The sequence below is a fragment of the Papaver somniferum genome, chromosome 4 (assembly GCF_003573695.1).
Source record: "Papaver somniferum cultivar HN1 chromosome 4, ASM357369v1, whole genome shotgun sequence".
Lineage (NCBI taxonomy): Eukaryota > Viridiplantae > Streptophyta > Magnoliopsida > Ranunculales > Papaveraceae > Papaver > Papaver somniferum.
The window spans coordinates 56,079,850-56,151,938 of NC_039361.1; the positions used below are offsets into that span (position 1 = coordinate 56,079,850).

Genomic DNA, 72,089 nt, shown 5'->3' on the forward strand with positions numbered 1-72,089 from the left:
TCCAACAACAACTAGCCTTGAAATTATTAGGAAGTTCAATTTGATGTTGTTACATGTAATGTTTTATTCTTGTCATTGGAATCCTTTCTTCTAGTTTTGTCATCTTCCTTAAGATTAGGCTGTTAGGTGATGTATATATTCCCCTTGGATAATGTGACTCTTAACACTTTCATGTTCACTAATGAATTGTTTGGAGTCTAACGAGAAGTTGTTACTCTAACGAGAAGTTGTTTGGAGATTAACGGAAAAATGAATTGTCAATTTGTCATGTTAAACTGTGCCAGGTCCTGTATTACGATCTTTAGTGGTGAATGTGTAACCAGATGGTCATTGTACTTACCAATTGTTGTTCACAGTCCTAATATCATCACTGATAATTTCGATTGATTCTCCAGCATTTGTCTATCTAGTGTTTAAGCGGGTTTAAACCCATACCCGCCCAACCCGTAGCGGGCGGGTATTAAAACCCACCCGCTATTTATAGATGCGGGATTGGTTATAAAAATAAAAATCCGCAATTTGTGAATGCGAGAGTGGTTTTAGCTAATACCCATCCATGTACAGCCCTATTAAGAATGCTACTTCTTATCTTAATACAGTAAATGGATATCTAGATTAACAGATTAACTGGTCTACTAGTACAATTCTAAATGATCGTCATGTATTAACGAGCAATTTTTGTTTTAAAGTTGAATACATAATACATTAGTAGAGATTTATGTTATAAACCGCATAAGGCTGAATGTAAGTGGTATCGGGAACTGACCAATCTCACCTCCGAGACCAAATCTTGTAATCCTGCACTTAAATAAAGATATCCTCTCGGAGTGATCATTTAACAGTAAATAGATAGAGCGATGGACGGGAACCTAATCACCTTTCCGGCAACAGTAAATAGATACCAACATGTTTGGTTGTCGCATCCCCATCGCAGCTTAACTTACCAAAAAACCCCTCTAAAGAAATCGGTCAATCCCTGTTTAGACATTGGAGACCGATCTAGCCACTTAAATCTATCCACGTGTCACTTCCCCTTGGAGAATCCAAAGCTTAATAATCACCCCCTTCTTATAAAATTCACTCCACTCTCCACTCTTTCTCCTTGTCCACCACCACCGCCACCTCTCTCTCTCCCTCTCCGATATTACTAAAATGGCGCCAAAATTTCCTGTTCTTCTTCCTTGCTCCTCTTCTTCTATACTGAAATTCTTTCTGATTCTGTATTTCACATTACATTGTCCATCATATGCCACTGGCCACAATTACGGTGATGCTCTTCGTAAAAGCCTGCTTTTCTTCGAAGGTCAAAGATCAGGAAAACTTCCACCAGATCAACGTCTCAAATGGCGTCGTGATTCTGCACTCAAAGATGGTTCTGCAGCCGGAGTAAGATAATTGTCATTAATTTCCCTACTCCTTCCTCCGTTATACATATTCATTAGCTAATTCCGGCCGGTGTTTGTTTGAATTTTGCAGTTAGACTTAACGGGAGGTTATTATGATGCTGGAGATAACATAAAATTTGGTTTCCCAATGGCTTTTACAACGACATTACTCTCATGGGGTGTTATTGACTTTGGTAAAAACATGGGACCAGAGTTAAAACATGCTGTTAAAGCCGTTAGGTGGGCAACGGATTACTTATTAAAAGTAACTTCTGTCAAAGGAACTGTTTATGTTCAAGTAGGTGATGCTTTATCTGATCATAACTGTTGGGAAAGACCAGAAGATATGGATACATCAAGAGCCATTTATAAAATTGATACGTCCCATCCTGGTTCTGATGTTGCTGGTGAAACTGCCGCTGCTTTAGCTGCTGCTTCCATCGTTTTCCGCAAACGTGATCCTAATTATTCACGTATATTGCTTGATCGTGCTGTATCAGTAAGTCCTCATAATAAACACTGAACCATTTTAATTTCTTCCAAATATCTTGCAAGTAATTAATTAGCTTGTGTATAGGTATTCAAGTTTGCTGACAAACACCGGGGTGCGTATAGTAACAGTTTGAGGTCTGCAGTTTGTCCATTTTACTGTGACGTGAATGGATATCAGGTTAGTTTTTCTAGAGTCGTCTCTGATTTATGTAGTTTTCGACATTTGGTTGGTAAGTAATAAAATATGTGATAAATTTGGTGGTGGTGGTGGTACATGAACAGGATGAGTTGCTTTGGGGTGCGGCATGGTTGCGTAAAGCATCGAGGAGGCGCGAATACAGAGAGTATATAGTGAGGAACGAGGAAGTTTTAGGTGCTGGAGATAGTATTAATGAATTCGGTTGGGATAACAAGCATGCCGGAATTAACGTCCTCATTTCCAAGGTACATATATAAATATATTTCGCATAAACATTAGATATCCAGCTTATCCTTTCAGACCGACTCTTCTGAACTTTTGCTATCAGCAAGCCTATATAACGAAAGCATATCATGTGCATGTTCTTCTAACAATTTTTGCGTTCCGTCAACAAACAAACGTACCGGATAAAACTTTTGTTTCTACATAACTGAAATACTATGAATGGTCTTTATTATTGGCTCTGTACGTATGGAATATACGAGAGACGAGAGAATTACAGGACCAATAGCTAGATTTTTTGGTTGTTTTCTTTGTCTTTATTGCTGGTTGCATATTTTTATGACCGTTATATCACTAATGTACATAGTACATATTTTTTGCAAAAGACAATAATACCCTGCTAACGTTCCAATTACATTTTCACGGGGCGTCAGATTCTAACACAAAATCACCACATATTGCTGCCCATGATGTGAAAAGAGAAGTGGCTCAATTCTTCTTCCCTTGACTTTTCGAGGCCTCGCTTTTTCTTTATATGGGTCCCATCGATCTGTTTGGAATGCTAAATCAGTCCACGTGGGTATCGCCAGAGCAGTGAGAAAGAGTTTGACAGCTCCCCATCTTTGAGGCCATTATCTCTTTCTTTTGATCAGGAAAAAAGGCATGGTTAGTCACATGGTTGACAACGTGGCTTATTCTGATCGAAATTTATCCAGTAAGAAACTTACAAATCAGTCACGTATGAACTCATTTCCGTAGTCAGCTAAGCATGTGATCATCACCTTTTCTGTTAAAGTGCATCCGTACGTACATATAGATTCTATAGTCCGTGCTCGTAAAGCTGTAGAGAGGTGGTAGATCACGTTACCGATTTCTAGTATCTAATTCTCTTTTGAGTATTTAATTCATCTCAAATATGACAAAAATTCTCCGATCATGATTAATATTAATTACAAATTACTTGTCTCGATTAGCTAATGTATTGATTAGTCACACATCCTTAACTCATGTCGGGCTTAGCGACTTCCATAGCTTGCTGCATGATGCATCATGATGAGACTAGTCAGAATTGGTTGTCGCGAAATTTTCATCAATTCTGACTCGTGATTACATTTGTTTGTGTTGGTTGCAGGAAGTGTTGATGGGGAAAGCAGATTACTTCAAATCTTTTCAACAAAATGCTGATAATTTTATATGTTCATTAATGCCGGGAATATCTAATCCTAATGTTCAATATTCCCCGGGTATATTTTTCAACTTTTTGCTCTTCATTTTGTAGAGTATCTAAAAAAAATGGCTGTCATATGTAAAGTCATATCTTATTATTAACTTTCCCACCGTTTGTGTGAGATCACTGTCACCTAAACTTTATCTTTATGATTTTCCTTTTATACGTTTGGAATGTGTAGGTGGATTAATATTCAAAGCTGGAGCGAGTAACATGCAACATGTAACGTCCTTGTCATTCTTACTTCTAGCCTACTCTAATTATCTTAGCCATTCCAATAAGATCATTCATTGCGGTCAGCAATCAGCTTCTGCTTCTACTCTCAGGCACTTGGCTAAACGTCAGGTATGCTGCAAGCTGCTTCTACTCTCACACACTTATTTATTACAGTACTCTGTCAATACTCCTGCACATGGATTTATTAACCATTTGGAGTTGGCATGGTTTTTGTTAACAGGTGGATTACATTCTAGGTGATAATCCATTGAGGATGTCATATATGGTGGGATATGGTTCGAAATTCCCGTTACGTATTCATCATCGAGGAAGTTCACTTCCATCTGTAAAGGCACACCCATCTCATATTGGATGCAAGGATGGATCACGTTACTTCAACAGTCCAAATCCTAATCCTAATTTGTTAGTTGGAGCTGTTGTTGGGGGGCCAAACAGTTCAGATGCTTTCCCAGATTCAAGGCCATTTTTCCAGGAATCCGAGCCTACAACTTACATAAATGCACCGTTGGTTGGCTTACTTGCATACTTTTGGGCTCATCCCAACTTATAAATCAATACGGAGTATATAGTAAAAAGTTTGTACCAAGTGTTATTTTGAGTGGTGCGCAATAAGCACCACCAAGCGAATCATTGTAGTAAGAATCTACCGGTTTTAATATTTAATGAGAAAATGGAAAATGTAGTTAAGAGTACTAGTGTGGTTTTGTTTACGGATAAGCTATGCGCCACTTGATTCCAGGTATGCAATACCGTAAAAATCTAGTTTTAGCTAGATTTTACCATTGATTCCTACAAAAATAACAAAAGCGTTTGTAATGTTTGAAACTTGGAAAATGAGAAGAACTCTATTATTGTGGCCGCAGGGGAGAGAGGTTTTGGGGGCTTAAAATGATAGTTGAAACCAAACCATAGATAGGGGACCTCATCCATATGAAAAGTCCAATTTACCCTATGCATAAATAAATCAAAATCACACTATTCATTAAGCTAAATTAATTATCTTCTGCTTCTCTTCTCATTCATCAAATGTAATGAAAATGATGATCATAAAAATAAAACTAAAACTATTATCTTCTCATTCTTCTTGTTTACAAAACATGATGAAGATGATGATCATGATATCACCATGATGATGATGATCACAAAACTATTATCTTTTCCTTATTTTCTTCTCATTCATAAATCACGACGAAGATGATGATCATAATTTCATCATGATGAAAATGATGATCCTAAAAACAAAAAATAAAGGAAACCCATTATTTATTTTTGCTTGTGAATGACTAAGAAATCTAATTCGATTAAATTAGGGGTAAAAAAAATTTAGTTTCTGTAGTTGTTTACAACGGGGAGTTCTTATTTTCCCAACCGTAAATCTCATATTACGGGTAGAAAATATAATTTCTAGCCGTCGAATAGGTATACAGTTGGGAAGATTATATTTCCCAGTAGTAATTAGTTGTTCACGGTTAGGATTTCCTAGGCGTCGTAAGTAATTCTGATAATCACAGAAAAAAACAACAGAGGTATGCTTTCGACTAGGTTTTTCCAGCCGTTGTAGCACAATCGTCCGGGTTTTCCAGCCGAAATTATCTATTACGGCTAGGAAAAACTAGTTGTAACTTGCTCTGATAATAAGAAAAAAATCACATGCTGAGCACGGCCAGATATTCCAAGCCGTAACATGAGTTTCGGCTAGGAAAAATGCTAAGAAAACCTAGCCGTAATTTGAACCTAGCCATAATACAGACACATGTGATCCTGGAAGAGCTTATGGCTATAAGTTCTTTATATCCCGGCCGTAAACTTTTGTTACGGTTTGGAATCCTTCTATTCCTAACCGTAAACACTATTCACGGTTAGGTCGAGTATTATATCCCAGCCGTAATTGTTGAAAAACCCAAATTTTGATCTTGATTTCGGAGGATTTGAATCAACAAAATTGAGATTGGGAGAGGTATACAAGGATTTTCTGACTATTTTCATGATGTTTTTCATCAGTTCCTTCCAAAGTTTTTAAAAAAATAGTACTTCAAAATCATCCAACTCCTTCTACTAAATCAAAAGAAGAAATATTTTGATTTAAAAAGAAATTAGTCAGATGATTAGTTTAGTTAATCATTCACTAATTATGATTAGTTTAGTTAATCATGAATAACTAATTAAATCGATGGCAAATTAGGTATCATATAAAATAGGATGATAAGGGATCATAAGGATTACTATTTCATGACCCCATACAACCCCCAAACTCCCACCTTTTTAAAGCCCCAATAATAGAGTTCAATGGGAAGGCTACATAACCACTTGGTTGTTATTATTTCTGGAAACTTTTGGATTTGGTCCTGTTTTAGATGGTCCTTTGTCAGTTTGATCCACTAATAGAAGCGAAAGTTTAGTTTGGTCCTTATTAATTAAAAGACTGAAATAATCATTTTCGTCTGATCTTCCCTAAATATATGACGCTTATTTATTTTCTTCTCAAAATATTTTTCTAATCTATTTTCTCTCCGATTAATTTCAATTTCTTTCTTTCCCAAAAATCCATCTTTATATTACTTATGGACAATCCAGTAACATCTCCATTGCAGAAGGAATAAAAAAGTAAATAAAAATAATTGATCTCGTAACAAATTTTCACCATCTAAATTGTTCTATCATATGTGTGTTAATTGATTCATTATGATAGTTTATAATGTTAGTTTATTTTTGTAATGGATTCGTAAATGATAGTTTGTAATGGTTTTGCATTTGAAGAATTAACTAGTTATGATAGTTGAATATACCAATTTATTTGTAGAATAAACTTGTAAATGGTAGTTCATAATAGTAGTTCATTTTGTAGACGGTAATTCATTAAGTAGAATGACCTTATGTGATCGAATGAACTTATATAGCAGTTCAATTTGCAGAATGAACTCGTGGGTGGTAGTTCATTTGTAGAATGAATTCATATGGCAGTTCATTTTGTAGAGTGAACTCGTAATGATAGTTCATTCTATGTAGAACGAATTGTATTGGTGGCTCATTCTAGCAATTCGTTTGTAGGATGAACTTGTAATGATAGTTCATTCTAGCAATTCATTTTGTAAAATGAATCCTATAATTAATGGTAGTTCACTTTGTAGTTGATTTTTAGCTAAACAATACTACAAAAATTAAAAAGTTCCAAAATATAGTAACAATTGTAATCGTTGGAAAAATCTCATCTAAAGGAATACATAAAATTTGTTAAATTTCGATTTATAATTTAAGAGATTTATAATTTATAATTTTTTTCTAATTTAAAAAAAGGGTATTCTTGACAAGATTTAAAAGATGAAGACGTCATTCTCGCGTGATATGACCAAATAATAATTTTTGGACCCAACTGAAAGAATCTTTTTAAAAAAAACCTAGAACACTTGGACCAGGTCAACATGACCAAACTAACATATAATTTCACGTAGTATCATTCGTAATACTCACCTGGAGAGGATAGTAACCTAATTTGGAAAAATCTATTAAGTCTGCTTCATTCAAAGTCTTATATGGGATTAAGAAGCGTCTAGAAGTACCGTTGGTGAGAAACTAAAATCGTATTGTTATTTTAGTTTTCGATTATTGGTTTGACTAACGGTAGTTGAACCTTGATTGCACCTAGTTTGTTTATTCCGTGATCTTTCTCTTCTGATATGAGGTCACTTGAACTAGATCAAGGATCGACAAAATTCAGATTTTTTTTTAGATCTGAAGATAGACTTGTGATCATCCATTTTTAGCAGACTCTATTCCATGTGTGATCGATCACAATGGAATCAAGTTATTTGTGCAAGTACATTGAAAACTGAAGATTTGAAGACAAGAAGATTTTTTATGGGCATTCTGATATTTGCGATTATATTTCATGCATAATTGATTGACTGGGATCTGATAAGTTGGCCTATCTTTGATAGACTTTGATAACTTGTTGTGTAGATCAGCAATCTATCATTTAGTGGTTTTCTTCAGGATCTGAATCTGATAGGTTGTAAACTAAGATTTAATTATCTTGATACAAAAGAGTTTAAGCTTTTAAACAGAATAGCCTTTGTATAACTCAACAAACGTCTCTGATTAAGTTCTTAATATTGATAGAGCGGTTACCGAATAAATATTAGTCCTTTACTGTTTCGGGATACTATCCAAAGGAGTTGATCGCTAGAAATCTTTACAGCGGCTGAAGGAACTTAAGATAGTGGACTATATCTTAGGATTCATGTACTTCGACCATATTGGTAGTAGGCATAGGGATACTGAAGGAACTAGGTAACTTGGAGTTGGTTACTTAGTTTGTAATGTACGGATTGTATAACAACTTAATTCTGAGAGTATTCAAAACTGGACTAGCTAGGTCCCAGGGTTTTTCTGCATTCACGGTTTCCTCGTTAACAAAATCTTGTGTCGTGTTATTTACTTTACTTCCGCATTATTTAGCTCGTCTTTATAATTAAAGTAAATACACTTGTATGTTAATTAAAACTTGGTTTGATCCCATAATTGGTTCGATCCGAACTTATACTATATACCAGGTAAACTTCTTGCGGTTGTTATCTTCTTGGCAGTCTTTGTCTATAGTAGATCCCGCAAGATGTGTCTTATATAAGTTGATATCAAAAATATTTTTGTGTACTTGGTACCCTCGTCAATTCAATTGGTATTAGAGCAGGCAAACACGAAAAAATCTAACAATTTGTGTTTGGTGCGATCAAACCTATAAGACGATGAATCAAAATAACGGTAAATGAAGACCTAAAGAGTCAGTTAATATATCATAAGTGTTAGAGCACTGCACGGTCGAACTCGCAAACGTTGCTATCTCAAGCTTGTTTGTCAAGTTTAGGTGATCAAAACTATAAGTCTTGATTTTTAGCCTACTTATAACTATGTCTCGGATTAGGATAGAATGTGTAGTTGAGCTTTAGACTTCACGGTGTTCATCGATTGAAGACGAAGATCTACTGAGGAGAGATTGGAGGAACTTCATCAACAAAAGGTATGTGGATACTAAAACTTATCTATCACTCAGAAGTCTATTCTATTTTATCTCCTATTGAGACTAAGTCGTATAGCTATATAGACTTTTACCTTATACAAATTTGATATTTCGAGCTGAGTTTAACTCACTTATATCTTTCTCGAAATATGTGTTGGAAGCTTTTTGCATTAGCTGCGTTCATCATTATTCCTGACGAGTTTAGTTGGAAACAATTTATTTGTTGGAAACTAAATAATAAGTCAAAAGATGATCATGTGAAAATTGCCTTGAAACTTCTTACATGATTTGTGTGAGACAATCATTTGATGTCAACTCGGAATGTTTTATATTGATCATTCGATCACTTGAAAATTACATATAAGCTAATAGTTTGTGTGAGACAGTTATTATCGTCTTCTAAGGATTTTTCAATGATTGATATGTGAGTTTGGAACAATTAACCATTGTCTGGATATAACATAGTATGCATACCAATATGAAAACTGTTGTGGTATGATTCGGGTACGAAAACTAAGTTTGTATACAGGTATGCAAACGGTTTTAATTGTGAAAGTCCGGGAACCAAGTTTGCATACTAGTATGCGAACAGTTCTACCTGAGTTAGGTCCGAAACAACAATATGCATACCGGTTTACGGACTGTCGGACAAGACCAAGTCTGGAACTTAAGTTTGCATACCCGTTTGCAAACTGAGTTGGTTAAAGTTCTAAACTCAGTTAAGTATGATTCCATAATCATGAACAAATACATTTATAAATTAAGGAATGCAATCTTTGCAAACCGTGGCTTAATGTTCATGAATTGATTCTGAAATAAGTACCTTGTACAATCATGAATCAAATCCGATTTTGTTTCAGTTGTGTCTTGTATACTTCTATGAGAATAAACAATTGAAAAACTCCATGAGTAACACAATTAGATTCATTTGATTATCATTTGATCTAGAAGTGTTAGATGAATGTGGTTAATACTAAAGTGTTCATATGGATAACTTCGGTTAACTATTATTGAGCCAACTCAATATACACATTTAGGAAAGGTTACCCATATCTAAATGAAGGTATTTTTCATTTGTGTGTAACAAGCTAAGACCATCTAACAGTGGAGAGATATTGCTTTGGTTTTAAGCAAACTTATCTTGAATCTTACATCAGGATTTCATATAACGGTGAATATTGATTGCTTTGTTTATAAGATGTCAAACCCTAATTTGAAGACTATATAAGGGAGAACTCTAGCAACTGGAAAACCTAATCGCCACACCTCCTGTGTGATACTAGTTGCGTACTAGAGTCGATTCTCCTTTAACCTAGGTTTTTCCTAAAACCATTATAGGTTAACGACTTAAAGACCTCATTGGGATTCTGAAGCCAGACCCAACTATTTTCTCTGTAGTTGCGTGTTCTGATCTTACTTGTCCTATCGTATTAAGTACTATCTTCTCTAAGATTGGCTCGAGAATTATCTCCTATAGGTAAGATATAAAAATTAATCACAAAACTCTTTATCTCATTCTTTGTGATTCCACAATATCTTTTTCGGCTACCATATAGTTAATTTATTCTGAGGTGATTGATATTTCTAGGTTGTTCTTTGGGAATATAAGACCGAATTATCAATTGGTTCCTGTTCACCTTGATTTATCAAAATATGGAACAAAAACTTCGTATGTATTTCTGTGGGAGACAGATTTATCTATCAAAATAGACTTTTATGTGGGAAACAGATTTGTTTATAAAATTTTCGACTTTGGGTCGTAGCAACTCTTAGTTGTGGGTGAGATCAGCTAAGGGAATCAAGTGCATAGAGTCCTGTTGGGATTCAGAGGCGTAAGGAACGCGGTTGTACCTTAATCGGTGTATGACTTGGTTAGAGATCAACTACATTTCGGTCCGAAGTTAACTTGTAGTAGGCTAGTGCCTGTAGCGGCTTAATACAGTGTGGTGTTTAAATCTGGACTAGGTCCCGGGGTTTTTCTGCATTTGCGGTTTCCTCGCTAACAAAACTTATGGTGTCTGTGTTATTTTTTTTCCACATTATATTTGTTTATATAATTGAAATATCATAGGTTGTGCATAGTTCAATCAATTGGTAAATCCAACATTTGGTTGTTGGTGGAAATTGATTGACACTTGAATATTGGTCTTTGGTACCATTCAAGTTATTTCTCATATCAATGAGGCTCACAAATCTCTATTTATTCGATTGCAGATTGTATTGAGATATAACTCTCAGATATATTTTCTTGATTGAGTCTGACTGTCTAGTTGATTTTCTTGAAATTATATTGGAGTTAGTCCATACAGATTGTCGAACGAAAAATTGAGTATGGTTGTTAGACCCCCGCCTTTTCAATTGGTATCAGAGCAGACAAAAACGTTTAAGACCTCATAAATCGATGTTTGTAGAAATCTGACTCTATGGACAGAGGTGTTATCCCAAACAACGCATCACCGGTTCAGAAACGTTCTGACTTGGTTCAAAGCTTTGGTTCTCCTGAGAAATCTCTCACGTCTTCTCCATTGTCTGAAACTGTGTATAACAGGGAAATACGCCTAGATGAGAAGTTGGATGATCTTTCAGATGAAAGTGATTCATATGATGGACAAGATGTTGATGAGGAAGTCTCGCAAGGCATCAAGCTTTTTGACCATCTCATAAAAAAAAAGTCAACATCTCTTGACTAAGTTTATGATTCCTCTCTGTCTAGAAAACAAGAAAATGAGTAAACTCTTTAAGGGTTACGATTATGGGTATAATCTCTTACAATTTATTCTCAAATATCGTGAAGAAGATGTGCGTTTAAAGAATTCTGAATGTGAAAATCTTCGTCGAAATCTCTTTGCATTGAAAGAAAAACTTGCTAAATTTGAAGCAAGATGTAGCTCTCAACAAAGTTGTTTTAATGACAGAGAAAACATTTTTATCTCACGAGAAAAAGAATTGGAGGCTGACCTATCTTCTGCTCAGAACAAGATAAATATACTGGAAGAAAACTTGAAAAAGTTTAACTTAGTTCAACAAAATTATCCACTATGTTGGGAGCTTGTAAGAAACATCGTGATACACGAGGTTTGGGCTATGAAGGAATAGACGCTTCAAGTAGTAGCAAGATTGATTTTGTTTGTACTAATAGCAATTTCCAGCAGAAAAATTTCACTAACGGCAAAATTGAAAAATTACCTTCAGTGGCAGAAGTTTCAAAGAACAAGGGTTATCAACCTCATGTTCATATGAGAACGGTTAATAACATTCTCTTCAGATGTTATTATTGCGTAAACAAGGGTCATCTTGAGAGGATATGTCGTTTTAGTTTGCGGAATGAAAAACTTCATAACTTTCTTATTTAGATGTCTAAGGAAGTAATCAAACTTGTTTCTCATATTACTGGTCTTAAATGTGCAACCCTCAGACAAAGAAAGTGTTGTGATGAGCCAATTCTTGTATGTAAAGATAACATAAAGCCTTTTTACAATTGTAAAAAGAATAATGTTATAAGGATGAATGACTGCTTTGTTGGTCCAATGAGTAAGAAAAATTCGTTAAACTTTTCTTCTGAGGCTCAAGCAAGTTTTGGATCAAAAGCGTCAACCGTTCCTGAATATATTATATCAATATCGTGTTTCGGAAATCAAGACCAGTATAAATAGACTCAAGCGTAGCATTAAGAAGGCAAGGAAGGCAACAACTTCAGGTATCTCTTGTCCTCCTTTTTATTGATTCTCTTGAGACTAACTCCATTGACTTCTATGATGTTGTTCAAGGAAAAAAAGTTGAGAATGTCAATACCCTTGATGAGCAATTTGCTCATCGAATTACAACTTGACTGCTTACAATTGTGCGTCTTCTTTGAGACCTTGTGAGGATGCACATGATACTCAATAAGATATCTTCTTCTTGACAAAGTGGTTTATGTTGTATTTTGTTTATATAAAATAATGATCATCTTACTGTTGAGCCTTGCTCTGGTTAATTTTGACACTTGTAATATAAATGATCGTGGACTCTTGAGATAATACTCTTTGTTATTTGCTTTGACAAAACTTCTTTTTTGTTCTTCCTTTAAGACAATTGACTTTTTGTTTATCAACAAATGACTTCTGCGCTAAAATTCTTTAGGCTAAGTTACTCTGTCGTAAGTTTAGAACTTTTTTTTGATCTTTTTTCAAAACGTGCTTCTAAAATAAACTCCATCGGTTCCATGGTTCTGAATTTTGGTTCATAACCACGAACATCCGTCCACCTACTTCATGACCAAACGTACGGTTCCAATATTGGCAAGTTTGGAAAGATAAACATGTGATTATACGGTTTCTATATGAAAACACACACACACACACATATATATATATATCAAGAATTCTTTTTCTTCTGATATACGCTCATTCCGTAACCTCAAGATTTCTCTTGTGATATCATGGAGTGCACAATGGATGGATGGAAAAAGGAGACAAAATTGAAGATGGCAAAGTTATTGAGTTTCATGAGAACCCTCTATTCATAACCTGCTATCATGCAATTTATCATGAAAACGATCTTCTAGTTCAGATGTCATCTCAATTGGTTGGAAATCTTCTTCGTGGTTTTGGGGTTGTACGTGACCAACTTGAAATTGCAACAGAGAAACTTTAGTTTCTGAAGACTGAACTGAAGAAAGCAACTGATGAACTTATTTATGTTCGATCTCTGTTTGCTGATTATGTCTAAGTCTTTCCGTCTTGTTTCTAGAATTTTATTATGTCTAGGAAACTTCTTATGAGATTTTATTCTTGTGTTTTAAGAAGGATAACTAGGGTTAGGAATAGCAGATATTGTGATTGCACATAGCTCTTGCCAAGAATGTTCATCTTGCAATGTTTTAGATTTATTAATTTAAATTTTAAGTTATTTGAAAGATGATTTTGCAGTATTAATCTTTATGGTTTTATATATTGCAAAAATATTATGGAATATGTGTGTTTATGTCCGTGAACTCTGATTATTTCGTATGTCAAAAGTTAAGTCTATTATGTCTTTATGAAAATATTGATAAAAGATAGAATTAACTTTTGAATATTCCGCAGTATTGATCTTTCCCTATTCCACTTCTACGTGAAAGTAATGTATGGCTCCGTAAGTTTTTTTATGTTAAGCGTTTCCGATTAAATTAATCATTAAGATTCTCTTGTGGTTAATTTATTCGAGTTTTTTGGATACAAATTCATGTTTCGTGTGGTTTGTTAATAGGGTTATTTGGTACTTGATACTTACATTTTGTCCAACTTTAGGCTTTGATATAACTTTTGTCCAAGTTAGGGTTTGGTACTTGGAATTGACGTTGACCCGCGTTGACTTAGTTAAGTCTTAATTTCTGTTTAATAATTATAAAAAAACAAAAAATAAAATCTGAATTAAACGAGTTTATTATTTTTCCCCTCATTATACAAATATTTACATAATAACCTAAAACTATCTTTCCACACTCACTATCATCTGTCGCCCCACCAAAACTCTTTTCCACAGTTTTTTCTTAATCTAACAATCAGCTGTAAGAAGATCTCCGATCCAGTTTCACCAAGTATACACACAACCCAATCTCCAAATCTATCATAACAGTACTTTCACCATAAATTATAATTCTCATTCATCAAACCCTTAAGCAGTTGTTGTTTGTCTCCAAGTTCAAACAAAGATTCCATAGTGGTGGTGTTTTTCTTTACATTCTTCTGGCTCCGTAGAAGGTGGTGGTGCTGATGACGAACAAGCAGTGGTAGACGGAGGAGTACTGGTACATATTTTTAGGTTAGAGTTACTGACCGTATCAATTTGATTCCACACTAACCAAAATCATTAATTGACACTAGGTTTTCCAATTTCTAATTAAAAGAAAGAACTTTACAGTAATAGTGAATTCATACTAATCATCATGTCTTACATTTTTATTAGATCTAAGCATATTTGGATTTTACAGAGAATTGAGAATTGGATCTAGATTTTACCTTTTAATGGGAGATTGAGACAATTGGATTTCATATAAAAAATTATGTTTCTGCTCCACTTCGGTCGCATAAAAATGGACAAATTTTACTTCCCCTTGTGGACTGAGAAGTAAATTTGGGGGTCATTATTTAAGGATGATTTTTCACCTTGGACGTATATCAATGGGAAACCCAATTATCAAATGCAGTAGCAGTAGTCGCGGAGGAGGAAGAAGAATGAGTGGAAAATTAGGGCAAGTAATCCATCAAATCTGTATCGTAGACTTATTCGTTTTGTGAGAGTCGTTGGATCCTAGGCCCATGTCAAGAGTATATTTGTAAACTCATATATATAATTTTACAAAATTGATTAATGTCTGGTCAAAGACTGTCAACGTTAACGTTAATTTCAAGTACCAAATCCTAACTTGGACAAAAGTTAGACCAAATATTAATATTGGACAAAATGTAAGTATCAAACACCAAATAACCCTTGTTAATATCCAAAAAATCCTTCTTTTCTTGTAAAAGTAAGGTTGTTGTTGTTGTTCTTTCGGAAATGACATTTTATGGGGTAGAGTTCTTAATTGAACTTGTGCTTAATTACCAAATCTTTGTGGGGAGTGCCGCTGTGGAATATTGTAGGAGTTATCTTGTACATCTTTATTAACTCTTTGATGAATATAATAAGTTTCGACTATATGAAATCATCGAAACCAAGTTGATTCTATTTTAGTCACGAATAATCTCTTTGAGAAATTCATTATGATCCCGCTTGTTTTCGTACCTCTGCCAATTTATATTGACAAAAAGGGGGAGAATTATTTTATAGTGCACACTACATACATATGGTTTACGGATCATTATGTAAGGAGGAGTGATTTTTATTGTGAGATGAAGTATTGACTAAGGGGGAGTGACACAAATCACCGTAGTATTATCGTCAAAGTTGTGATACAATTGAACTTTGATGTTGAGTAACAATACTATGACACTGTATAACAATAATTGAGAACATCGGTTTTCTTATTGTTATGGCTACGGATCTTCAACATCAATGATGCTGAGTTGAACACGTTCAGAATCACTAGAGTACTTGAAGTGAAAAAGAATTCAAGGAATGTTGAAGAACCAAGGAAATCAAGCATGTTGGATGAGAAGCTATAAAGTTTATTTATTTTGTAATCCATATGTATTGATAGTTTTGTCACTAAAATTGACAAAGGGGGAGATTGTTAGAGCACTGCTCGGTCGAACTCTCAAGCGTTGCTATCTCAAGCTTGTTTGTCAAGTTTAGGTGATCAAAACTATAAGTCTTGATTTCTAGTCTACTTATAGTTATGTCTTGGATTAGGATAAAATGTGTAGTTGAGCTTTAGACTTCATGATGTTCATCGATTGAAGACGAATATCTACTGAGGAGAGCTCGGAGGAACTTCATCAACAAAAGGTATGTAAGACTAAAATTTGTATATCACTCAGAAGTCTATTCTATTCTATATCTTATTGAGACTAAGTCGTATAGCTATATAGACTTTACATTACACACATTTGATATTTCGAGCTGAGTTTAACTCGCTTATATCTTTCTCAAAATATGTGTTGGAAGCTTTTTGGTTTAGCTACGTTCATCATTATTCTTGAAGAGTTTAGTTGAAAACAATTTATTTGTTGGAAACTAAATAATAAGTCAAAAGATGATCATGTGAAAATTGCCTTGAAACATCTTACATGATTTGTGTGAGACAGTCATTTGATGTCGACTCGGAATGTTTCGTATTGATCATTCGATCACTTGAAAATTACTTATAAGCTAATAGTTTGTGTGAGACAGCTATTGTCGTCTTCTAAGGATGTTTCTATGATTGATATGTGAGTTTAGAACAATTAACCATTGTCTGGATATATCACAGTATGAATACCAGTATGCAAACTGTTTTGGTATGATTCAGGTCCGGAAACCAAGTTTGCATACCAGTATGCGAACAGTTTTAACTGTGAAAGTCCGGGAACCAAGGTTGCATACCAGTATGCGAATGGTTCTACCCGAGTTAGGTCCGGAATGATAGTATGCATACCGGTTTGCGAACTGTCGGACAAGAACAAGTCCGAAACTTAAGTTTGCTTACCTGTTTATAAACTGAGTTGGTTAAAGTTCTAAAATCGGTTAAGTATGATTCCATACTCATGAACAAATACAGTTATAAATAAGGAATTCAATATTTGCAAACTGTGGCTTAGTGTTCATGAATTGATTCTTGAATAAGTACTTTGTACAATCATGAATCAAATCCGATTTTGTTTCAATTGTATTGTATACTTGCATGAAAATACAAATAATTGAACAATTGTATGAGTAACACAATTAGATTCATTTGATTATCATTTGATCTATAAGTGTTAGATGAATGTGGTTAATAACAAAAGTGTTCATATAGCTAACTTCGGTTAACTATTGTTGAGCCAACTAAATATACACGTTTAGGAACGGTTACCCATATCTAAATGAAGGTATATTTCATTGTGTTTAACAAGATAAGACCATCTAAAGGTGGAGAGATATTTCTTTGGTTTTAAGAAAACTTAGCTTGAATCTTAAATCACGTTTTCATCTAACGGTGAATATTGATTGCATTGTTTCCAAGCTATCAAACCATGACTTAAAGACTATATAAGGGAGAACTCTAGCAACTGGAAAATATATACCCACACCTCATGTGTGATACTAGTTGCGTACTAGATTCGATTCTCCTTTAACATAGGTTTTTCCTAAAATCATTATAGGTTAACGACTTAAAGACTTCATTGGGATTCTGAAGCCAGACCCAACTATTTTCTCTATAGTTGCGTGTTCTGAAGCCACATAATTTGTCTATGCATCATATGATTAGTTTTCAACATAAGATTCATACTCTGCTTGATGATCGAGGTTTTACAAATTACATTCACAAAGATGTTCCTTTTCGTATAGGTTTATGACTTTCAATGTTCGAAACTAAACACGAGAAATCGAACCAGAAAAGGGGTTTTCTGAAAACATCAATCTTTTCTTGAGAGTCTTATTGATAAATATTGAAGGTCTTGTTCTCTTTGTGACACTGAGCGATAGAAAGCTCATTCCAAAAACACATAATATTGTTAGATCAAACTTCCTCATCTTGTAGTCTGTTTTCTGATAAATGAGGATGCTATCAAGGAGCACAAAAGAATACATTCTAAGATTTTCTTTAAAATTTTTAGAATCGGATTTTATCATGAATATTTTGAGTTATTTCCCACCTTCTTAAATTTGGTACTTCTTGTATTATACAAGGTGAAATGACGAGGGTATCGAGCGCACCACAATCTTTTCGATATCAACCTATATGACAATTATCTCGCGTGATCTAATATAGACTGAGAATATCAAGAAGATAACAACCACAAAGTGTACACTTAGTATATAGAATAAGTATCAAAACTGAATTTAACTATAAACTCAAGTGTTTTGATTAGCGTACAAGTATATTTACTTTAATTATATAAATACAAGCTAAATAATACGGAAATAAAGTAAATAACACAACACATGATTTTGTTAATGAGAAAAACGACAAATGCAGAGAAAATACTTGGGACCTAGTCCAGTTTTGGATGCTCTCAGAATTAATCTGATATGCAAAGAATACTAGCAACTTCATATAGTTGAGACCAAATAAACTACTCCTAGTTACCTAGTTTCCTCCATATCCTTGCACCTAAAAGCAATCTGTCCAACATACATGAATCCTGTGATAGATTCCACTATTTTAATATATAGTTAGATCTAAAAACAGATATGAACCACCGTTAATCCCTTGATCTAGTTTGAGTGAACTTTTGTCAGAAAAGAAGGCTCTCAAGAATAATTAAACTAGGTGTAATCAAGGTTTAACCACCGTTAGCCAATCAAATTTGAAAAAGAGTGGGTCTAACAACCACACCTAATATTTCGTTCGGCAACCGGTATGGACTAACTTCAATATAATTCCAAGAGAATCAACTAGACAATCAGACTCAATCAAGGAAATATATCCAAGAGTTATATCTCTGTTTCTCAATGTAATCAGCAAATCAAACAGATAGAAATCCGTGAGCCTGATTATTATGAGAAACGATTTGACCGGTACCAAAGACCAATGTTCAAATGTCAATCAATTTCAATCAACAACCAAAGGTTGGATTTACCAATTGATTGAACTATGCACAACCTGTGATCTTTCAATTATATAAACAAATATAATGCGGAAAAAAGAAATAACAAAGACACCATAAGTTTTTTTAACGAGGAAACCGCAAATACATAAAAACCCCGGGTTCTAGTCCAGATTTGAACACCATATTGCATTAAGCCGCTACAGACACTAGCCTACCACAAGTTAACTTCGGACTGGAATGTAGTTTATCCCTAACCAAGTCTCACGCAGATTAAGGTACACTCGCGTTCCTTACATCTCTGAATCTCAGTAGGACTCTACGCACTTGATTCCCTTAGATTATCTCGCCCACAACTAAGAGTCGCCACGACCAAAGTCTAAGACTTTATAAACAAATCTTTCTCCCAGAGAAAAGTCTACTATGATTGATAAATCTGTCTCCTACAGAAATACCTATGAAGTTTTGTTTCGTCTTTTGATAAATCAAGGCGAACAGGAACCAATTGATAATTCGGTCTTATATTCCCGAAGAACTGCCTACAAATATCAATAACCACACAATAACTTAACAACATGGTATTAGAACAAGTTATTGTGGAATCACAAAGAATGAGACGAAGAGCTTTGTGATTACTTGTTATATCTTACCTATCGAGGATAAATCTCGAGAAAATCTTAGAGAAGATAGTACTCAATACGATAGAAAAAGTAAGATCAGATCACGCAACTACAGAGGAAATAGTTGGGTCTCGCTCAGAATCCCAATGAAGTCTTTAAGTCGTTAACCTATAATAATTTTAGGAAAAACCTAGGTTAAGGGAGAATCGACTTTAGTACGTAACTAGTATCACACATGAGGTGTGGGGATTATGTTTTCTAGTTTCCAGAGTTCTCCCTTAGTTAGTCTTCAAATAACTATTTGATAACTTTGAAACAAAGCAATCAATATTCACCGTTAGATGAAAACTTGATTTAAGATTAAAGCTAAGTTTCCTTAAAACCAAAGCAATATCTCTCCACCGTTAGATGGTCTTAGATTGTTACACACAAATGAAATATACCTTCATTTAGATATGAGTAACGTACCTAAACGTGTATATTGAGTTGGTTCAACAATAGTTAACTGAAGTTAGCCATATGAACACTTTTGTATTAACCACATTCATCTAACACTTCTAGATCAAATGATAACCAAATGAATCTAATTGTGTTAATCATATAGTTGTTCAATTGTGTATACTCTCATAGAAATATACAAGACACATTTGAAACAAAATAGGATTTGATTCAAGAGAATCAATTCATAAACATTTAGCCATGGTTTGCAAAGATTGCATTCCTATACTTATAAACTTATTTGTTCATGAGTATGAAATCATACTTAACCTATTTTAGAACTTAAACCAACTAAGTTTGCAAATGGGTACGCAAACTTAAGTTCCGGACTTTGGTCACGTCGGACAGTTCGCAAACCGGTATGCATACTGTCGTTCCAGACCTAACTCAGGTGAAACCGTTCGCATACTGGTATGCAAACTTGGTTCCCGGACCTGAATCATACTACAACATTTTGCATACTGTGCTATATCTAGACAATGGTTATTTGTTCTAAACTCCCATTTCAATCATTGAAACACCCTTAAAAGACGACAATAGCTGTCTAAAACAAACTATTAGCTTATAAGTAATTTTCAAGTGATTGAATGATCAGTATGAAACATTCCGAGTCTACATCAAATGATTGTCTCGCACAAATCATGTAAGATGTTTCAAAGAAATTTTCACCTGATCGTCTTTTGACTCATTATTTAGTTTCCAACAAATAAACTATTTTCCAACAAAACTTGTCAAGAATAATGATGAACTAGCTAAAGAAAAAAGCTTCTAACACATATTTCGAGAAAGATATAAGCGAGTTAAACTCAGCTCGAAATATCCAATGTGCATAATTTAAAAGTCTATATATCCATACGACATAGTCTCATTAGGATATAAAATAAAATATACTTCTGAGTGATAGATAAGTTTTAGTCTCTACGTACCATTTGTTGATGAAGTTCCTCCAATCTCTCTTCGGTAGATCTTCGTCTTCAATCGATGAACGTCGTGAAGTCTAAAGCTCAACTTCACATTCTATCCTAATCCGAGACATAGCTATAAGTAGACTAGAAATCAAGATTTATAGTTTTGCTCACCTAAACTTGACAAACAAGCTTGAGATAAAAACGCTTGTGAGTTCGACCGAGCAGTGCTCTAACAATCTCCCCCTTTATCAATTTTGGTGACAAAACTATCAATACATATGGATTACAAGATAAATAAACTTTGTAGCTTCTCATCCAACATGCTGGATTTCCTTGGTTCTTCAACATTCCTTGAATTCTTCGTCACTCCAAGTACTCCAGTGATTTTGAACGTGTTCAACTCAACATCATTGTTGTTGAAGATCCATAGCCATAACAATAAAAAAATAAATAGTCTCAATTATAGTTATATAATGTCGTAGTATTATTACACAACATCAAAGTTCAATTGAATCACAACTTTGACAATAATACTACGGTGATATGTATCACTCTCCCTTAGCCAATACTTCATCTCACAATGAAAACCCTCCCCCTTACATAATGATCCGTGAACCATATGTATGTAGTGTGAACTACAAAATAATTCTCCCCCTTTTTGTCAATATAAATTGGCAAAGGTACGAAAACTAGCAGTATCATAATGAAATTATCAAAGAGATTATTCATGACTAAAAGAGAACATATCAACTTTGTTTCGATGATTCCGCATAGTCGAATCTTAGTGTATTCATTAAGGAGTTTATAAAGATACAAGATAACTCCTACAGTATTCCACAGCTGCACTCTCCACAAAGATTTGGCAATTAAGCACAAGTTCAATTAAGAAGTCTCCCCCATAAAATGTCATTCCCGAGAGAACAACAAGAGCTACCTTACTTTTACAAGAAAAGAAGAATTTCTTTGGACATTAACAAATCATATGAAACATGAATTTGTATCTAGTAAACTCGAATAAATTAACCACAAGAGAACCTTAATGATTAATTTAATCGGAAATTCTCAACATAAGAAAACTTACAGAGCCATACAATACTTTCACATAGAAGTGGATCAGGGAAAGATCAATATTGCAGTATATTCAAATGTTCATTCCATCTTTTATCAATATTTGCATAATGACAATAGACTTAACTTTTGACATAGATGAGATAATTATAATTAACGGACGTAAACACACATATCCCATAATATTTTTGCAATATATAAAACCATAAAGATTAATACTGCAAAATCATCTTCCAAATAACTTATAATTTGAATCAGTAAATCTAAAACATTGCAAGATGACAATCGTTGGAAACAACTATGTGTAATCACAATATTTGCTATTCCAAACCCTAGTTATCCTACTTAAAACGCAAGAATAAATTCTCATAAGAAGTTTCCTAGACATTGTAGAGCTTTCTCAAAGCATCTACTGAGAATTATTATTCATTATTGAAGAGTCCATTGATTATGGTATCATTTAATTCTACCAGATCTTTAGAAATATCAGTTAACTCACTAAGTTCTCTATTCAGTTCACACAAGGTGTTCTTTTTCAGAGATAACATTTTTTCATAGTGAGCTACCTTTTCCAAGGAGGACATGATTTGAAATTTTAAATCATTTCTTTTTATGATGAAATCCTTCACGATAGATGTAAAGTTATTATTATTTTGACAAGTAGACCAAAAAAAGTTAGAGGAGGAACCTTTTTCATCATTTATAGACTTCTCATTTTTCTTCCTTGGGGATTGGATTCCTTCACAAAGATACACATTAACTGCTTCTGATGCATCCCTTTTTGTGGTACCTCTAGTTACAGGAGCCATGATATTGTATCTTTCAATGAAAAAGAGTGAAGGGCATTTTGATCACAAATGAATATAAATAGAGCACCAGATAAGTAAACCCTAAAAGAACTTTGAAAAAGTCTACACCGTTCACGATCAATTATCTATTTTTTATAAGAAAATATTTAATTACAAATCTTAACTTATATAAACCCAATTAAAATCGAGGATAAGAAATTAACAACTATATAGGACTTGAGCAACCTTGATGTGATCCTCATATTATCAAGTTAATAATGAGGATGCATATATCATTATAATTAGATAGTGATGGAATGAGCAGAATTCTCACATCTTGTGTCACATGGTGACTTATCAAGGTTTGTTGTATAAACAAACTTCTTACCTCGTCTAACTCTAGTTATCTTAAACTTATTATTGTCTTCAGAAGTTCCCTGTTTGTTACCCAAAGCCAGATTTATCCTTTGCATGTCATACTGAAATTTGGCTATTCATTTGTTGTTCCTATTGAATTCCCAATACTTACTTTGAATATGATCTGCATTTCCACAATACAAACAATTCAAAGACAAATTCTCGTTTTGCTGATTTGACTCCTGTTTAGCACAACTTTTAACGTCCATTATTCCAGAACCGGCTGAAACAAAAGAGTTGATTGTGCTCACAATCTTGCTTTTGAACCCTAAACCATTTGTGTTTCCAAAAGACTTCTGACCAAATAACATTGCTGAAATCTTGTCAGAGCTTCCAGACAACCTTTGCAGGTCACACTTAAGAGTATTAATCCCTTTTTCTTTTAGAGACAGTGTTCTGGTGAATTCATCATTAAGACAGTCAATCTCAAGATTTTTCACCTGAAGCGATGATTTCAAGTTTCTCCAACCTCATCTTTAGTTGAAGATTTCCTTGGTGAATTTCTTCATTTTTATCCAAGAATTCAAAAATCTCAGTGTCAGACTCGCTTTCTGAATCAGAATTTGAGTTAGTAGAAGTTTCTTCTATGAAAGCTGAAATTTCAGTGCAAACTTCGGAAGTATGCGAATTGGCCAACTGATATGATTTTTCTTGTTGAATCACCTGAAGCATTAGAGAGAGATAGAGGTGTTCCAAAGATCTTTTGTTTTTTCTCTCAATATCCTTGATCTTCTGCTTAAAACCAAAGAAATATATTTCCACCGTTAGATGGTCTTATCTTGTTACAAAAAAATGAAATATACCTTCATTTAGATATGGGTAACCGTACCTAAACGTGTATATTGAGTTGGCTCAACAATAGTTAACCGAAGTTAGCCATATGAACACTTTTGTATTAACCACATTCATCTAACACTTCTAGATCAAATGATAATCAAATGAATCTAATTGTGTTACTCATAGAATCGTTCAATTGTTTATATTCTCATAGAAGTATACAAGACACTACTGAAACAAAACCGGATTTGATTCAAGAGAATCAATTCATGAACATTTAGCCACGGTTTGCAAAGATTGCATTCCTTAATTTATAAATGTATTTATTCATGAGTATAAAATCATACTTAATAGATTTTAGAACTTAAACCAACGCAGTTTGCAAACGGGTATCAAACTTAAGTTCCGGACTTTGGTCACGTCCGACAGTTCGCAAACCGGTATGCATACTGTCGTTCCTGACCTAACTCAGGTGAAACCGTTCGCGTACTGGTATGCAAACTTGGTTCCAGGAATTTGAAAGTTAAAACCGTTAGCATACTGGTATGCAAAATTGGATCCCAGACCTGAATCATATTACAACAGTTTGCATACTGGTATGCATGTTGTGTTATATCCAACCAATGGTTATTTGTTCTAAACTCCCATTTCTATCATTGAAACATTCTTTTAAGATGTCAATAGCTGTCTCACACAAACTGTTAGCTTATAAGTAATTTTCAAGTGATCGAATAATCAATACGAAACATCCCGAGTCTACATCAAATGACTGTCTCACACAAATCATGTTAGATGTTTTAAGGAAATTTTCACATGATCATCTTTCCTCTCATTATTTAGTTTCCAACAAATAAATTGTTTTCCAACTAAAATCGTCAAGAATAATGATGAACGTAGCTAAACCAAAAATCTTCCAACACATATTTAAAGAAAGATATAAGCGAGTTAACTCAGCTCGAAATATCAAACGTGTATAATGTAAAAGTCTATATAGCTATACGACTTAGTTTCATTAGGAGATAGAATAGAATAGACTTCTGAGTGATAGATAAGGTTTAGTCTCCACATACCTTTTGTTTATAAAGTTCCTTCAAGCTCTCCTCAGTAGATCTTCGTCTTCAATTGATGAACGTCGTGAATTCTAAATCTCAACTACATATTCTATCCTATTCCGAGACATAGCTATAAGTAGACTAGAAATCAAGACTTATAGTTTTGATCACCTAAACTTGACAAACAAGCTTGAGATCTCAACACTTGCGAGTTCGACCGAGCAGTGCTCTAACAAAATCAATAATCGATAACTAAAATGACAATGGAAATTTTAGTTTCCCACCATCGGTACTATCTAGACGTTTCATTATCCTACAAAAGTATTTAAACTAGAGGACGTAAGAGATTTAGCCTAATTAATTTACTCTTCTCTCCAATATAGTATGACAATTAATACTATTAGCGACAACAGTAACTACAAAATAAAGTTCCCTCCCTAGGATAAGTTTATAAGAAAAACAAACTTCATTAACGGCCAAGGTAGTTAGGGCACCAAGAAAATTTCATAACCGAAAATATTCTCAAGATATGCAATAAACACCAATCTTCGGGTTTGTCTAATTCCAACCAATATCCCACTGTAATACTGAAATCCCTCACTGATTATAACTCAATATTATCTAGCATACAACTATTCTTTACTAATATATCTTCCAGAGATATGTTTTACTTGTTAGAAAATGCAACATATATATTCGAAAATCTTAATAGAAGATTCTCAAACATTTCGGTTTGGGATCTCACCTTGAGTATCAAATAATATATTTGAATAATAAAATAATATGATTTTGCACATGTTCAAATTACCCACTATGTCGACATCTTGATCTTTCCAAAATAACAAACCACATTCCAAAAATCACGTAAACCCTATAGAACACGTGAAACCAGAAATATGATTTTTCAATGGGGATCGAAACTGCTAGAGATCCCCAATAGGGATCAGTTCTACTATGGATACCCAATAGGTAGGGATCGGTATTGCTATAGATCCCCAATAGAAATCAAACCACCAATCCCATTGATTCCGTCAACTGCGAAACAAGTTACGTAAGTCTACTTCCTTAAACTCATGTGATTGAATATAATTTTCTAGGCATAAAATCAATCTCAAGTTCAATACACAATCTAGTAACAATTTATAAATATAATGTCTATGTCGCAATTACGAAGTTCAAAAGATACGTCTTATACTTCGTAATTCAACATACCAAAATTGTGATACAACTTGTATATTCTTCCTTGACACTTTGTTCATAATAAGATGATCATGTCTCTAATATTAGAGTTTCATATATATAACTTCGCATTTTATGTTTTCAATCTAAATGACTTGAAAGTAACATTGATAGAAATGGAAACAAGTTAAGTCTTGTATTACTAACCTCGAGTAGACGAATGATGTGTTCGTTGATTCCTGATACTTCTTCGGATTCACCAGGTCTTCAGAGTAATACTTGTATGTCTCAACATTCCTATACTTCCTAGTCTAACCTAGTCTAACCTAACTAAGTCGACTCTAGTAATCTAATCAAGCAACCTTGAGTTTTGAAACTAAAATTTGACAACCAATTGATTAGTCCTCTTCACACTGATTGGATAATCATCCATACATCGCCTAGATGGTCTCATCATGCACCACCAATGTCCGATCCTCCTATCCATTGGTTAGTCGGTCTCTCCACCCATATTGGACGATCCTCTATCTCCTGGATCCATCACTTTCTAAATTAGGGTTTCATCTGAGCATAATTCTAATTAGGTATGAGCATCAATAATTTTCATATTGATCCATTATTCAATATTTTAATTGAGTATTTAATGTTTGGTTTTCCTACCAACATTTTTTGTTGCTCGACTGTCCAATTGAGAAGTAACATTCCACTGATCGACCATCCAATATTTCATTGGTCGATTATCCAATATTTCATCGGTCGACCATCCAATATTTCATCGGTCGATCATCCAATATTTCATTGGTCGATCATCCAATTGGTCGATCATCCAGTATCTCATTTGTCGACCATTGAATTGGTCGTTCATATGATATATACTAATATTTTAATTATTATAATCTCTCCACTTCGTCATTCGATTATTCATGACATGGTAGATCAAGGATGAGTATTTTATTACTCAACAATATCTGATTTCCTATCAAATGCTTGACATATCAAAATACATATTGGTCCATGATCGATCCAGTAATCTCATCCGACCTATGTTTATCACTCCAAGTCATTCGAGTATCATTGTTGCCTCAGCTGACACCACGATATGTCACAATCATCAATAATTCATCAGACTCAACGTCTGAGCATCATTGTTGTCCCAGTAGACACCTTATGCTTAATTTATCATAATGATGAGTCACATAGTATGCTCGACTCATCATGTTAAGACTCATAGTCTATTCAATTCAATGATTGACCAAATACATAATTTCCTGTAAAGCATAATTCCCATGAGACATCAATCATGTAAATCGGGGAATATTCACTAGGATTTTGGTCTGGTGGCCTACAACACATGCAATGTATTAATAAATCCACGATGAAAAATGTGAGTAAGTCATGCTGGCAGTTGAAGTAGTAAATAGAGTAGTGGATGGAGAATCAACCAAGTATCCCTCGCATGCGAAACTGGTTCAACCACGACTTCTTACTTCCTCACTCTTCCACTTATTTTCAATCGTCACACTTACTGAAGATCAATGTGTTCACTACCTCTGCTACAAATAACTCTTCGACCTATGATATGAACTAAACTTTAAAAGAACTGAATTTATCTTACCGGACATCAGTCATCCAACAACCATATCAATTATACAGAAATTTTTTCTCGATTTAACACAAAGAATCATCTTCACATCAGTTCAACACATCCATAATCCATCATTATCATTGATTTCACACATTCTCAGCTTGCCTCCTTACAGATAGACCCTTACTTCCTTTGTGACCGAATTGACTCTAGAAAGACTATTCTTGGTTTAGGCCGGAGCCTTACAAATTGATCTCTCAGACTCAAAGCACGCCCGTACAGTGCATCCGTTAAAGGTTTTAAACGGTTTGCTTGATCGACCACTTGCCTTGGTAAAGCCTTTCCCGGAAATGGTTACTTAATAGTTTAGTTTTATGTTTTCTAGGAGGGCTTTTTCATTAGTTTCGTCTTCGCATGAATAACAATTTTTGTATTTGCTTCAGAAAAACTCAGGTACAAGGAACATCGTCCAGTACAAACATCACGTTCACAAAATCAACAAGTTCCAAGTAATGAACCGACGTGGGCGAATATCCTAAATCCGTAGTATTAATAAATTGGACGCATATGATACCAAATACATTAACCGTTGCTCACCCCTAATTTTAGTTGTTTAGTTTTGTTATTTTTGCACAAATTTGGTCAAATAGCCTAAAAGAATAATTCCTGGGTGAAAAAGACATGTAAAATTTGATATTGTTTAAATGTCCAGGAATTAAAAAGATACTTTTCAATTATCCATTTTGGGTATTCTGCCCAGATTTTATTTTTACCTAGAATACCCTCAAACCAAGTTGTTTGTAAGCAGAAATTTTAAAATACTGAACTCATATACAAAAAATATATATTTCCTCATGAAGTTAAGTATCTGTTTAAACTTCCTCCTAACCGTCTTTTACCCATATAGTAATACACTAAGTACTCATTGCATCCCCTGTTTCACGTTTCTTCTATAGCTACTGTAACCTTACTTGGTAACCAATTTTCATGGATTCTGCCATTCTCCGAACTTTTTTTCAATAAAAAAGGCTTCACAACCACATTTTCATCTGAAGCTAAGCTTGTAGTTTTAAGCTCATATTTGACACTTCATCCTCATCTGAACGTGAACCAAGGCGAATTGTAACATGACTTTGTCTGCGCATTAATTCCGCTGGTGTTAATGCCATCTTATTTTTTCCAATTCAATCAAGACATGCGAATAATAACCATGTCTTATCTTTCGTCCCAAACCCACGACGTTTGTTATCTCCTGATTTGGATTGGACCAAGGATGAAGCAATTGCTGATGCTACATCTTGTCGCCACCATACTTTTTCCAACAAACCCTTGAAGCGACTCTTGAACGAGTCTGGGTCCAATGGAAAAAAGATTAATAAGAACAGAGCAAGGTTGGAAGAATTTCAACCTGATTGAAAGGAAAGAAGAAAAGAAGGTTTGGGAGATGATCAATGCAAAACATGATGAAATCAGTTTCATCCATTAATAATACAAGATATAATCAGTTGTATCCAATGGAAACACAATATGAAACCAGTTTCATCCTTTTTTAAATATACATGGAATGATTTTAGCTCAACCCAAAACAGGATGATACCAGCTTCATCCAAGTATAAGCATGGATAAAATTAAAATAATTTCAAAACAGACCATATCATTATTGCATTAGCTTTATGAAAATCATTAACAACATATCCAAATCAATACTTGATTTTTATTTGTTACTTACAATGAGAGTAAGGCAAAACATGAATGAAAATAATTTCAGCCCTATACAAAACAGAATGAAACCAGTTTTCTCCTAGTCATGGATAAAGTCAATTTAAGCTCAATCCAGAACATGATGCAACTGGTTTTCATCCTAGTATAACATGGATAAAAATAATTTCAGCTCAATCCAAGTATAAACATAGATGAAAAATATTTGAGACCAAACCAAAACATAATGAAACTGGTTTTCATCCTAGTATAACATGGATGAAATCAATTTCAAAATAGACTATATCAGTACACATATCTTTGTAAAATCAATACACAACCAAAAATCTCAATTCACTTTAAAACTAGTTGAAACCAATTTCAAACTAAATCTCATAACCAAATTCAAACAAGATTCTATATTAATGACAATCAAACAACATTCTAACCTAAATTTCTTTTGTATTTCAGCATTTCAATCAAAAAACATGTTTTTCCTAAAATCAAAATCATGAATTAGGGTTAAGAAACTCACGGGTATTCGTCTTGAATTGATGGATGATAACAACATAATATTATTCGTTTCAATAAATTAGCGAATTTGAAGAACATAAATCACAATCGGTATGGTGGTGGTTGTGTCAATAATGGAGTTCATTCAGTAGTGATGGTGACGATTTGTGATCCAGTTGATATCTGTATTAGTGATGGCGGCGGTGGTGAATCCGAGAGAGTTTCGTGTCAGGGTTTGTGATGGCGATGATGATGGTCTTATTTGTCGATAATGACGATAGAGATCTTGGAGGAAGCTTGGTTCTGGTTTTGATGGAGGAGAGAAAGAAGATAACAAAGAAGAGGGGTCCGTGATGGGAAATATGAGAAGATAACGAAGGAGAGGGGGTATAATGGTCTGTATTTTTTTCTTTATCTATCCATTTCACCTGGACCCCTATTTTACCGTCCACTCGAACCATAAATAACCCTTTTTTGGGCATATAGCCTTTTATTTTTTGTTTTGGTCCTAAAATGGGCTTCCAAGCCCATTTTGCACCCTCAAGCTCGCTTGTGCCATGAGTAGGCAAAATTATTTCCCACCCATATTCCTTACAAACATGACTGGCCATAACAACCTGGAATTTTTAGGGGCCACTCAAAAGGAATTAGGGGCCAAGATTTTATACCTATCCAAGGACACTAGTTAAGGGATACCCTATAGGACATTGAAGTTACCTAAATTCCCTTCTAGTAAAAAGAAAATAAAAACCAAATCAAAAACATTTCAACCCATTTCAACTCTTCTTCTTCTCCTGTTCCCATTCTCTCCCGATTGTGGAGGAAAAAAAAAATTCCTCATCGTTTAATTCAACTCATCGTCGTCGTGAATCGTAAAATCAAAACATCGTTGATTCGTTTATAAAAAAATGGGTAAGGATGATGAACACCATAGACCTAAAACTAAAAACGTTGCTCGTGGAATCGATCCAAAAATTGGAATTTTGGCAAGAAATAAAAAGATTGTTGCTGGAAATGACGAAGAACGCGAAGAACACGAAGCCGCGAATTTAGTTGGTGGGTGGCGAATCTGATAGTCAAACACTCCGGCATCTTCAAATGACCCCAATTAGGTAAGATTTCGTCAATTTCTTGGTTTATATTGCTTTAAATAGTCGAATCGCCAAAAAGAAATTCTAGGGTTTTCTGAATATTACCAGATTCGGGAGATATGTATGTCTCTTAAACTTCCGAATATAGTCGTGTTCTTCATTTCTGAAGAACATCGACAGTATTCAGAAGATAGTTATATAGGTTTACTTCCGAATATGTTAGGTCATTTCTTCCTGTAACTTTAGATGGACATATTCGGAGGTTACTATTAATTTTTACTTCCGAATATATTGATGTTGGGACATAGTATTCGGATATTCATCTACTACCGAATATATATATATATATATATATATATGACGAAAAATTCTCAAAATTGTGATTTTGACAAAATCCCATTTTGGGGCCGGCATTTATTCGGAAGACAATACAATGTTTTATACGTCCGATTATATAGGATGAAAAATTTAGAGTTTTTGAACTACAATTGATGCATATTCGGTAGCACATATATTTGATTATCTTCCGTTTGATTTGTAATGGGAACAAAATATGTTGTCTTATACCCGAATGTGGACACTCGGGTATTATTTATGTACTTTTTCTTCCGATTGTATAGTTTGTAACCACTGTTCCTTATTTTGTTGTTTAGACAAAGTCGAGCTAAGCAAGCCCCAAAAACATGCGACTTAGGGCCTCGTCGAGAAGGGAGTAAGAAAGTGACAGCTAGTGCTAGGAGAGAAAGGATTTCCAGAGCTAATTCAACTGCTCAACCAAGTGTAGAACCACAAGGCAGTGAACAAGGTGTGCAACCAAGTGCTGAACAAGCCACTCAACAAGGTGTAGAACCAACTGGTCCACAAGGCAGTGAACAAGGTGTGCAACCAAGTGCTGAACAAGCCACTCAACAAGGTGTAGAACCAACTGGTCCACTAGTTACATCCCACCATGAAATTGAACCAATTGACCCAGTGCCAACAGTACAAGAAGAAGGTCAACCAAGTGGTACCCCAAAAGCCAAAAAAACCAACAAAGGAGAACCATGTGAAAAAATGGATATTGCTAAGAAAGGAAAACATCTTGTCCCTGAGCATTTGAAGGTGAAGAATATTCCAGCAGGCAAAATCCTTGGGCTACCGGTGGATGGAGGAAAATTGTTATTTGGATACAAAGACTCCTGGGCCAAAGACATATACGAAACGAGGTAATAATAATCATATCCTATGTGTTCTATCGTAATAGTTGTCTTTAGGGTTTTTGTATTTACTTTAAACATTTTGTGTGTGTTTAATAGTATCATCAAGATGCGGTTCGTTTAGTCAAACCCACCGCCGCACCAGCAAAAATGATTGATTGGCCTTTATCCGGTGAATGTGAAAGGTTCAAGACTATTATAGCCAACTCGGGGTTAGCTGCTGCTGCCGAGAATTCATATTTGGAACATGATCGTGTGGCTATATCTGCATCCGTGGAGAGAATGTATCCTGAGACCGACACCTTTCATATGCCGTTTGGAGAAATGACGATTACACCTGATGATGTTCTGCAGATTCTTAACCTCCCTGACTAAGTCACAACTGTGAAGTTCAACTACACAAAGAAATTATCTTGGGAAAAACTTTATGCTATAACTAAAAAGTTCTTAGGTTGGGACGAAGAAACATAAAGACAAGAGTTCATGAGGCATGCAAGTTACAGAACTAGACAGATCAACATTAGCGTTTTCATGGATATGTACCGAGGCACCTTGGATAAAGAAAATAAAGCAACGTTAACCGATGAGCAAGTGGACCACGCGGCGACCACATATATCCTTTGTGTATTGGGATGTGTCATTTTCCCCAATACTTCTGGCAACCGGATCGACGCCAACCTTATACAACTTTTGGATCCTCTCCATGAAGTCGGTGACTATTCTTTGGGAATGGCATGCCTAGCATTCTTGATGGAAGAGTTGAGAAAGACGTCGAGGCGAGGAACTAGCCAAGTTTCCGGGAATGTAGCTTTATTGCAGGTATTTTTCTTATATCTATCAGTCCATATATAGTAGTTATTCGGTAGACAGTACATATGATGCATATTCTGAACTCTAAATGATTCATATTCGGTAGGAATAACATATTTTTAGCTATCAAATATAGTTTATTCGGAAACATATAACTTAGCTTTTGTTCCGATTATTTCTAATCGTTACTTAATGTTGAGAATTTATTACCGAATATATATTCCAAAAAAATAAAGTTTATTGAACTCATAATGAAGGATATTCGGTAGCAATAACATATTTTTAGCTACCGAATATATTGTATTCGGAAACACGTAACTTAATTTTATTTCCGATTATTTATAATCGTTACTTAATGTTGAAAATTTATTACCGAGTATATAGGCCAAAAAACTTGAGTTTACTGAACTCCAAGTGATGCATATCCGGTAGGAATAACATATAGTTATCCTCCGAATATGTTGTATTCGTTGATCACTTACTTCCGAATATGTGTATTCAGTTTCAATTTATGTACCTTTACTTCCGATTGTTTAGAATCCATTTCCTAATACTTGTTTTATTATCTATAAAGGCATGGATTCATGACCACTTCCCCATCCCGAACTTGGCCGGAGAGAACCCGGAGTGGCGCAAAGGTAATCCTAGAGAAACAAAATATATCTTCAAAGATAACCGTTCTCATTCAAAAGAGCAGTAGTTGGTTCACATGAGGGAGATTTTGGACCAAATGAAGGCCTCAGACATATGCTTTGATCCATACAAGGAAGATCGAGCTACAGGGCATATAAGAGTTCGGTCGGACTTGTCACTTTATTTTGGACCGTTGTGGCACCCCACAGGATACGTGATGTACAACCCGCTAGGGTGATGCGACAACTCGGGTATATACAACATCAACCAATGGATCACATGGGGGATTACTACAAATTGGAGTTGGAAAAATGCTCTTCTAGTGGTGACAATCTCACGATAGTTCACTCAGGCCCATGGGGGATTACTACAAATTGGTACCCTTCCTTGGTTTTTTAGCTTGGAAATGATGATGGCAAGTGGATTTGAGGTTGCATCGAATGTGCCATGTACATTGCAAGTTTCAGGCTTCCGGAAACACTACCGCTATTGCATGCATTAAGGCTTGATCGTTATCCGTTACAATAACCCTTGGAAAATTATCACCGTTATAAATGGACCTCAACGTCTCCAACATCCAAATGAAACTCAGGTTTTTCTCATGATCCATTAAACTCCATGCAATCGTAAACGTGTTTTTGTCCGAAGTGTGGCAAACAATGTTCAACAACGACATGTTATATTTATTTGTCTTGTAAGTGGCATCTATCAACAAAATTTGATGAAAGCATTGAGCCAATTGGATCATTTCGGGATGTGCCAAGAAAATACGAACCACTTTACTATCCTTTTCTTCCCTTCTCAACGTGTAACTCCGCTAACCAATCCGATTGTTGCATGACCGATCTACCATCACATTCCGTCCTTCCGCCTTAATTATAGACAAAGAAGACAAGTTGTCGGGGTCGTCCGCCTTTATTTTACTTAAGATCACACTCGCTTTTTGGATCCGCATAGACTTCACCATCTCCATTTCTTTTGATTGGCAACCATTACATGTCCAATTAGAGTATCCGGATCATCGTGGTTGCGACAACCATTATCAACTTTAAACATTTTCCACTCTTTACCTTCCTTACCTTCGGGCTTATAGAAGACAATCTTAAATAGACATCCTATTTTCTTTGAATTGCTTCGGTATTTCCTCTGCGTCTTCCTTACGCACTTACTATTCTTTCCTGCATGACTCTTTCGATCCCCACCTCGCTCACAAATCATTTCAAACCGAATGTCACCCACATGATTGTTTTGAACTACAACACACGTGTTCTCTTTTGCCTTGTTCATAAGCCATTCCTTTGCCTCCTCCTTACTTCCAAATGACTACACGCGCATATAACAAAACAAATATCATAAGTATAAGCATTTAACATACATATTTGAAAAAATAAATAAATAATAGTAATGAACAAACTAAATCATTTGCATAGCGTAGGGAAGTATCGGGCCTCAAATAGAAATCATCAACAAACGCTACAACGACCTGCAAAATGAAGCAACATGTTTTAGTACAATAATCGGAAAACATTCAGTAAATTTTCCAACCGATTGTCCAATAATCTGTAGAATACTGTGTTCCCTCAACCACCGAATTCAATAGAAATATTTAGACAGTCTCCCGAGTACAGAAAAAACATAATCGGAATATATAAATATGGTAATGCTGCCGAATACAAAAAAATCGGAGGATAAAGTAATTAATATTCCTCCGTTTTTCAAACAACAATTTTTTTTACAAGTTCGCGAAAATTATATTTTGGGGACATTCGGTAGAAATGTACTCTATATAACTGCCGAATGTAGATATTTTCTCAAAGAAGAATTACAATTTTTTCAAGTTTGTGAAAATTTTATTTTGGGGCCATTCAGTAGAAAATATATTCTAAATAACTACCGATTGTAGATATTTTGGGAAATCAATTTGGGGGTTTTCGCATATTTTGGGGCCATTCTTTAGAAAACATACTCTATATATCAACCGAATTCATATATTTGGTACTCAGTATATTATATTCGGTAGATATGTAGATACATTATCTACCGATTCTGGGTAGTTCATGGCATTCAATGCATCCATTAATCGGGGTTTCTTGTTTACAAACCATACAAACACATTCAAAGTGGGTATTTGAGTTTCTTAACACAATACCCGTATGTTTGATGCATCATTAGTTTCTATCTCGGATGATTCTCCGTTTTCTTCCATGAAAGCGTCGTCTAGGGTTTCATCTCCACAAAAGTTTGGATCATTCAACATATACCCCAAATCGTCTTCTCTAAACGGTCGCGAACCTTCAACATTATGTTCTTCACGATGATTCTCAGCTTCTTCTTCGTATCCATCCGTTTTTGTTGATTATTAAAAAAAAAATGGTTTTTCCCTTTTTTCCTTCTTCTTCTTCTCTATAACTCAAAAATTACAACAAATGAAAACAATGAAACAAATTTCATCCAAATACTAACCTGACTACAATCGGAAGCAAATTGTTTATTTTATCTTCCGAATTCATTCGGAGGATAAAAATCTTCTAATATCTACCGAATGTGTAAGGACAATTTTGCCATTACGATTTACGCGAGATAAGGGCTGGCTTCAATTTACGTTTGGGTGATCCTATTTTGTTTTATTGTTGGCCCCTAATTCCTTTTGAGTGGCCCCTAAAAACGCGAGGCATAACAATTCTCGCTTGTAATTTATTTTATTTTTTGAACAATTGTGGCTTGTATTTTCCCCCTTTCTTTAAACTATTCTTGCTTAGGCGTAGCGGCCAATTGTCAGCCCAAGAGCTTTTCATTTTTTTAAACTAATTCAAGCTCCCTATTTGTAAGTTTTCTCTACAACTTTTGCTCTGATAGAGATCGATATTCCAGTTTTTCGTATCTTTATACTCCATCAATAAGTTGCAGTTTACTTTGAACAGTGGCTAGAACGGGGCATGATGTCAAAGTACCCAACACATACTTTTTTATGGTAAACGTAGATATGACGATTAGTAACAAGACATACTTAACAAACATTAAAAAAGAAGACAACATAAATTCAAATGTCTTTTTACTTATGTTAATATTTATTTCGTGCATGCATTCAAAATCTAAATAAATAATGCAAGAGCCAGTGGATGGATGGATGACTATAAACATTTCGTTTTTGTGTTAATTTGGGTTTAGGGACCAATAGAAACGGCAAAGTCTTTTGTCAAGCTTGATATGATCTTTTTCTAAGGATCTTTTGAAAAATATCCGAATGACAACAGTCTCAAGTACTTTCTTTATTTTCTCACAATTGAGCTCCAATGTCCGAAAGTAGCGGGTTTACAGTTGGCCTCTACAGATTATAGACGACCTATACCCTAAGTTGAAAGCACATGTGATGTGATGACCTATACACACATCTGCCAGGATTCAGTGTCCCACTCAAAAGAGAATTATACTCCCTATCAAGCCCTAACATCGTTAAGACTAAGAATGGCCAAAAATAGAAATAACTGGTGACAAGTTTACCAATAATACCTCCCAAAAATTAATACTATCTCTCTTTTTCTGATTAGGAATCTCTGAAAATTCAGAGGTGGGTGGGTGTAGAGATTTCAGAACTGAAGCGGTCTATGTATGATGGAATTTTGGTGAACCTCTTTTCCATTGATGCATTTAATGCATTGTACCTTCGCATTCCTTTCTAGTGTCTGTTTTTGTTAACTCGAGTCCCTCTTGTGGCTCATCAAAGGTTAACCTGTGACTGACCATTGGATGAACTTTGAGTCTCTGACACATTCAGCTTGATGCAAGGTAAATGGAAAAGAAAAAGTTACATTTTCTAATTAATTTGAAGTAGGGGGTCTACAGTTGGCTTCTACGACTTATCGCCCTATACCCATACCATAAGTCAAAGCACATCGTGATATATGAGGTTTGGGCTATGAAGGAATAGACGCTTCAAGTAGTAGCAAGATTGATTTTGATTGTACTAATAGCAATTTCCAGCAGAAAAATTTCACTAACGACAAAATTGAAAAATTACATTCAGCGGCAGAAGTTTCAAAGAACAAGGGTTGTCAACCTCCTGTTCATATGAGAACGGTTAATAACATTCTCTTCAGATGTTATTATTGCGTAAACAAGGGTCATCTTCAGAGGATATGTCGTTTTAGTTTGCGGAATGAAAAACTTCATAACATTCTTATTTAGATGTCTAAGGAAATAATCAAACTTGTTTCTCATATTACTGGTCTTAAATATCCAACCTTCAGACAAGGAAAGTGTTGTGATGAGCCAATTCTTGTCTGTAAAGATAACATAAAGACATTTTACAATTGTAAAAAGAATAATGTTATAAGGATGAATGACTGCTTTGTTGGTCCAATGAGTAAGAAAAATTCTTTAAACTTTTCTTCTGTGGCTGAAGGAAGTTTTGGATCAAAAACGTCAATCGTTCCTGAATATATTCATATCAATATCGTGTTTCGGAAATCAAGACCAGTATAAATAGACTCAAGTATAGCATTAAGAAGGCAAGGAAGGAAACAACTTCAGGTATCTCCTGTCCTCATTTTTTATTGATTCTCTTGAGACTAACTAACTCTATTGACTTCTATGATGCGTTTAAGGAAAAAAATTGAGAATGTCAATACCCTTGATGAGCAATATGCTCATCGAATTACAACTTGACTGCTTACAGTTGTGCGTCTTCTTTGAGACCTTGTGAGGATGCACATGATACTCAATAAGATATCTTCTTCTTGACAACGTGGTTTATGTTGTTTATATAAAATAATGATCATCTTACTGTTGAGCCTTGCTCTGGTTAGTTTTTACACTTGTAATATAAATGATCATGGACTCTTGAGATAACACTCTTTGTTATTTGCTTTGAAAAAACTTCTTTTTTGTTCTTCCTTTAAGACAATTGACTTTTTGTTTATCAACAAATGACTTCTGCGCTAAAATTCTTTAGGCTAAGTTACTTTGTCGTAAATTTAGAACTTTTTTTTGATCTTTTTTCAAAACGTGCTTCAAAAATAAACTCCATCGGTTCCTTGGTTCTGAATTTTGGTTCATAACCACGAACGTCCGTGCACCTACTTCATGACTAATCATACGGTTCTAATATTGGCAAGTTTGGAAAGATAAACATGTGCTTATAGGTTTTCCATATGAAAACACACACACACATATATATGTATATCAAGAATTCCTTTTCTTCTGATATATGCTCGTTCCGTAACCTCAAGATTTATCTTGTGATATCATGGAGTGCACAATGGATGGATGGAAAAAGGAGACAAAACTGAAGATGGCAAAGTTATTGAGTTTCATGAGAACCCTCTATTCATAACCCGCTTTCATGCAATTTATCATGAAAACGATCTTCTAGTTCAGATGTCATCTCAATTGTTTGGAAATCTTCTTTGCGGTTTTGGGGTTGTACGTGACCAACTTGAAATTGCACAAAGAATCTTTAGTTTCTGAATACTGAACTGAAGCATGTGACTAACAGTTGAAGCATGTGACTAACAAGTAACTATGCAGAAAGCTATTTTTCTTTCCTCTCTACACTGACAACGGAGAGCTCGGAACTCTACACCCCGACCATAGAGATTGCATGTTCCGGTGTTGAAAAATTTGAAGGACATACAAATATGGTAACTTCTTGTGCTTGGAATCCCGCTCAAGCTTCGATTCTTGCATCAGGGTAAAGTGCAATTTTGTTTTGATCAAAATTTACTTGTTTGTCTTAATAGTTTGTAACCGTGTGAAGTGTGCGTGTGAGTGGTTAGTGATAGTAGGAAATACCAATTGGTCCTAAGAATAATATATTAGAGAGAGTCTAGTCCAATTGACCTAGTCAATTGTCTGTTTGGTCCTATTTGGTAATATAAATTATAGTTTGGTCCTAAAAATTATAGTTTGGTCCTAGAGTGATGTCATGGATGATGTAAATGTCATCTTGTAGTGGCAGAAATACCCTTTTGGGACGATTGCATCATCCATGACGTCACCATATGATATATATAGTCAATTATCAAGAGCTCAGATATTATTTTCTTTCACCTCCATATTTTCAGATCTACTTTCTCTCTCCTCTTTTTTCTTCTCCTGCTGTTGCATAAACAATGAAGATTGTGTGAGTTCTAGGGTTTTGATTTTGCAGAGATGATGAATACGATTTGCAGAGATGATAAACGTCATGAGTATATCAAGATGACGAACAAGACGACGATTTTTTGACGAAGATTTTGTGTTTTCTCCCTGCTTTCATGCTGTTTGTGGTTGAAGATGATGATGAACACGATGAAGATTTATGTTCTTCTTCGTCACTGCTGCTGCTACTGTTGAAGATGATGAATTTGATGAAGTTCATTCTTGAAATGAACTCTGTTTTTCTCCCTGTTTTGATGCTGTTGTGGTTGAAGATAATGATGAACACGATGAAGACGATGAAGATTTATGTTCTTCTTCGTCACTGCTGCTGAAACTGTTGAAGATGATGAATTTGATGAACTTCATTCTTGAAATGAACTCTGTTTTCTTTAGAAGATGATGATGCAAACGAATGAAGATGATGAAGATCTTGATTTTGATGATAAATATCTTGTTATTGACGATGATAAAGATGACGATGATTTTGATTTTGATGTTGAAGATCTTGATTTTGTTGTTGAAGATCTTTGTTACTGATGTTTGTTGCTCGTGTTAAAGATGAATTTCTGCTGCTGTTGAAGACGATGATGTTTTGCTGCTGCTGTTGAAGACGAAGAAGAAGATGAAGTTGATGATGCTGCAGTTCATTTTTACGAATGAACTCTATTTTTATCAGGAGTTCATTTTTGGAATGAATTCTGGTTTGTGTAGGTTTTTATCTGCAGTTCATTCTGACGAATGATCTCTGGTTTGTATAGGTTTTTATCAGGAGTTCATTTCTGGAATGAACTCTGGTTTATATGTTTTTTTATCAGGAGTTCATTTTCTGGAATGAAGTCTGGTTTATATGGATTTTTATCAGGAGTTCATTTCTGGAATGAAGTCTGTTTTTTTAGGTTTTTATATGGAGTTCATTTCTGGAATGAACTCTGGGTTTTTTAGGTTTTTATATGTTCATTTATGGAATGAATTCTGGTTTTTTAGGTTTTTATATGGAAAATGAATTCTGGAATGAACTCTGGTTTATATAGGTGATTTCTGAAAAAATAAGTAGAAATTATCAGGAATTCATTTTGACGAATGAACTGCTACAAAAAATAAGTGGAAATTAACACGGAAGAATACTTTTATCCATTTAATATTTTTAAATATTTATGGACCAAACACTAAAGGCCTCTGACCAAAGGACTAAACCGACATGGGCCCACCTAAAAGAAGACCAAACGATATTTTTCCCTTACTCTGTAAGTTTATCAATTCAACACAAACCTTCAGCAATGTAGGGTATAACTGTATATTTCAGGGTTTAAGCCTCAACGAGTTTTGGATTGTTCTTCTTAGATCTGCATCTACTAATACCAAGCATCAATGGATAATTCTTTTCAATCTCGATTTTGCTTTCTGTTTTTCGATCCCGTTTCTCTTATTGATTTTAAGTTTCATTTCCGATCCATTTGAGTAAGACTGGTGCAGGACCACCAGTTTTGTTCAATTTCATCTCATTCATGTAAGACTGATGCAAGATCATCAGAATTGTTCAATTTTACTATCTTGTAAGACTTGTGCAAAGATCACTAGCATTATTTTCTGATCTGTTTTCACTGGGATCGATTCGATTTGGTTATTCTGGATTTTCAATATAAATTTTCATTGATAGTTCATCTCTTGATTCAGAATTTTGTTTTCAATTATCTGTAATAATAGGATGTTGTCACACTAGATGATCCAGCTAATCTTGGTTCAGAATTTTGTTTTCAATTATCTGTACTCAATCGCTCTTCAACATCTAATATGTGTTTCGTCACTTTATATTTTCTCAAATTTAATTCTTCTTTGCTGCTTGGTTTAAGAATGTGGTTGATTTTGGATATTAGTATTGATGATGTATTGTTTCTCTCATGATACAAGTGATTTTCATTTCACTTAGAAAACTCTGTATCTTATGCAAGACCTGGTTCTGCAACAACAAATATTTCTGCTGTGTAGAAAATGTTACTGGAGCTTTTGGTATTGGCTGGTTTCCTATGCAACGATTTGCAATGAGTGGTTCGTTCACTCTTTGAACTCTTCTTCTGTTTCATAACCGCAGTTTGATAAGTTTGCTTGTGTTTTCTTTCCTCGATGGCGTATGTGGTGCTGTTTTGGGTTATAGGTTGTTGTAGTCAGAGTTGTTTCGTCTTGGAGAACTCTGCAATAAGTTTTAGCTGCTTGTATATAAATAATGGTTTCCTTCTTCTTGTTGCTCTCTACTTGCATTGCATCTTTGGGTTCAGTGCTATTCGTCGGTAGTGTTCCCATTGCTTTTGGCAGTGAGTGATTTATTTTCACTTGCTGAACTCTGCTAGTGGTGTTTCCAGACGGTCCGTGTGAGCAGTTGTGCAAGTGTTAGTGGTATATTGATGATTCGACTTGAAATGATGTTTTTCTACACTTTTTGCAGGTCAGCTGACTCAACAAGAATCTGGGATGTTGCACATGGCTCTTTTAAGGTTTTGAATTGTCCATCTGGCGCCCTAGATAATCTGTCCAATGCCATTTCTCAACTTGTATGGAATCCTGATGGAACGTTGCTTGCCACAGCTTCCCATACTGCAAAAGCCAATATCTGGTCTATCACAGGTAATTGTCACATCATCCTGCTATGAAACCTCTATGTAGAGGCCTATTGGCCTCACCCTCTCATTATATTCAGTACGATTGGGACATATCCATCTAAAACTCTATAAAAGAGCCATATACCGCAAGCTGTCTTGTCGGTAACAATAATTTAACTGCATTAACATACTAGGTAATTTTGCTAATATATATACATACTCCATCTAAAATGGAATTAATTTTCCTTTTCATCTTACTTTAGGGGATGTAAAACACTCGATCGATGGACATCAAGGGAGCATCATGTAAAACTACCTTCTGTGTTCCATTTTTAATCCCAAAGCTGCTTTCACTTCCCTAGCATCTTTTACATCCATGACCTATATATGAGAAGAAATTGGTTTATTCGAAGTATGTCTGCTTGTGCTCATCTTAGATCTTCTTGAGCTAGTTCTGCAATTCACTTTTCACAGAATGCTTGGCTTCTTTTGGGCTACTCTATGGCCTGCCAATGGGATGTCCACGGGGTACTTTAAAATGTTCATCTGTTATACTTTGTCATCAGCTATTGATTGCGCGAGCAGTTTGTTTTTGTAATTTATGATATTGGCTTTTGCTGTTATTCTTTCATGGTAAACTCTCATGGAATACTACTATGATTCACCTAGGTATTTTCCCTGTACTATTTCAGAGAGGCGAAGAGTTGTGTGCTGCAAAATGGAACACAGAAGGTAGTTTGTTAGCTGCTGGGTTTAATTTCGGAAAGGTTAAAGTTTGGAGTATGGCTAAAGAAGACTGTCCCGTTCACAGCTAAGAGAAGCATTCCAATGTTATACTTGATATTGGTTGGAGTCCTAATTCCACTTCGCTCGCAAGGTAAAAATGATAATTCCATCGGTTTCGGGTTTCACAATTGAGGTTTTAAGTTATCATTAAAATTTAACGAAAATTAAATTTTACAGTGGATCAGCTGATCAGAGCCTCAAGCTATGGAATATAGAATATGGGAAAGAAGTCACTAGCCTTTACCATCCTAGGTAAAGGCCTTTTATGTTTTCTTTTACTTCTTTCTTCAATTTCTCCCCATCTCTGCATTGCTCCGAATCTGCATTATTTATCTTAAAATGATAATTTTGCTGAGTCCATTTTGGTTTAAATCACTTTCAGAGGGCTAGTAAAAGCATTAGCTTCGAACCTCATGGGTTGTACATTTTGACTGTTTCGTCGAAGATTCTGAGTGTTGTGTTTGTCAAGGGAGGAAAGGTCATGAAGACATTTGAAGCGGAGGGTGAAGTTTGTCAAGCTTCTTGGAACAATGATGGTTCCAAAATTGCTGTGTGTTCCGAAGATTAGTAAAAATCTTTGTCATTGACATGAACTTCTAGGTTCATAGTCAGATTTTAAGAACTTTTGATTGGGTGTTTTTTTCTTTCTTCTGGGTACTCCTAAAGCAAAACATTTACTAACTTACATCATGTTTGTTTTTTCCACTGTGTAGAGGCTAACCTCTATTAACCTCTATATGGTGGTGGGTCCCATTTATTTGGTGTTTGTTTTTTCCACTACCTCTACAAAGATAGAGCAAATTTCTATCTATATAGAGGAAATCAAATAGCACCAATGAGGTGCTATCTTTGAGCCTCTACCTCTATTAAACCTTCATATGACTAATATATCCTCGAACAAACTTATAATGTCCAAAAATAATTCCTTAATTTAAAATCTAAAATTTTACATGTTTCAAGAAAAGTGATACTTTCGTCCGTTTCAGAAAAAAGGATATTTTCGCGCTGTTTCAGAAAAAAGTGATATTTTGCTCCGTTGCAGAAAAGTGACACTTTAGCCCCGTTTCAGAAAAAGTGATACTTCCCCCGTTTCAGAAAAAGTGATACTTTCACGCCGTTTCAGAAAAAGTGATATTTTCGCCCCGTTTCAGAAAAAGTGATACTTTCGCATGCTTCAGAAAAAGTGATATCGCGCCGTTTCAGAAAAAGTGATATTTTTGCTCTGTTTCAGAAAAAGTGATTTTTTCCATGTTTCAGAAAAAGTGATATTTTTGCCCTGTTTCAGAAAAAGTGAAATTTTTGCCCCGTTTCAGAAAAAGTGATATTTTCGTTCTGTTTCAGAAAAAGTTATGTTTTGCCCCGTTTCAGAAAAAATGATTTTTGCCCTGTTTCAGAAAAGGTGATTTTTTTTCCGTTTCAGATAAAGTGATACTTTCGCCCGTTTCAGATAAAGTGATACTTTCGCCCGTTTCAGATAAAGTGATATTTTTGATCCGTTTCAGAAAAAGTGATATTTTTACCCCGTTTCAGAAAAAAGTTATACTTTCACTCCGTTTCAGAAAAAGTGAACATCTTTGGTTAGGGGTGTTCATGGTTGGTTTCGGCTCGGTTTCTAGCCAAACCAAAACCGAAACCATTAGTGTCGGTTTCTAATTTTTGAAACCAAAACCGTGCCATTAACCAACGGTTTCGGTTTTAATTTTACCATCCGGTTTCGGTTTTAACCACTCGGTTCCGGATAACCGATAAATATGTCAGTTTTAGGTAACTGACTGTTCAAAAAAACAATTTACACAGAAACAAAAAAATCAGAAAGAATTTTGCCTAATCCAACAATAACATCAAAAACGAATTTACATAATTTACATATATGATTCTACTAACAGTTTCTCAGATCAAACCTTAATTTCACTAACAGTTTTAATCATCCACCTGAGCTTCAAATTCAAAACCCTAAATTCCTAAATCATCAACAAAACCTATTCACATCATCAATTAAACAATAACCCCTTCATTAATTCAATCCCCTAATGTAATTCATTCTTAATCACCCTTAATTGAATCTCGAAATCATTTCCAGGAACCCTAATTTCTTCACAGTTTCGGTACCTCTCAATTATTCTTCAAAAACAACACTACAACTTCAATCTAACAACAACCCATTGATCTTCAACTGTTAACTTACCGATTTACAAATAAACTCAACATCAAACTCAAACTCAAACCCTATTTTTTTGATTCCCTTTTCTATGAGTTTAATTCAACTTCTCAAGTAAATACCACCACCATTAGTCGTTTCTTAGCCAAACACTTCTTTTCGGAATCTCGTAACCATAGATTTGGTTCTCAAATCCTCAGTAGAAGATTGACAGAGAAAGAAGAAGGAGAAGACAAGAATTAAACAGGAAAAAGAAGATGAGGCTGCTGCGGAGGAGAAAAAAGGAAAAGGGTGAAAAAAATGAGATTTAGTTTTTAGGGTTTTTATTTTTATAGTTTTAATCAATGGTTAGGATTTAATATCTAAATGTATGGTGAAAAGCAGATAATCGGTTAACCATTGGTTATTGGTTCGGTTTCTCTATCATACCAAAACCAAACCATTAATCTCGGTTTTCATCTTTTCTAAACCAAAACCAACCATTAGTTAATGGATCGGTTCAGTTTTTCCCTAATCGGTTTGGTTTGGTTCGGTTTCTCGGTTAACCAGTTACCATGAACAACCCTATTTTTGGTTGTATTTTCTGATACATTTTTTTCCTTTTGGAATTTTTGAACATCTTTGGTTGTAATGGATATTCATGGATTTTTTGAATATTATAAGGGTAAAATGAGAAATATATAAAATTGGGTACACAATATAGAGTTGTTAGATAGTGGTCAAACAAACATGATTTTAAGAGAGATTATATAGTGATATTTATATAGATATAGAGGTAAACCTCTATATAGGACACTCTACCTATATAGAGGAAAAAACAAACGTGTTGTTACTGTTTTGTGGAGTTTGGTAGTTTACTAAGTATTGTCCATCTTACAAAGACCTAATTTCTTTGTTCTCTTTCCTGTTTTATTGTTTGAGCACTATCATATTTTCTATTTATTCTCAACTCTAAGGTCCATTTGGACGGGGAATTTCAAAGTCCATTCAATTGTTCTGAAGTTATGATAATTAGGCAAGGTTTTCCCTATTTTTCATCCCAATTTTTCCTATTTCCCATCCCTCATCGTTTCTAAAATCAATTTCACTTTTCAATTTTGGTTTCTCCTATGTACCATCCATAAAAGTCAAGTTGACTTTCTATAATTATTACCATTTTTATTTGTTTTCTTCTTCTTTGATCTTTTTTTTTTCCATTAAACAAAATAAGAAACTATCAGGTTATAAACCCTAAATTAGTGTAATTATTATTATAGTGCGTAACCCATTCCTTTAATTTTTATCATTAAATTTACGAGGTGTATGTGAATTAATGGACAGTTAATGGGTAAACCATTATTATGGAAGACTCCATTATTGATCCATAAAAATGATTAGTTTTTGATCCTCAAAAATGCATTTAGAAGGAAGAATTTGATTCTAGTTACATTTAATTTGGATGCATGCACTTATATGTTTCGGGTGATCATTGTTGTTTGTATGCCAGTGCACTATGATGACGATGATCCGTGGATAATTTTTTCCTTCTTCAGTCGTTTGTATTTCCAGTGACAACTGGTAATAAAGTTCTGTTACAAAGATTTTTTAATTTCAATTATTGGAAATCAGGGAAGGAAGAATTTTCCTTTGGCTCATGATTTTGGTTCATCTACCTGACATGCTTAATGTTATCCCCCAACAGTTATGCGTATTTCAATTGGTACTTCTTTTTTTCTAATTAATTTACGAAGAACCGGTGATGCATTATGGAGATAGAGTGGAAGAGTTAATTATCGATGGTGGAGATGGATGGTGGAGATGGAGATGGAAACGTTACTTAGGGTTTGTTTTCTTAGCTGTAGGGTGATTTTACCGTTGGGTGTAAATAAAAAGTCAAAGCTAGTATTTAGAATTTATGAAAATTCATATGGGTAGTACTTAGGCAATAGGGAAAACCTTAGGCAATTAGCTCCTTTTCCTTCTAACTTCCAATTATAAGTTGAACAAAGGTTGTTACTGACACATGATGAAGCTACTTGGGAGGATGCTGATGACATCATTCTCGGTTTTCCATATTTTTCAGCTCGAGGACAAGCAAGAGGGTGGGTTGTTGGAACTGCAACACTAGTTCCCTGGCAACTCTTACCAGCTTTCTTTATTTTGTTCAGTTTTCCTTTACTGCTCCTACCAGTTTGTTTTTGCTTAGGTTTCCTAACTTAACTAGAACTCTATGCTATATATATGAAAGTTTCTCTGTAGAAGGAAGTTTTTCACCGAAACTTCAATTCAAGTTTAAGGTGGTCCCCAATCAAAGGATTAAAGTTTCAATTTATCTTATTTTTGTATTAGAACCTTACATAAGATAAAGGCGAGAGTGTTTTTACTATTTTGACGAGAAGAAGATAATTTTAAAATCATCCAAGGAGAAAATTTATAGAGGGCTTTGGTCGGATAGGATGCCGTCGTCTAAAGCTGGATTGCTTCAGAAAAAAAAAAAAAAAGTTGTTTCAGTAGAAAAAGAAACAAAAGTCTAATGCTGGATTACAGAAGGGAAAGTCAGGTGAAAATTTTGCCCAAAATTTTCTTCAATTTTGAAAGTGTTTGCCCTTCTTTATCTTCCATATACTTTTCTCTATATTGCATGCATATAAAGAAAGCTCTTGAATCACAGAGTTTCTTTCAATTTTGAATAAAAGGAAGAGTGTTTCTTAGTTTTCATCGAAGTTGCATGCTTGCATACATTGGACAATTCACTCTCGAACTCTGGTGACACTAGAGCAATACAGAGAAATCTGGTGTTGATATTAATGTTCTTTATTAACAGTCTCCATGAAACCCCATCCAACCTTATCATATGCATATTCTGACATCAAATCTGAACATCCACCCATTTGTAGGCTCTGTAATCCTGGAGTCTACGCATTAATTTTCCAGAACAGTACTGTCTATGGCTTCTGTTTTTGCGGTGCTACAAATATAGTTTGAGTTTGATATATAAGTTGAGGCAGTATCTTTTTGAGCCTTGTAGACAGAATGTGAGGTATGCTGTTATAACATGTGTTGATCAAACTTATTGGCCTGTAACAGCTCCACATTATATCTTTTTGGTATTAGCGTGATGACCTGTTGTCGGTTCTCCAATGGGAAAATTGGGAAACTGACCCAATTTGGACTGCAATCTTGGAAAACTGCCCCAACGTTAAAAAAGTTGGAAAACTGCCCCACTGTTAGAAATCTCAGTTAACTCCGCGTGTGCGAGTTCTCACGTGCCAAAAAAGACAAAAATACCCCGAACCGCTAAGATGTTGCCACGTATGCGAAAGATCTGACGGACTGAGATGAAGAAGTAAGCACGTGACTCGCACGTGATATTCAGTGAAGTTCATCTACGAGACGTGTCACCGTCCAGTCACGACACATGTCACCTACGTGTCGACTTCTTATGGTGAGATGTGTCACCGTCACACGTGATATCTCACATGGTTGTAAGTTCTGCCCTAAAAGATATCGAGAAGATATTTTCTTCTTTGTTTCATTTAGATCTAACCAGAGACGAGAGAGGAGAAAGAATGAGAAGAATATTAGGTAAGGTGACTGGCACTACAATTTCATCTCGATTGAACTCGAAATTTTTTAACTTTAATGATTAAGATTCTTCTCTTAATGTTCCAGCGATGAAAGATCCTGAAGAACATACTTAGAGACGATGAAAGTATAAGTTTGAAAAATTTGCAGTTTAATTGGTCGATAAACAAGTAAGTTATTGAAACCCAATCGTTGTTTATGCTTGAATCAGATGATATTTTGTGCTAATTTGTAAACGAAATGAAATTATAATTTAAGGGTTTCATGAATTTTTTTTTCTTTTGTAATTTAGGGTTCAATTTGTGTGAAACTGAAAGTTTTGATTGTTATTTAACATGAGTTGTATGTAATATTTTGACTTGCTGGTGTGGATTTTGACATGCATGTATTGAATTTTGTTTGTATATATTCAGGGTAATATGGATAGGAACATCAGAGTTACTGTGAGCAATGGAAATAATAAGTTTACACCTATGTATTTTCCAAATGTTGTTGCTGGTATTAGTGGTCTTGGGTTTATACAAATGGTGAAGGATAGGATGATCAAAATGGGTATGGAAGAAAAGTTTAACCTTATGTTGTTTGATAAAGAAAATTTTATGTGTGAAAAGGAAAATGACTTTATTAAAATGTGGAACAAAGCTGTCCCAGATGAAGATGGATTTGTTGAGTATAAAGTGTTTATGGTTGATGGTGATGTACCATTTGGTTGTGGCAGTGATAAGGTAAATAGTTCAGTTGGTGGTGCACACAGTGGCAGTGGTAGTGGTTTGTCTAGTCTACATAGTACTCCTCCAAAAAAAGGGTTAGTAAGAAGCTTAATGTTAGGAAGAGTCCAAGACTAGCTGAACTAGCTAAGAAACAGTCTACAAAGCAGCAACAGAAGACAGAGTTCAGACCAACTAGATTGAACTTTGGTAATGAAGATGTGCCTGAAGTTATGACAACACAAGCTAGTGTGGCAAACAATATACATGATCAGCAAGAAACGGAGTTCTGGGATGATGCTGTTACACAATGTTCAATTATTGAAGATGCTAATATTAGTGAAGACCCAGTGAATCTGCAGAATGAAGCGGAAGATCAGTGTCATCCAGATGATAGGCCAGAATTTCAGTATGATCTTAGTGCAGATGATGAGGACGATGAAGACGAAGACGAAGATGCTGTTGATAGTGCCTATTATGAAGAATTTTTGTCCAAGTTTTTTAATAATGAAGATGTTAGGGATGGAGTTGGTGATGTGGAATGGAATTTGGATGGGTCTGGTGATGAGATTTTGCCTGATAGTGGTGGGGCTGGTGATGAGAATTTAGCTGGTGGTACTAGTGGGGCTGGTGATGAGAATTTAGCTGGTGGTACTAGTGGGGCTGGTGATGAGAATTTAGCTGCTAGTGGGGCTGGTGATGAGACTGTGGGGATGGTCATCAGTATGAGATGGATGAAGATGAAGATGAAGAATGGGAAAAAGACTATGGTGGCTATATTGGGAAACAAACTCTGACAATGGAGAATGAAGAAGCACCTGACCCTGAACCTGGTGTGTTGTGTACTAAAATGGCATTTCCAGACATAGTTGCTTTCAAGAAACATCTAAGAGAATATGCAGTACTGAAATTTATGCAGTATGAAATTAAGAAGACAGATAAAGAAAGATGTTATGCTGTTTGCAAGTTCAGACACATCAATGACTGTGAATGGAATGTGAGTGCAAGAGCAATTCCTAATTGTAAGACTGTAACTGTCAGGAGATGCAACTTAGAACACAAATGTAAGAGGACTGGTGCTGATAAAAACCCAAAATGTAATTCTAGATTTGTAGCAGATTACTTGTTGAAGACAATGACTGCTTCCACTTCTTTGAAGAAGGGTAGAAAAATCATGAAAAAAATCATTTGGCCCCAATTAAAGGTTGACATACCTTATTGGGTTGCAAATGATGCAAGGGTATGACATTTTTTAACATTATTTCTTCTTCAGTTTATTGGTTCTTTGTTTAAGAAATTCACATGGCTAACTTAAGTGAAAATTCAATTTTTTTGTGTAAACAGAATCTGGTCCTAGGCAAGTTGAATGGCACTTTTGAGGAAAGTTTCACCAAAGTTCCACAACTTTGTACTGCTGCTACAACTTTGAACCCTGGAAGCATTGGCCACTTCACTTATGCCAAAGATGGAGATGTTGATAGATTTGAGAGTTTATTTATATCATACACGCACAACTTAAAGGATTCTCAAATGGTTGTAGATTGGTTATAGGGCTTGATGCAATGCACTTGACAGGTAAATTAGGGGTTGTAATGATGGCTGACAGGTTTAGATGGTGAAAATAGCATATTCCCAATTGCTATGGGTGTTGGTACGGCAGAGACAGAGGCTAATTGGTACATTTTCTTGAAAGAATTGAAGACAAAAATACCAGATCAGTATGGATTGACATTTATCTCTGACAGACAAAAGGGTCTTACCGAGGCAGTGGCTGAGTTATTTCCACTGGCAAATCATAGGTTTTGCTTTAGGTAATACAACTTATGTTTATTATTTGTACCACAACAATTTTATTTTGGATAATTTGGATAACCGTTTGTTACCTTTTTTGCAGACATCTATACCAGAATTTCCAGAACAATGGATACAAAGGGGAAAAACTGACAACCCTTCTATGGCAGGCTGCGAAAGCCTATAAGTATAGTCACTGGAAGGTACGTACTATTTGTAAATTTGTTGTACTTTTTTGTGGTAATTGTCAGTAGTAATTTACTACACATATTACATATTTTTTAGGTACATATGGATGAAATGCTAGAAGTTAATAGTGATGCACATGAGTATTTGATGGATTTGGACCCAAAACACTGGGCAAGGTCATGGTTCCCACACGATGTTGCTTGTGAACATATAAATAGCAATTTTTCAGAAAGCTTTAACAACATGGCTAAAAAACTTAGAAACAAACCTATCATCAAGTTGGTCACCATGTACACACAGTTGGTTAATGGATTGTATTACAAGAGAAGGAAACTAGCTCAAACATGGCAATCTGGTGATCTGGTACCTGCTGCCAAAGATCTCATTGAGGTGATGGAGTCCCTTAGAGGAAACTTTGATGTTGACCCTTCAGAAGAGATGAAGACATATGAGGTGACTAATAAAATCACAAAGAAGGTCTTTACTGTTGAAATTGAAGAAAAAACTTGCACTTGCAGACAATGGCAACTAAGAAAATTTCCATGTGTGCATGCTACCTGTGTTTTGCATAGATTGAATCCCAATTGGGCAATGTGAGTAATCTTTCACAATAATAATCCCTACAATTTATAGAATATAGAGCTTCAATGAATGAGTGGTGTGTGTTATAGGTTGCAGTAATCAAAGAATGGGTTATTTATGTTTGCAGGTACTGTAGTAAGTATTATACTGTGGACATGTATATGACCACTTACTCTTGGTCAATAACTCCACTAGGAGACATTGATGAGTGGGAAAGTCAGGTGACCTTTATTGCTTGTTTTGAGAATCTTTTTTTAGATAACATTATCTTATTTGTACTTTTTCTTTATAATTTTTTTTGTTTTCTTTCTACATCTAGGTATATAAAGAATACTGAACATAATCCCTTTCTTCATCTTGTGTAGTCTAAGGTGGATCTGGTTTCTCCAATCAGATTAAGAGATCCTGGAAGACCTTGTGTAAGAAGGAAGAAATCTTGGATGGAGAAGAATAAACAAAGCAAACCTAGGCATTGTAGTACATGTGGTGGTGATGATCACAACAGCAGAACATGCAAGGGTGGGCCTGTTGGATCTAATCCAAAGAAGAAAAGAGTGAGAACAGAGATCCTTGTTGATGGAGATACTATTGTTGTAGGAACTATAGACACAAAGAAGATCAGGAAGAAATCTGCATTAAAATCTGCATCAGCAACTACATCTTCAAGCAAAAGTGCTGCTGCTGATAGAGCTACATCAACCTCTGCTGTTGTTGTTGCTGGATCTACATCTGCTGCTGGATCGAAAAGGAAGTCAAATGGAACTGCTGTTGCTGCACGTTCAACCTCTGTCCCTAAAGCTACATCTGTTGCTGGATCGAAAAGGAAGGCAAATGGAACTGCTGCACCTTTGACCTCTGCCACTAAAGCTACATCTTCTACTGGATCGAAAAGGAAGGCAAATGGAACTGCTGCACCATCAACCTCTACAACACCATCTACATCTGTTTCAAAGAAGGTAACTACTGCACCAACCACCTCTTCCGCAGGTGGTGCTGGTTCTTCTTTAGCTGCTGGTTTGTTTAGTCAAACTTACCATGGCACAGTTAACATACAGAACCAGACAAATAATATTTGTGAACCATCATCAAAAAGGCAAAGAAAGCCTAACTCAAAGTATGTCTAGTCTAGTTTTTCTTTGTTCTAGTGGTCAGTGGTATTATGGTTGTATTAAGACTTACGGTTATGTTATGCTTCCCAAAAACTTTGAAGACTGGCTATGTTATGCTTCCCAAAAACTTTGAAGACCGGTTATGTTATGGTATGGCCTTTATTATGGTATGATGGTATGGTCTTTATTGTTATAAAATTAGTAGTGCAATTCATATGTTATGCTTACATAATGAAAGCATTTTACTTTCAAATTGTTCATGTAGAGCATTTTCCTGATCAGCAAATTTCTTGTGCTGTGCAACAAAGTGTGCATCGGAAACCCTTTGGAATGCCTTGCATTCTTTACATGACACGCGGAAGAATCTGGTAGTGTTATCAATCAACGACTGTAAGCATTTACTCCGGCGACGTGTTGCAATTTGAGACAATGGTCACAAAAGTCAAAATGGAAAAAGGTAATATTGTTTTGGTAATTTCACTGAATATCACGTGCGAGTCACGTGCTTACTTCTTCATCTCAGTCCGTCAGATCTTTCGCATACGTGGCAACATCTTAGCGGTTCGGGGTATTTTTGTCTTTTTTGGCACGTGAGAACTCGCACACGCGGAGTTAACTGAGATTTCTAACAGTGGGGCAGTTTTCCAACTTTTTTTAACGTTGGGGCAGTTTTCCAAGATTGCACCAATCTAGAAACCCAGTCGCATCAAAGTGTAGAATCGTTCTCATGAAATCCTCTCTAATAGTTTGATTCCATTTGCTTCATATCGAATATGGCTTCCTCTTTTGTAATCTTTATCTTCATGTCAGTACTCTGATTCGCTGTGATCCTCCATAAAGGGCCAATAACCTCATCCTACTTCAACCAGTTTTCCATATCCTATGAAAAATCCAGTATTCCTATCCCTAGGTTCTATACACTGTCCTTTTGCTAACTTTCTTATTCTATTGAGTCATTCTTTGAAGATCTGTGTTCAGCATTTTGGTACATTTCTTTGGTAGGCAGAAAAGACAGACTGAATATATTATGTGTGCACATTGTCTTTAAATGTATATCAATACCATTTCAATGACTAAAATTTTTTTATCTGCTTTTTTCTTTTTTTAATGTCACAAGGAAAAACTTGGGAGAGCCTTCCATCAGACATCAAGTTAGACATACTTTCTCGGCTACCAGTTGAATCCGTCATAGATTGCCAATTAGTTTGCAAAAGTTTGCTAAGTCTCCTCCGCTGTAGAAGAGGTCAGTTACTGCAACTTGCTAATACTCGCACTGATGCCGCGTCTTCTACTGTGAAGCTGGGATTTCTTTTCGCCTTTTCAGAAGAAGATAAAAAACGGGTAATACCAAGACTTCATTACGGAGACAAGTACATCGATGCGATGAATATCTCTCGGAATTTCTCTTACGAGACACTAAAAGATACCACCAGAATCAGTTACCCTCTTATTGGCACATATCCTCCCAATGCCTTTGAGGATGCCTTTGTTGGCTCATGCAATGGTTTGGTTTGTCTAAACAAATATCATCATGGAATGCTTGATCCTATCTACATATGCAATCCCATCACCGGAGAAAATGTTAATCTTCCTGCATATACCTTGCACGAAGAAACTGTAGGTGCGTTCGGCTTCGGTTACATTTGTTCATCATCAACTATTGAGCACAAGGTTGTTAGGATCTGCTATCCCAAATACAAAAAATTTAGAAAAAGAAGAGATCCAAGTATACACAATCGGCAGGGGCGGTGGGTGGATAACTAAAGGTACAACCTCCCACCGCTTAGATACCCCACATCCGGTGGGGATCTTTGAGAATGGAGCTCTTCACTGGATTGTGAATACGAACATTGTAGCTTTTAGTTTGGCAAATGAGGAGTTCCGATTGCTCGAATCACCAACTTGCCTCAAACATATCCGAGCTAACAGTAGGTATGGACTCCAAGCATTCGGTGGGAACCTGTTCCTTTATGAACAAAGACACGGAGAACGCCTTCTGGATATATGGTCATTACAGAAAAGTAGTACCGCGGAAGAGGTTTGGTACCACTACTTCAGTATTGCGTGCAGGAACTCGGCTATGGAAGACGCTCGCAATTTTCTCTACGTACCGAAATTACTTACAAAAAGGAAACAATTCCTCTTTGTATATGGAGGTCACACACTTTATTGTTATGACCCGATAATGTCAGCATCTCCCCACATGAAGAAACTATGTGACCATGAGGCTAACAAGAATATAATGTTTCTTAAAGCATTTCCCCACATGAGCACCTTCGTTTCGTTGGAAACTCTGGGAGAAAAAGTCTCGAGAGAAGAAAAAGACGAAGCAGCTGTGTAGACGATGTGGTCAGTCAATTTTTGGTGGAGCAGCCGATGTCACTGTAGTACAGTGGTAAAGTCACTGGATGATGATACCAGTGACAAGAATTCGCCAGTACCAAATTTTTTATCGATAAGAAAAAAAATAAAATTGGTGTAGCAAGCTAGGAGTGATCAATTTATCACTTCATGTAGGATTTGGCATAGCGAGAGAAATTGAAAACTCAATAACTACATTGTATTTACTAGGACTGCTTTTATATGGGCTGTACGGACTCAACTGGAATCCAAAGAAAAGGCATCGTAGCGCACGTTCAAAACAAAGTTTTTTTTTTTAATTAATTTTCTATCTATCAGGAGAGGAAGAATTACAAGAGTTAGATGGAAGCCTGCAACAAACTGGGCTCCAATCTCTTTTTGAATGACAACCCCAATCCTATGGAAAAAAATCCTCCATTATGACATTCACGTCATGGCTAGCCATATAGTTGCGCAATCTTTTCAGAAATTCCACCGTGTCACTATCCAACTCCCCTAAAGTAGAAAAATCCAGTGCACAATGACCAAAACCCTGAGTTGTACACTTGCTAAATATTTGGTTCTTTTCTGAGCGACAGTATTATCAGCTGCCTTACCAGGAACAAAGGTGCGCACCCCACGGGAGTAACAACTGTGATATCTATACACACATCGTGTCCATTGTCCCAGTTATGCATTAATATATTCGTAGGTCTCATAACCAAGTCGGTATCTGATAGGACACTCAAATCCACCTCTTTCCTTGCAGGGATACCCGTACGATAACAAATATCGGTAAAGGTGTCACGAACGAAGTCATGTCTATACTTAAGCCCACCTCCATGCGAGCATTGCAAGGCATGATCCCCGAAAATATCCATCTCCCTGCCACAACTGGAGCACGTGTCTCCTTTTTCGAAAAGAGGGATCCCAAGTCTATAACGCAAGATATCTCTAAAATGTCGAGGCCCAAGTTTTTGATTAAGCCCATCAATCGGAATGACCAACAAATAGTCTTGTGCATGTTTGATCATGTTACTCTGCCACAGGGCAGAATCACGCTCCGTCATGACAAACCGATTAGGTAAATCTTCTTCACTTAATCGAAGTATTTGATTGCCAAAGAACTCATAGAATGGGGTGCAATATCATCAGTGCATAATGAAGAAATATCATTACCACATACCTATTTGTATAGGGTAAGTGCACGCTCAAAACTTATGCTCAAACTAGGCACGCCAGAATACCTCAAAAATATTTTCCCGTTGAGCCTTCGTCTAGAAACAAGATGTCAGATAGCAATTGAAAAAGCGGGGGTCTAAAAACCACACCCAATATTTCGCTTAGAAATTTGTATGGACAAACTCCAATGTACTTTATAGAGAATCAACTAGACAGTTAGACTCAATCAATAGAAAAGTATATCAAAGAGTTTATATCTCAATCTCTGGATTTGATCTATACTCGAGCAAATAGAAATCTGCGAGTCTTTATCAAAGAGAGATAACTTGGATGGTACCAAAGACCAATATCCAAGTGTCAATCAATTTAAATCAACAACCAAAAGGTCGGATATTCTAATTGATTGAACAACGCACAACCTGTATTATTTCAATTATATAAACAAATATAATGCGGAAAAGAAGTAACACAGACACATGAATTTTGTTAACGAGGAAACCGCAAATGCAGAAAAACCTCGGGACCTAGTCCAGATTGAACACACACTGTATTAAGCCGCTACAGACACTAGCCTACTCCAAGCTAACTTCAGACTAGACTGTAGTTGAACCCCAATCAGTCTCCCACTGATCCAAGGTACAGTTGTACTCCCTACGCCTCTGATCCCAGTAGGATACTGCGCACTTGATTCCCTTAGCTGATCTCACCCACAACTAAGAGTTGCTACGGACCAAAGTCGAAGACTTAACAATAAACAAATTTGTCTCACACAGACAAGTCTATCAAAGAATCAATCTGTCTCCCACAGATAAACCTTAAAAGGTTTTGTTCCGTCTTTTGATAATAATCAAGGTGAACAGGAACCAATTGATAATCCGGTCTTATATTCCCGAAGAACAACCTAGAGTTATCAATCACCTCACAACAATCTTAATCGTATGGTAGCGAAACAAGATGTTGCAGAATCACAAAAATGAGACAAAGATGTTTGTGATTACTTTTTATATCTTGCCTATCGGAGATATCAATCTCAAGCCAATCAATCTGATTGTACTCATACGATAGAAGATGCAAGATCAGATCACACAACTACAATAAAAGTAGTATCGGTCTGGCTTCACAATCCCAATGAAGTCTTTAAGTCGTTAACCTGGTTTTAGAAGAAGAAAACCAAAGGTTAAAGGAGAATCGACTCTAGCACGCAAACTAGTATCACTCGTAAGGTGTGGGGATTAGTTTTGCACAATACTAGATGTCTCCTTTATATAGTCTTTCAAATCAGGGTTTGCAATCAATGTTAGCTTAGTAACAAAGCATTCAATATTCACCGTTAGATGAAAACCTGATTTAGATTCAAGCTAATATTTCTCAACCGTTAGATCGAAAACTTAGCTTGTTACACACACTTGACAATGCATGCTTATAGGTTTGTTAACCGTACCCAAACGTATGCACTTGTTGGTTCAACAATAGTTAACCAAATAGTTACCATATGAGCATTTCATATCAACCACGTTCTTCTTCACCATAACTAGTTCAAATGATTTCAAATGAACTAGTTAGAGAGTTGTTCAATTGCAAGGAAATCTCATATACTACACAAGACACAATTGAAGAAAAGATGATTTGATTCACTTGATTCGGTTCATGAACTTTTATATCCACGGTTTGAAAACTGCATTCCTTAGTCTTTTTAAGTTTAGGTTCATAAATCATCTTCAGATATATAACCTTCTCAAGTTCACGGACTTAAGTTACCGGGCAGAGTTTACAAACTCCAACAGAAATTCTCGGGTATGAGAACTTCGCCGGTTCGCGGACTGTGTTCGCTGACTGAGTTCGCGGACTTAGTTTCACGCTAGTAGTTTTCCAACTCCAGCAGAAATTCTCGGGTTTGAGAACTTCGGAAGTTCGCGGACTTGGTTCACGCCATTCTTCCGGTTCTCTTGATCAATAAAGTTCACAAACTTTGGTTCAAGGAATAGGAATTATACATAAATATGTTTCCACAACAATGCTTATGTCCACCATTGGTTATATAATCTAAACTATCATTTCAATCATTGAAATATTCTTAGAGGACGTTATATAGTTGTTACACAATTTCTAGTCAAAGCAATTTTCAATATGATTGAAACATATCATGATTTTCGTCACATGGTAAAGACAAACTTGGTTAAAGCGAAAAGCTTACCAATTCATATTTCGAGATATAGATAGGCGAGGTATACTCGGCTCGAAATACCAAATGTGTATAATCAAAGTCTATATATATAGTATACGACTTCTTGTCTCAAAGAGTAGGAGATAGAATAGATATACTTTTGAGTGATAGATAAGTTCAAGTCTTCACATACCTTTTTGTCGAGAAGTTCCACCGGTTCCTTGAGTAGTTCTTCTACTTGTATGATGAATCGCCATGAAGTCCTTGAGCTCAACTACACTTTCTATCCTAGTCCGAGACTTAGCTATGGTAGACTAGAAATCAAGACTTATAGTTTTGATCACTAACATTGACAAATATGCTTGATATAGCAACGCATGCGAGTTCGACCGAGCAATGCTCTACCAATCTCCCCCTTTGTCAATTTTAGTGACAAAACTATCAATACATATGGAATACAAAAAAGATGAAGAAACTTTAGTAGCTCATATTCCACATGTCTAATCTTCAACATTCCTCGAAATCTTCGTCACTTCCAAGTACTCCAATGATCCCAAAGGTTGTAAGTTTAGCATCACCGCTGTTGAAGATCCGTATCTATAACAATGAGAAAACATAGTTCTCGATCATTGTTATACAATGTCATGGTATTATTACACAACGTCAAAGTTCAATTGTATCATAAATTTAACAATAATACTGTGGTGATATGTATCACTCCCCCTTAGTCAATACTCCATCTCACATGGAAATAACTCCCCCTTACAAAATGATCCGAAAACCATATATATTTGTAGTGTGAACTACATATTAATTCTCCCCCTTTTTATCAATAAAATTGGCAAAGGTACAAGAACGGGATCATAATGAAATTTCCGAGAGAGACATTTCATGACAAAAAGAAAAAAATATATACCAACTAATTTAGATGTAATCATAAAGCCGAAGATAAATGCATTGATCAAGGAGTTTAAAGATACAAGATAACCCCTCTAAAATTCCACAGCCGCACACCCCTCAAGATATGACCATGAAACACAAGTTCAAAATAACCCTCCCCCATTTTATGTCATTCCCGAAGGAACAACAAGAGCGACCTTAATTTCAAAAAGAAAATAAGGATTTCTTTGGACATAACAAATTACATACAAGTATGAATTTGAATCCAAACAACTCAATTAAATTAATCATAAGAGAACCCATGATTTACTTAATTGGAAATGCTCAACACAAATAAACTTATGGAGACTTAAAAACACTCAATTAGATTAATCACAAGAAAACCCACAATTAATCTAGTTGCAATACACAACTAAACTAATCACAAAAGTAATCAATTTAATCGGTCATACTCGACATAAGAGAATCTATGGAGCAATGACTAAGTTAATCATGAAAATAATCAACCTAGTCAAAAACGCTCAAACATAAGAAAACTTACGGAGTCATAACTAAATAACAAAACAAGCTGATTAATTTAGTTCAAAATGCTCGAAATAAAGTATCTCATGGAACAACAACAAAGCTAATCATAAAAATAATCAACTTGGTTGTTTAGTGCTCAACATAAGACACATTACGGAGCCTCACAGTAATACATAAAATATGGATCGGGGAAGATCAATTATTGCAGAATACACAAGGATTCATTCTATTTTTCCATCACCATTTTCACAATGACATCCAATAGACATAATCCTTGAACACAAAAGATTTTAACCTATCTTCCATCAATAATTGACATAATAGGCTTAACATTTGTATTTGTCAAAAGTCAATTCATTCTTTCATAAATACATACATATCAACTCACGAACGATTTTACTTTTGACAAAGTATGGGACAATCAAGTTCACGGATGTAAACACACATATCCCATACCAATATTGCAATATATGAAACCATAAAGATTAATACTACAAAAATCATCTTCCAAACAATTTTAGAATTTAAACAAATAAATCTAAAAACATGAAGATGAAAGATTTGGACATAGCTATGTGTAATCACAATAATTGCTATTCCAAACTCTAGTAATCCTTCTAAAAAAAAAGAATAAATTCTCATAAGAAGTTTTCTAGGCATCAAGACAAACTCGTAATGCACATACAAGATGATTTGTCCTTTCAAGGTAGAATCAATTTTTTTCGCATGTATTTACACCAATAATAGCTACCAAAGGCGTATAAAAATATTTTTTTAACAAAGAAGAACATACAAAGTCAATAATGACCATGCACCATAGTTCACATAGGATGATTGTGAACATTCAAGAATTCCATAGCACTGCGTACTACTATCCATTCTGGAACTTCCTTGTTTTTGATTCACCAACAACATTCTTTTAAAAGCTATAAATTAGCTTAGAAAAGTAGTACTCCAAGAATTCAAGTGCCCAATTTCAAGAGAAGTGGAACAAGTGCATCAAAACGGAGCAAAATACTCAAAAACAAGAGACAAGACAAATACCAATCTTAACTCATCCAAATTCAAGGTTTATCATTTTCATTTTGAATAGAATTCAAAGGGGAAGAGAGTGCAAAATGAATGAGGTCAATCCGAGTTCGGACGAAGAAGTTACGTCCAAAACAAGTTTACTGAATATCGACGTCAAATATGCATACGGGTTTGCAAACGAATTTTCGTATCCTGGAGCAGTATGCAGACGGGGTTTTCGAACTTAAACCCATGTATTTTGGTTTTAAATGATTTTATTCATACTAGATATGTGTACCATGAAGTCCAAACATCGCGAACTAATGTTTTCAAACCTTAAACACAGATCAAGTTAGGTAGAAATGACTGATAATCAAGGTACATGGATCATTATAAGTACTCAAACAAGTAATAAAAACATAAAACTTTCTCAAGTTTATAGACATACCTTTTTAGAAGAGTTCAATTGAATTCTACAGCCTTAGCGAGTATAATCTGTGCGCCCCAGTTGTTGTGCTTCCCTCACCGTATACATAGCAGGGCATTTCTTGGTGAGGATGCATTTTCAACTCAAACAAGTTGTGTTGAGGTGAACAATGTCTTGCTCACCATGGAACCAAGAAAGAGTTTCTTTCCAACAAATCTTAAATCTTATAGTGTTGATAAACACTCAGGGAACTGTTTTTATAAGTCTATCAAAGAACTTCAAGAGAACCCAAAAGGATTTTTTTTTCTGATTTCTTGTTTTCCATCTTATAAAAAACAGTTTCTGCAGATAGTTTTTAGTACTGCGAAGGGAAACTCTTTCGATAAAAAGAGACGTCCTAGATTTTTCATAAAAGAAGACAATATTACTATCTTGATAGTAAGTATCAGGAATTGAGCAACGAATCACTTCATACTTTGAGGTGATACACTCAGATGATTGAGATTTAAACTCCTCTTGTAATTCGTTTAGTTTATCACAACTAATTGGATTACGCAGAGGAGGAGCATTGCTCTCACTTATTAGTAAATCAATATCAACCTCAACATGAATATTATTCATTATAATTTGATTTAGCCTGTCAAGGGATTCTTGCTCTTTCTGGAGGTATACCTCAACATCAAGAGATAAGCTCTCAATCTTCTTTTCAAGCCCTGAAAACACTTCAAGGGATTTTAAACCTGGTGGAGGTTTAGATAGAATTTCTTCTACGGGTTTTATTAAATCATCATGGAAGAGAATTCTGAAATCCCTGGATCTGGTGGTGCATTTATTGAGATAGCACTATTGTCCATAGAGTCAGATCGCTACCAACACAGACTTGTAAGGTCTTGAACGTGTTTGCCTGCTCTGATACCATTTGAAAAAGCGGGGGTCTAACAACCACACCCAATATTTTGCTTAGTAATCTGTATGGACAAACTCCAATATACTTAATAGAGAATCAACTAGACAGTTAGACTCAATCAATAAAAAAGTATATCAAAGATTTTATATCTCAATCTCTCGATTTGATCTATACTCAAGCAAATAGAAATATGCGAGTCTTTATCAAAGAGAGATAACTTGGATGGTACCAAAGACCAATATCCAAGTGTTAATCAATTTAAATCAACAACCAAAAGGTCGAATATTCTAATTGATTGAACAACGCACAACCTGTATTATTTCAATTATATAAACAAATATAATGCGGAAAAGAAATTACATAGACACCAGAATTTTGTTAACGAGGAAACCGCAAATGCAGAAAACCCCCGGGACCTAGTCCAGATTGAAACACACTGTATTAAGCCGCTACAAACACTAGCCTACTACAAGCTAACTTTGGACTGTACTGTAGTTGAACCCCAATCAGTCTCCCACTGATCCAAGGTACAATTGTACTCCCTACGCCTGTGATCCCAGCAGGATACTGCACACTTGATTCCCTTAGCTGATCTCACCCACAACTAAGAGTTTCTACGACTCAAAGTCGAAGACTTAACAATAAACAAATCCATCCACATAGACAAGTCTATCAAAGAATCAATCTGTCTCCCACAGATAAACCCTAAAAAGTTTTGTTCCGTCTTTTGATAATAATCAAGGTGAACAGGAACACATTGATAATCCGGTCTTATATTCCCGAAGAACAGCCTAGAGTTATCAATCACCTCACAACAATCTTAATCGTATGGTAGCGAAACAAGATTTTGCGGAATCACAAACAATGAGACGAAGATGTTTGTGATTACTTTTTACATCTTTCCTATCAGAGATATCAATCTCAAGCCAATCAATCTGACTGTACTCGTACGATAGAAGATGCAAGATCAGATCACACAACTACTATAAAAGTAGTATCGGTCTGGCTTCACAATCCCAATGAAGTCTTTAAGTCGTTAACCTGGTTTTAGAAGAAGAAAACCAAAGTTTAAAGGAGAACCGACTCTAGTATGCAAACTAGTATCACAAGCGAGGTGTGGGGATTAGTTTTGCACAGATACTAGAGTTCCCCTTATATAGTCTTTCAAATCAGGGTTTGCAATTAAGTTACCTTGGTAACAAAGAAATCAATATCCACCGTTAGATGAAAACCTGATTTAAATTAAAGCTAATATTTCTCAACCGTTAGATCGAAAACTTAGCTTGTTAAACACACTTGACAATGCACGCTTCTAGGTTTGTTAACCGTACCCAAACGTATGCACTTGTTGGCTCAACAATAGTTAACCAAATGGTTAGCCATATGAGCATTTCATATCAACCATGTTCTTCTTCACCATAACTAGTTCAAATGATTTCATATGAACTAGTTATAGAGTTGTTCATTTGCAAGGAAATCTCATGTACTACACAAGACATAATTGAAGCAAAGATGATTTGATTCACTTGAATCGGTTCATGAACTTTTATAGCTACGGTTTGCAAACTGCATTCCTTAGTCTTTTTAAGTTTAAGTTCAGAAATCATCTTCAGATATATAACCTTCTCAAGTTCGTAGACTAGGTTCGCGGACTTAAGTTACCGGGTAGAGTTTACAAACTACAACAGAAATTCTCGGGTATGAGAACTTCTCCAGTTCGTGGACTTAGTTTCATGCAAGTAGTTTTCCAACTCCAGCAGAAATTCTCGGGTTTGAGAACTTCGGCAGTTTGCAGACTGAGTTCGCGGACTTGGTTCACGCCATTCTTCCGGTTCTCTTGATCAATAAAGTTCACAAACTTTGGTTCAAGGAATAGGAATTATACATAAATGTGTTTCCACAATAATGCTTATGTCCACCATTGGTTATATAATCTAAACTATCATTTCAATCATTGAAATATTCTTAGAGGACGTTATATAGTTGTTACACAATTTCTAGTCAAAGAAATTTTCAATATGATTGAAACATATCATGATTTTCGTCACATGGTAAAGACAAACTTGGTTAAAGCGAAAAGCTTACCAATTCATATTTCGAGATATAGATAGGCGAGGTATACTCGGCTCGAAATACCAAATGTGTATAATCAAAGTCTATATATATAGTATACGACTTCTTGTCTCAAAGAGTAGGAGATAGAATAGATATACTTTTGAGTGATAGAAAAGTTCAAGTCTTCACGTACCTTTTTGTCGAGAAGTTCCACCGGTTCCTTGAGTAGTTCTTCTACTTGTATGATGAATCTCCATGAAGTCCTTGAGCTCAACTACACTTTCTATCCTAGTCCGAGACTTAGATATGGTAGACCAGAAATCAAGACTTATAGTTTTGATCACTAACATTGACAAACATGCTTGAGATAGCAACACATGCGAGTTCGACCGAGCAATGCTCTAACAGCAATATTGCATGGTATCCTCCATAATATACACCCTTAATCCACCTGTAACCAGATGTCTAAAAAACTGTTTGAGATGATTATCAAAATTATACACCCCTAAGCCACCATACTTGATGGGAAGTGTCGCAAGCCTTTGATGAAGTATGCCAAAGTACGGCCCTATCACCTACCTGAAACCAAATGTCTAATAAACTGTTTGAGATGATTATCAAAAATCACCCATGTCACCCAAGTATTCAGGCTTAGTCGTTCGCATAGTAAAGTACAACCTAGAGACACCAGAAAAATTCCTCAGTAACAAAATCTCGCCCTGTGGATCTTTGAGATTCTGTATAGCATCGACAAAGACCGTGGTCTTATGTACTCTATTAACCACCACATTCTTGCAAAACTGGGGGTTCAGGCTAATAGGTCCTCCCAATATCTTAACTCACTCTGTTGGCCGGCATATGCGAGTCGGTTAATGCCCGCAATCAAACCTTTGGTATCAACCGAAGCTTTTGGAAAACTTCATCAACAAAAGGTAAGTGAAGACGAACCACCTATTTCTCAAGTTATATTCACTTTTTTATCCTTGAGAAGATTGCCGCATAACTAATTAGACTAGCTTTCATAGAAAAGATTTTTGATTCGAGAACTAATTATTTAGTTTACGCATTACTCGAAATATAATGACTAAGCTCAATAAATATTAGTTCATATTGGATCAAATTTCGGTGGAGAACAATTATTGTTCGGAACCAAATCATGATTCAAGTTTACCATTCAAAAATAGCCTCGAACAATGATTTTTGTCATTGATGTTAATCAGGAATGTTTTGATATTATTTAGAGAAATATAGAACTACTATATTCGGAATACAAGACAGTGTTATTAGTCTTACAAACTGGAAAACTGTTATATGTCTGAAGCCGTATTACATGTACTTGTACACGCTGCGGAGTAGCTATATATATCGACTTTCAGATTTGTATGATATGCATACTCTTGAATACATCATAGGAAAATCAGTTTGTATCGTGATCCGGATAGGTATGCATATTCCTACGCAAACCATTTTGGAACCATGGTTAGGAAACCGGGATAGATAGTTTAGTACCCAAACCGGTACGTAAACTGAAAAATTTCTGTGACTCCGGAACCGGTAAAAGTCTTAAGTTTGCAAACCGGTACGTGGACTGAAAAAGTTCTGTCGACTCCGGATTCTATGCTAATAATGTACTAAATCCATACATTGGAGATTCTTTATAAACCAGAACGTATATCGACAATTCACTCTCGAACTCTGGTGACACTAGAGCAATACAGAGAAATCTGGTGTTAATATTGATGTTCTTTAAATGCATATCAATACCATTTCAATTGGCTAAAATTCTTTTATATGCTTTTTTTCATGTCACAAGGAACACCCTGGGAGAGTCTTCCGTCAGACATCAAGTTAGACATACTTTCTTGGATACCGGTTGAATCCGTCATACATTACTAATTAGTTTGCAAAAGTTTGATAAGCCTCCTCCGTTGTAGAAGAGGTCAGTTACTGCAACTTGCTAATACTCGCACTGATGCCGTGTCTTCTACTGTGAAGCTGGGATTTCTTTTCGCCTTTCCAGAAGAAGATAAAAAACGGGTAATACCAAGACTTAATTATGGATACAAGTACATCGTTGTGATGAATATTTGTGGGAATTTCTCTTACGAGACACTAAAAGATACCACCAGAATCAGTTACCCTCTTATTGGTACATACCCTCCTAATGCCTTTGAGGAAGCCTTTATTGGCTCATGCAATGGTTTGGTTTGTTTAAAAAAATATCATCATGGAATGCTTGATCCTATCTACATATGCAATCCCATCACCGGAGAATATGTTAATCTTCCTGCATATACCTTGCACGAAGAAGCTGTAGATGCGTCCGGCTTCGGATACATTTGTTCATCATCAACTATTGAGTACAAGGTTGTTAGCATCTGCTATCCCAAATACAAAAATTTAGAAAAAGGAGAGATCCAAGTATACACAATCAGTAAGGGCGGTCGCTGGATAACTAAAGGTACAACCTCCCACCGCTTAGATACCCCACATCCGGTGGGGATCTTTGCGAATGGAGCTCTTCACTGGACTGAGAATACGAACATTGTCGCTTTTAGTTTACCAAATGAGGAGTTCCGATTGCTCGAATCATAAACTTGCCTCAAACATATCCGAGCTAACAGTAGTTATGGACTCCAAGCATTGGGTGGGAACCTGTTCCTTGATGAATAAAGACACGAAGAACGCCTTTTAGATATATGGTCATTACATAAAAGTGGTACCGCAGAAGAGGTTTGGTACCACTACTTTAGTATTGCGTGCAGGAACTCGTCTACGGAAGACGCTCGTAATTTTCTCTACGTACCGATATTACTTATAAAAAGGAACCAATTCCTCTTTGTATATGGAGGTCACACACTTTATTGTTATGACCCGATAATGTCAGCATCTCCCCACATGAAGAAACTATGTGACCATGAGGTTAACAAGAATATAATGTTTCTGTTGATGGTGGTTTTTAGCTTAGGGTCAAAACTGTAAAACCTTGCATCTGATATGAAGTCGCTCTGTAAGGAAACGGAGCCATGAGTGTCAACCTCTCCACTGACATACTTATCGATCCGTTCAATATACTTACATGATTTTATCCAGACTAGCGCATGTAGCAACCATCCCAGATGTTCTCTAAATTTCGGCGCCTTGCCTATATTCACTTAATATAAGTTTATTTGAATGCTTTTAATGCTATGTTCCTCGTCTGAACCTTTAATGTTGATATGGCATGATAATTTGTGTTCACTCGCAGCAGAGTAGCACGAATTTCCAAATATCAAGGATAAGGTCTTTGCATAAAGTATTCAATCATAAAGCATGCTGCTCTGCGGCAATGAACTTAAAGAACTCTGTATCAACACATGGAATTCAATCAATTGATTTTGCGCCTTGCGCAGTATACCAGAACTTGCTCGTTGAAAGTAAGCCTATGCATACTAGGTAATTAATCCGCCATGGATTAGTAGGTGCAAAATCTTGCCTAGAATCAGAAAACAGGGAGCCGCAGCACCAAAGGGAGGCGTGGCCATGCTTTAGGCCAACTGAAGCCACTTGCCATTGGCCATGCCCCATCCTAAACCGACCCTATTTCCCTCGACCAATCAGGTCGCCTCAAACTAGCCACGCGCACATAAGTTGTGGCTGGGCCCTTACTTGCCGGCCCCACTTCCCATCGACCAATCAGGTTGCTCTAAAACCGCCACACTCACACCAGAAGTATGGCCACGCACATGCTTGGCCGGACCCTCTCCTTCCTACCGACCAATCAGGTCACTTTAAAATGCGCCATGAGCACTAGAGGTGTAGCCGCACCTTATGTTCGGCCGACCCCTTTTCTTGACCAATCAAGTCGCTCTAAACTCGCCACTATACATTAAAGGCCAAACGCTCCCTACCGCGCCACCATACTAACTGGAAACCCAAACGCGCTCTGCCACAACAACATTGGCATGCTAACATGCGACCCTACCGCAGTAACATGAAAACATGCCATTCTGACGCAGTAACATGCCAATGTGCCACAAATGACGCCACTACGTGCTAATCCACTTTTTGTTCGTGGCCAATGCCATAATGGACTCCAATTAGGATTTCTAGATCAAAACAAGACTTTTGCTTCAGTAGCATTAGTCGAAACCCTAATTTTGGTCATAGTCCACAATATTCCACGAGCCAATTTAGCCTTGGCCACGCCGCCAAGACCTAACTTTGGCCACAGCGCCAAATCCTAGCCCTGTCCACGCCGCCAAGCCCTAAAGTTGTCCGCGGCGCCAAATCCTAGCCTTGGCCACGCCGCCAATCCCTAACTTTGGCCACGACGCAAAATCCTAGCCTTGTCCACGCCACCAAACCCTAACTTTGGCCACGACGCCAAATCCTAGCCTTGGCTATGCCGCCAAGCCCTAGCTTTGGCCACGACGCCAAATCCTAGCCTTGGCTACGCCGCCAAGCCATAACTTTGGCCACGACGCTATGCCGCAGTCATGTCGCACGTGCTAAATAGAGTTGCAATGCGCCAAACCCTAATTTAGCTAAAAGTCGTCATGCCAACTGAGTCCAGTGACTCTCATAAGGCCTCAAGGTTAACTTAGCAACATGTCCAATGTTGCCGGAGCCATATTCGAGTCTAACACCAATATGCCAAAACAGCTGCCACGGCTACGCCACTGGAATGCCACTATGCCATGGCTCCGCCAGGCGCCACTATGCCAATGGCGCTACTTCTCTATGCAAACAAGATGCGGCCATAATCAATGGCCATCCTTCCTCATGAGATGCAATCTCGGCCATCCAAGTTCGCCATCGAACTGATCGACTTGTGGCAAGTTTCAGGAAACCAGCTGCCTAAATTTAGTGGCCATGGCTACGTCAGGCGCCACTTGCACCACCTTGCCACTGGCATGCACGAGCCATGCCACATTGCCACTGGCGTACACCAAAACGCCATTGCACCATTATCAGGCGCCAACACAAGGTATCCATAATCAAAAGCTACCCTCCTTCATGAGATGCGATCTCAACCATCGAAGTTCGCCACCGAACTGACAAACCTGTGGCAGGTTTTAGGCGACCAGCCAAAACGAGCCTAATAGCATTACATGCTATTTGCCCGCGGTAAGTCCCTTGACTTTGAATTTCCACACGTAGCAAAGTGCTACATGTTTTCCACGAAAACACTCGAGACATCAAACATGTCACAAACTGGGGGATGCTCATCAGGGTATTGGTCTGGTGGTTTAAAGCGTGCGGCGTGCAATGCTCCCGTTACAAGAAAGTGTCATGAAGCGGGACAATTAGTGGTGTTGAAATGTAACGGTGTAAACGAATTCACTTCCTTTATCATGGAAGCATAATGTCTGAAGGTTACACGAATTCACTTCCTTCATCATGGAAGCATAATGTCTGACGGTTACACGTTACTCTATTTTTCCACCACTCAATCGTTTCCACTTCCTACGAGACCAGGGTACGTTTCAATATGACTTGTATAGGTTTCACCTATTTCCACCAAAGATCAAGTTTTGGTCAGGAGAGCAACACAATATCCAGAAATCACCTGATAGCTTTCATACAACTAGCCAGTTCTACTTTCTGATACAAGTCGTAAACAACCACACCTTAAGAATCAACCATTCTGGTCTCAACACTTTCTTCGCTTCCCTCCCTAAGACCAACCTTTATCATTCACTTTGTGACCGAAGCAAGCCTGGAACAGCCATTTCTTGGTTTAGGCCAGGGTTGTACAGATTGATCTCTCGAATCAAAAGTACTCCCGTGCAGTACATTGTTTAGGGTCTAGAATCGTTTCTCATCCACACATACGAATTTACCAAAACCATCAGGAACCGTTTTCACGCTCAAAAAATTGGCGACCACAGTGGGAGATTAATCTCTCGGTTGCAATATCAATTTCCAATTTTTAATTTCATTTTTCAATCTCGATCTCAAGATGGTAGAACTCAGGTAAACAAAAAACCCTGAGAACACTAGCACTGAAATCATCCCCGGTACTAACATTCCTTCCAGTGGCATTAATACGCCAACCTGCCAACACCAGCGGCGCGGAAAATGTTTCTTCAGGTGTTACACCACCGATCACCAGAGCTAGAGCCGTTGCCGCCACTCTCAATGATTCTTCAAGTGTGACAACGCCAACCGTCACCAGAGTCGCTGCTACTCCACCATCAGGACGAGAGACTGGAGGAGCCAGAAGAATCCGATCTCCTCTTATCACTGTTGATTTGATGGAAAGACAAAAGGTTCTCATAAGGCTCAGACATACATGGCTACAACTCAGAAAGAGATACCTATTTTCCTCAAGACACCAACGGAGCGGCTACCACAAGAGTCATGTCAACCCCAGATGGAGCTGACAAGGAATACTTTTAACATCCGGAGCAGGCATTTCAGCAAGACGCGCGTTTATAAATGAAGAGGCACGCGTTTCTCTTGAACGCCCAGTAGAAAGGAATCAACAATCCAATTTCATCACACGTGAGGATCAGGAACGACTTCTCCAAAATCGAGGCAAAGAAAATAAGCAACCCTCCTGAGTTCATAGAGACCCTCTTCCCGTCAGGAGCTGCATGATTTCTGGGGACTTCTCCCACAAAATCGTGCAGTCTATGGTGAAACATTTATGTGAGATTCTGTATTTCTCCAAGGTGCAGCGTCAAGACATATTTGCATCCCTCAACCGCACTGCATCAGGAAAGCAGCTGTTTCCAGCCAGGGAAGCCGTTCCCAAACCCCAACCTCTCCTGGAAAGCACGATTAATAGATGGAACTGGGGACTCCTAACCACTGCTCACTTAAAGGATGTCGAGTTTGACAGCATGCTGATTGACGTGGCCACCGACTTCAACATTGTAACCGTCAAGGTTCTGAGAGTTTCAAGGGAAAATCAAACAAAAGAAGCGTATTCTTTCCTATGAGGAGAAAAACACGACTTGCAGACCAACACTATTTGTGACGTCTTCCCATATGCCATATTGTACCAATTCGTTTTTCGAAGGGTTAATAGCGCCCTCAATAGAGTTTTCTCAAGGATCTGCTTCGAGTTTCTCTCCAGGAGCCGCTTCAAAGTTCTATCCAGAAGTCGCTCCGCTTCAACGTTCTCCAGCAGCGGCTCCGCTTCAACGTTCCCCAGCAGCGGCTCGGCTTCGACGTTCGCTCCAGCAGCCGCTCCGCTTCAGCATTCTCTCCATAAGCTGCTCCAGGAT

General features: G+C 36.1%; 2 protein-coding genes and 1 long non-coding RNA gene across 5 annotated transcripts; all 3 read left to right on the forward strand.

The window, feature by feature from the left end:
* Positions 1-1,119: 1,119 nt before the first annotated feature.
* On the forward strand, positions 1,120-4,569 carry LOC113275582 (endoglucanase 8-like). The gene is made up of 7 exons (XM_026525118.1): positions 1,120-1,386; positions 1,477-1,884; positions 1,963-2,055; positions 2,160-2,321; positions 3,431-3,542; positions 3,708-3,871; positions 3,984-4,569. The coding sequence occupies exons 1-7, from the start codon at positions 1,153-1,155 to the stop codon at positions 4,311-4,313; spliced, it is 1,503 nt and encodes a 500-aa protein (XP_026380903.1). The 5' UTR covers positions 1,120-1,152; the 3' UTR covers positions 4,314-4,569.
* A 36,589-nt stretch (positions 4,570-41,158) lies between these two features.
* LOC113275583 lies at positions 41,159-43,966 on the forward strand. 3 transcript variants are annotated; one of them, XR_003323679.1, is made up of 6 exons: positions 41,159-41,927; positions 42,322-42,500; positions 42,739-43,003; positions 43,168-43,352; positions 43,439-43,513; positions 43,644-43,966. It is a non-coding gene; the product is annotated as an uncharacterized LOC113275583 (long non-coding RNA). The 3 variants fall into 3 exon arrangements; XR_003323680.1 differs by having other exon boundaries at positions 42,739-42,781; XR_003323681.1 differs by lacking the exon at positions 42,739-43,003.
* Positions 43,967-49,071: 5,105 nt separating this feature from the next.
* Positions 49,072-50,084, forward strand: LOC113273895. Its single transcript, XM_026523473.1, has 2 exons — positions 49,072-49,153; positions 49,397-50,084. The coding sequence occupies exon 2, from the start codon at positions 49,403-49,405 to the stop codon at positions 49,826-49,828; it is 426 nt and encodes a 141-aa protein (XP_026379258.1). The 5' UTR covers positions 49,072-49,153; positions 49,397-49,402; the 3' UTR covers positions 49,829-50,084.
* Positions 50,085-72,089: the final 22,005 nt, after the last annotated feature.

What these genes read in the sequence shown, in the direction of transcription:
- LOC113275582 (XM_026525118.1), top strand. Translation starts at nt 1,153, where the DNA reads ATGGCGCCAAAATTTCCTGTTCTTCTTCCTTGCTCCTCTTCTTCTATA. An exon ending in TGCTTGATCGTGCTGTATCA is followed by an intron (nt 1,885 to 1,962) that starts GTAAGTCCTCAT and finishes GCTTGTGTATAG; the next exon opens with GTATTCAAGTTTGCTGACAA. An exon ending in GTGACGTGAATGGATATCAG is followed by an intron (nt 2,056 to 2,159) that starts GTTAGTTTTTCT and finishes GTACATGAACAG; the next exon opens with GATGAGTTGCTTTGGGGTGC.
- LOC113273895 (XM_026523473.1), top strand. Translation starts at nt 49,403, where the DNA reads ATGGATAGGAACATCAGAGTTACTGTGAGCAATGGAAATAATAAGTTT.